The sequence below is a fragment of the Colossoma macropomum genome, unplaced genomic scaffold, assembly GCF_904425465.1.
Source record: "Colossoma macropomum unplaced genomic scaffold, Colossoma_macropomum, whole genome shotgun sequence".
NCBI lineage: Eukaryota > Metazoa > Chordata > Actinopteri > Characiformes > Serrasalmidae > Colossoma > Colossoma macropomum.
In genome coordinates, this window is record NW_023494802.1 from 39,928,311 (window position 1) to 40,000,399 (window position 72,089).

The following is a 72,089-nucleotide window of genomic DNA, read 5'->3' on the forward strand; positions in this document are numbered from 1 at the left end:
TCCACTGGAGGGTACTGTTGTACTTGCAGTCTGATTTAGAAGCAGTTTAACCTGCACCAGCCTAAGATTTGAGTATGTAAACTCAGGTGAACGAAAATAAGCGTGAGAGCTTAACATAAATAAGATACATAAAACTGGTCTGAGATTAGCCTAAATGTGCCTGCTGGCAATTTGTTTAGCTATGTATGTATTAAAAAACTAATTTTCAGCCACCACCCATGGTGGAAAGGTACATGCTGATTGCTATAAGATAAAATAGTCCCTAAAGAAAACATATTTTTTCAAGTTTACTGCTTTTAACTATTTATTTAACAACTGAATCTGATAATCAATCAGTCAATCGGTCAATCAATCAAGATGCTTTTATTGCCATTTATACTGCTGAAGACCGAAAAGTCAGAAGGCGTGTTTAGGTTCACTGGTCATTGTGGATATTAATAAAAATGGCTATATTTGCACTGTAGATGTTGTGACCCCTGATTCCTTTCGCCAGCACTGTAAAGAAATCTCAGCAACATCTCAGCAACAGAATGACAAACAACTTTGTAAATTTGGTGGAATGAAGAATATTTTTCAAGGTTAAAGAACCTCCATATGATCTAAAAGTTCTATGCCACTTAAATATTTTTCTTACATACCTTCAATAATTAAGCAGAAACCTTTATTTTCTCAATTTTTTATTCCAACTTGCAATGGGAGCAAAAATTTGGTTTGTTTGGGGAGACAACAAATATGACAACCACTGTTCTAGAGTGTAGGGGAGCAGGTAACTCAGCTATCTGTGACGAATCAAACAGAATCAGACGCTCGCAGATATAAACTACAAAGGAGGCTTTACTAGTAGAAGTGCAGTTTAAGTTCGTGGTCAAAAAACAGGCGTGGGTCAATTCCAGAAACAAAACAATACACATAACACCAGGCAAACAGTCCAAACAGGAAAAGGCAAAAACGTGGTCAAAAGCACAAGCAGAAGGTCTAAGTCCAAAATCCAAAGGGCTGGGAAAAAGACAAAGTCAAAGAACAAAGGCAAAAGGTCACACACGGTAATCAGATACAGGTATAAACGCTCAGTAGGTCACGAAAAACGGATGCAATACTTCGCAAGTGACCTAGTCTAAAGCCCGGGCTTAAATACTACACTATAGTAGTCACATCGCGAACGCGGATAGGAGTTTGAGGTCAGGTGGGGAGTCATGTGACCTTCCGGAGAGTTCTGGGAGTTTGAGTCCGGCTGTCTATCTTCGTTGGTTGGCTGTGTGGAAGTCGGGTGATCTCCCAGAGGACTCTGGGAGATCGAGTCCGAATCCAACGAGGCACTCGGCGGATGCGTGACACTATCAGTCTCCGTATGCAGAGAAGTTGATGATGTTCGAACAGCTGCAAATGTTTTGTTTGTTCCTGAACTTTGTCTGCAGTGCATTATTACGCATTATTTTCTGGTATGAACTTTTCCCTAGTCACGCCCATCGTGACGCAATTCTATGGAGAACATGAAAAAAAAATGTTTGTTTGCCTCTCTCTCTCTCTCTCTCTCTCTCTCTCTCTCTCTCTCTCTCTCTCTCTCTCTCTCTCTCTCTGCCAGCTCCACTTCTAGTATAAAGGTATGAGCAGCTGTGCTCTCCTGCATTTCTCTCAGAATGGAGTCTGTGCTGAAATATTTGGACTGGACGTCGGTGGGCTTGGCCCTGCTGGCTGGTCTGCTCACTCTGCTTCTGCTGGAGATCTTCAGGTGGAATTCCTCCAGGAACCGAAGCCCCCCTGGACCCAAACCATTGCCCTTTGTGGGTAACCTGCCCCAGTTTTCAAAGGATCAAATGGCCTTCATCAGATCGGTCAGTTTCCTTTTATACATCAGACTGATTTTTTATTTTTTTTTATTTTTTTTTTTTTCTTCTTCTTTTTGAAACTCACTATAGCCGTGAAAATTTACTATGGGTCCTTGGAGTGTGTAGAAAACTGTTGCTGTGTCTGCCAGATGTTAGTGCTGGGCTTTCTTAGTTTGCATTCTGCATTTTAACATGCAACACATGCAATTTTACACTTACAATAAGGGTAATATTTGTATCTAGAATTCAGGCTGTGGAATGCAAAGTTTTAAACAAGTGCAAAGTTCACCATAGTTCATGCAACCAATTGCTACCTTTCTTCCACTGTTTATCCTGATGTGATCAACGTGGCTCCATAGACCTTTTACAAGACATTTAATAACTTAGGACTCTCCACAGAGCGCCAATCAGCGCTCACAGTCACCTGAATACTAATGTCTGTCACCTGTGCTTCTGTTCATATGATTATGCGAGGTACTGCTTCTTCTTTTGAGAGCTACTGAGCGTTTTGTCTATTTACCTTTCATCTGATTACAATGTTGCCTGGAACTTTTGACTTTGCTTTTTGCTTTTCACTATTTGAATCTGTTTGCCTGGTTTTGTGATGATTGTTTTTCTTTTTTTGTTAGCCATTCTGGATTTGACCCTTGCCTCTTATATGACATTGAGTTTTGCCCAACCCTTTGATAATAATAACTCATTTTTCACTTTCTACCATGAGTGTCTTACTGGTTCGGTCACTTTACAGACAGTGAAGAGGACATGATGAAGGCTGCATCCAACCTTGTCTCTTCAGTTATCTGATTTAGTTAAAAGCAAATGGCTAAGTTTTACTTGAAACCAGGGTTGTTAACGGCTGATGTCCAGGACTATTGCATGGTATTCTTCAGTTGCATAACACTGTTACAGATCTCCCTTGCCAGTGGTTTGTGCTCTGATTCAGGATCTCAACAGCTGATCTTTGTCTAGAGTGTGTAAAACCTAATTCTTGGAGCCATGTTCAACTCGGTAAGTCTCATATTTATGTGAAAAGCTAAAAACACCTGCCCACTGGACCCCATGGACCCCATCCAATACACATCACTCGAGAAATCTTGCAGTCTACTGCTCCTAATCACTTCCAACACAGTTTCTTGTCATCAAGTTGGGAACCATCTGGCATCTTGACTACCAGAGTAGTACCTGTTCTAAAGATGACCACCCAGGACAGCTTTAACAACAGCAGCTATTCATATCTCTCATTTCTTTCCTTTCCCAAAGTCTTTAATGAGTTGTCTAAAATAAACAGTCTTCATTTTTCACTCGTTGCCAGCTCTAGGATCTCAGCATGTCCGTCTTCGAACTGGTGTACTTTGCAGAAACTTCTCCTGTAGCAAAGGTGGAGAAGCTCCACACACGAAGTTCAGCTAAACTCTCAACAGTCCTGATTCTTTTTGGGCTTTGCAGCCTTTGACACAGTCAGTCATAAGATTCTCCAGCCTGTTCTCACCAACATTGGAATCAGCACCTTTGCACATTGGAATCAGCACCTTTGCACATTGGAATCAGCGCCTTTGCAAACCGGAATCAGCATGTTTGCATGGAACTGGATTGAGTCTTACATGGAAGGATGTTATTAGGTAACATTGATGGCGTCCACATCAACTACATGCTGACTCTTCATATGTGCTCCACAAGGCTTTGTGCTGAGTCCTCTTCTCTTTCCTTTACACTTGATATTTTAGCGATATAACATCCTGTCAATGACATCTCATACCACTACTATGATGACACTCAACTAATTCTTTCCACCTTCTGACACTTAGGTTTATAGTTGCATATAGGCACGTCTGCCTGACATCTAATCATGGATTGCAGTTCACCATCTGAAAGTAAATTCCAGCAAGGAGCTGCTATACATCTCTGTATCCTGTGATCTTGACATCTCCTTTGAGCATTTATCGGTCATTCCATCTGAAGATAAACAAAGCCTTTGTGTAATTGTAGATGGCCAGTTATCAGTCTTTGCTCATATTGCAAACCTGACTCCGTCATGCAGGTTTCTCCTCTAAAGCCTTTTGAGGTTTCTGCACTTTCTCTCTACGTAGGCCTCTCAGATGCTTGTTCAAAATCTTATCATTTTAAGTGATTTTATCTAGTGAAGGTGTCTTATTTCATTGGCAGATTAGTTTACTTAATTTGGCTTGTTTCAAGAAGTAATACTTAAAACAAGAAACATGATCTGTCAATGGAAGAAGACACTTTTATAAGATAAAACTGCTTAAAAACAAGTAAGAATGTCTAGAAATAAGTGAAATAATCTAAATCTTCTAAATATTCTTACAACAGTCTCATAATGAGAAATATTAGATATATTGACTACATTTAAGATGTTTGAACTCACTAATATATTATTTCTGCAGTGAAGTCAAAACTGAAACCATAGCTTATGGCCTTTGAGAATCAAGTACGGCTTGGCTTGTCTTGCTATACTGAAAGATGCTTGAAAGACCAGCTTTAAGATCCTTCTCTATCCAGGCACCCATGTGGAACCTTACAGCATTAAATGACCACCTATTTGGACTCCTATTTTTAGCATCTAAGGAAACATTCTGTGAGTGAAAAACAAATCACTTCTGTAAGTTGCTATGGATAACTGGATCTACTTAATGCCATAAATTTAAACTCAAAACTGTGATGAATTGATCCAGATTTATTAGAACAGAGAAAGCTTCAGAACTGTTCACTGAAAACACATCTGCAACCAAACGTGGAAACAGTTGCATCAGCACATACACTTGTCCGCTCCAAAGCTGTAGGTAATGTAAACATTTTACACCCCTCCAGTTGCCGACATATGGTGAGATGTGCTCCATATACCTGGGCAGGAAGCCAATGATCATACTGAACAACATGCAGCTTGCAAAGGAAGCTTTTGTTGAGAATGGGACTGTGTTTTCTGGGAGGCCGCTTCTGCCTTTAACAGAGTGGATCAACAAAGGCTATGGTTAGTAGGGCATGACTCATGTTGATATACTTGTTTGATATACATGTACTACTACTTGTACTTTATTTTTTGATAAAAATGAAAAAAAAAAAGTGTGCTATTCCTTCTCCAGGGAAAGATACATCCTCGTATACAATTTTTACACCCTTTACAACCATCTCTTTCTTTTTATCTCCCTTTACTTCTCTCTGCCTTTCTCAGGGATCATCTTGGCCAATTATGGTCACTCTTGGAGGCAGCAGCGTCGCTTCGCTCTGCACACACTGCGTGACTTTGGTCTGGGAAAGAAAACTGTGGAGGAGCGTGTGGCTGAGGAGGCACATTACCTCATTAAGGAGATACTCAAACAAGAAGGTAGGTGATGAGTCACTGTGTATGCCTGTGGCACAGTTCTGTGGTCAGGTTATCTTTATATGATGTACAACTACAATGGCAGGGAGCAGCACTGGAGTTAATGCATAGTGTTGTCTGTCATTTGAAATTAGTATTTATTTCAATAGTTTTAGTCAATAGTTTATTTTAGAGTAAATTACAGACTAATGACAGTTTGAATGAATATTTGTTCAAATCAACATGGACAAGGTAATGTTTAATGAGCTCAATCAGACCACTACACTGGAGTTCAGTAATACTGATGAATATTTTAAATGTCCTACTGATAGTAAGACAAGAGGCCTTTTTTCATTTATATGACATTTAACAAAAATTTCATATGGTCAGTGTTCTGTCTTTGTGCCTTTTCTCTAATCAAACACACTATTCTGCAATTCGTCTTGAAGGGAAGCCTTTTCATCCCATCCACCAATTTATGAATGCATTTTCCAACATAATCTGCTCCATCATCTTTGGAGACCGCTTCGAGTACAGCGACAAGCGCTTTGCTAAGCTGCTAGAAATTCTGAATGAAAACTTTCAGCTTGGAGGAAAACTTACGGCGCAGGTGATTACCAGGACCTTTCCGAGTGATGATGTTCATTTTTACAGATCATATAGAAAAACAACCAGAGCACAAAACAATATAATTTATCTTCTAAATTAATTCCAGGTCTTTTTCCTGGTATATACCTACAATAAAATTACATAATGACAAAAAAAAATCCTGTCATTATGCGCTTAAAGTGCTTAAACTTAAAGGATGAAATGTAACATCAATTGTTCCTTTTCATCTTCAGATCTTCAACTTGGTCCCAATTATAAAATACTTTCCAGGGCCGCATCAGAAGATATGGAATAATTTCGAAGCCTTAAAAAAATTTCTCCTTGAAATTGTGGAGGAGCACAAGAAGACTCTGGATCCAGACAACCCCCGGGACTTCATTGATGCCTACCTGATCCAGATGACCAAGGTGAGATGCTCTTTGTTTTGAGTGCAGTGTAGAGAATGGAGAGACCCTAGCTGCACTTTACAGTAAAATATCCAGTAGGCCTAGTTATCTGTGCACTGAGACGACTGGTGTGGAGCATTTTCTGCATGCATTATTTTCAGGTTGACAATGTGGGACAGTGGAGTTGAAGTTTTCTACTGTAGATTATACTAAATCAATCATTTGAGCCGCCTTCAGTATCCTTTGGTAGCTCTGAGTAACAGAATTTAAACTTTTCTTTTGTTGAGCAGCAAGAGGCAAAGGAAGACTCTACATTCCATGTGGAGAACATGATGATGTCGGTCCTTGACCTGTTTGTAGCTGGGACAGAAACTGCAGCGACCACCCTCAGATGGGGCCTCATTTACATGATGGACCACCCTGACGTGCAAGGTACTGTTGTTGGTGACCAATATCATTGACCTGATCTCATTTTTACAGTAGGTGTGGTGTAAGGCTTGTTATTCCTTTTGTTACTTCATATTTTCAGTTGGTATTTTTGTTTTACTAATTGGTTAATGACCCAATTAGAACACTGTTATGTCTTGTATGTCCTCTTTTATTTCCCATGCTTGTGTAATATGACCATGTCAGAGCGCTGTCATGAGGAGATCATTCAGGTTCTGGGTTTTGACCGCTCTCCTTGTATGGAAGACCGCACACAGCTCCCATACACTTACGCCACTGTTTATGAGATCCAGCGCTGTGCTAGCATCACTCCTCTTGGCCTGATTCACCAAACCACTGAACCAGCACTGCTACGAGGATACCACCTTCCCAAGGTGATGGAGGGATAGAGGGATTGTGGACTGAATACATGACAGGCTGAATGGATAGACATTTGAATGTATGACAAGCTGAATGCATGGATCTCTTAATGGATGGGAGACTGAATCAATGGAAGTATGAATGGATGCTTAACCACAGAAACAGTGTTATGAGAACAGGCTCTGCCAAAAAAAGAAACAAAGTAAATTAAACTATAAAAAGATAATATTTTTTATGGCTTGAAAACAAGATGAAGCTTACAAATACAAAATAGAGGAATCAATACCAACGCAACGAATGAATACAAGTTTTTAGATTATCTGGGCAAGACTTATTGAAATGTTATTGCACGTCTTTTAGCATTTTTTGCCATCTTGCATATTTCACAAATTGCATAGCTATTTATATTTATTTATATCAGTCTCTTTTCTCAATGAAAACTTTGAGTGCACCTCCACTGTTCAAGACATTTAATTGATATTAATACATGTGTTATTTGTTTCTCTTTCCCATGGCAGGGATCTACAATCATGGTCAACTTAAACGCCATCTTAACTGACAAAGAGCACTGGAAGTATCCAGACACGTTCAACCCAGAGAACTTTCTGGATGAGAAAAGGACAGTTCTGCAGAAATGATGCCTTTCTGCCATTCTCTTTGGGTGAGTCTGCTGCTGGTGTTTACCTGAGGGTCCGTGTGCAACAGTGGTAGCAGAACAATTCATTAAGATTTGTTTGAGCATCAACACTGGGGACAGCTGGAGTAGGACTTGCTTTCAGTCAGGGAGTTGTGTGATACTCTAATACAGCCTCCTGGTGAAGAGAAATGATTGAATCAATTTTAAGAGTTGTTTCTGGAGCAGTGCTGTATAGGCGGTGGGAGATGCCACCAAGGACCCCTGCAGCAGACACTGGCTCTTGGCATGTGAAATGTAAGCTCACTGGAGGGGGAGGAGCTGGAGCTTCTGCGGGAGGTTGAGACATACCAACTAGATATAGTTGGACTCACCTCTACCTACATTGTCAACTTGGGACCAAAATCCTTGATAGGGGTCGGTGCCTCTTCTCCTCAGGAGTTACACAGGGTTAGAAGTGCAGGGTGGATGTTAGGATACTAACAAGTCCCTGGTTGGCTGCCATGGAGTTTGTCCCGGTGGATAAGAGCGTCGCTTCAATTAAAATCGCAGCGAAAAAAACTCTGACTGTTGCGTGTGCTTTTGAAACAAACAACAGTTTGCAGCATGCTCCCTTCTTGGATCGACTGGGTGGGGTTCTGGAAAGGTACCTGCCTACAGACTCCATAGTCTTGCTAACAGACTTCAATACTCATGTTGGCAATGACTGGGAAACCTGGAGGAAGGTAAATCTGAAGAATGGCCTGTCTGATGTAAACTTGAATGGTTATTGGACTCGAATGGTCATTGGAATGTTATTGGACGTCTGTGCTAGTCATGGATTGTCCATAACGAATACCAAGTTCAAACACAAGGACATTCATAAGTGTACTTGGTACCAGAGCTCCTTGAGTCAAAGATCAATAATTGACTTTGTTATCATTTCATTTGACTTGGGACGATATGTTCTGGACACTTGGGTGAAGAGAGGTGCTGAGCTGTAAACCGATCACTGTCTAGTGGTGAGCTGGATCAAATGGCAGGGAAGGCTGGGGGTCATACCTGGTAGGCTCAAGTGAATAGTGAGGGTGTGCTGGGAATGGCTGGCAAAGGCCTCTGTTCGGAATAATTTTAACTTCCACTTCCTAGAGAACTTTTGTCATGTTTTGGAGGAGCTAGTGGACATGGAGTCCGAATCAACGCTTTTGTAAACTTCTATTATGGAAGCTGCCAGGCATAGCTGTGGCCAAAAGCTTGTTGGTGCCTGTCAGGGCGACAACTCAAGAATCCCCTGGTGGACACTAGTGGTGAGGGAGACCTTCAAGCTGAAGAAGGAGGTCTTGAGGGACTGGATGGCCCAGAGGACTCCCAGCTCAGCAAATAGGTACCAACAGGGAAAAAGGTGGCGGCAGCAGTTGAAGCACAGTCCAGAACATGACAGAAGTTTGGCAAGGCCATTGAAAAACTTTGGGTTGGCTTCAAAGAGGCTCTGGACAACAGTCTGGCGACTCAGGAGTGGTCAGAGTGGCTTTACTCAAGCTGTACTCAGTGGGGTAAAGAAACTTTGACTTCAAATGAGGATATTGTCAGCTGGTGGACAGAGCACTTTCAGGAACTCTCATACCTGATAGACATGCCTCAGTCATGGGAGTCAGGGCCAGAGGCTCCTGGGGTGTCAGACTGTATTTCTCTGGTGGAGGTCACTGAGGTAGTTGGCAAGCTCGTAGATGAGATTCTGCATTCAGACAGGCTTGTTCAGTGTGAGTTTTGGACTCCACCAAGGTGCTTTGTCTCCACTCCTGTTCATGGACAGGGTGTCAAGGTGTAGGTAAGGTCAGGAGGGCATTATGTGTGCAAGCTGGAGGGTGGTGTCTCTGCTGTTTGGGGATGATGTCTTTTTGGATCCATCACATGGATGCCTCCAGTGTGACCAAGCTTCTCACTCAATCAAGTAGAGTGTAGCCGGCCACCCTGCGAAGAAAGCTCATTTCTGCCGCTTGTATCTGAGATCTCATTCTTTCGGTCATTACCCACAGCTCATGATAATAGGTGAGGGTTGGTATATAGACCGAATGGTAAACAGAGAGCTTTGCTTTATGACTCAGCTCCCTCTTCGCTGCTACAGTCTGCTACAGCAACCAAATTACTGCTGCCACCTGTCCCAGCCTGCGGCTGATCTCATGATCCTCCAAGTCTGAGTCTTAGCCTGGATGAAGATGGCATGCCCACTCCAGGTAAAGGGAAAGGACCTGCCACAGGTGGAGGAGTTTGAGGTATCTCCAGGTCTTGTTTACGAGTGAGATCAGCCGCAGGCTGGGTCAGGCAACAGCAGTAATGTGGTTGCTGTAGCGGACTGTAGTGGTGAATAGGGAGCTGAGCCATAAAGCAAAGCTCTCTGTTTACCGTGTGGTCTATATTTTCTCTGCAGATTTGCAATGAAAATGCCTTTGTTCACTTCTGAATTGATCCCATCACTGACATCACAGAAAGATAAGCAGCCCCAAATTTGACATCTCCACCTCATGGAGATCACCAGAACTTTTTGACAGCATAAAACTGGAACTGTGCTATTTCATTAAACAGGTTCTAGTGGTTTTTTGTTTTTGGTACCTGTTTATGATTGGTACCAACAGGACGTAATTGTACACAAGGGGTGTTTTCCTCTGCCCTTGGTTACACTTTGCAACTGATACCAATGTCAATTTAGTGAACTCTTTACAGGTGAAAATAAAGTCACCAAGCACAATTTTGTCACCTGCAAGCACACCAGAATGTAAGGTAGAATGGTATGTTGATGTGTGAATTGCGTTCTTTTCTTGTAGAATTATTACTTTGCAAAAGAGTTTGGTATAGTGACATAATTTAGTCCCATTGGCTCCCATTCAGGTCAAAACTTGTTTTGGAATGTTTATTGGGACAAACTCTTGGAGTCTGGAATTCTTCTCCAGGCTTTCTTTACACAAAGAGTCTACCATCAGTTTGATTTTGTGCTAAAATGTATTTTTTTTTTTCTGAAACAAATATCATTCTGTTTTAAAGAAACCTTGAAAATGTCATTAAATTTAACCAATGGTTTCAGTGTCCAAACGAATTTTGTGACCACTGTATATGTAAGCCCACAGTAACCAGCCCAAAACATCATTGGTCCACCAGAAAGTCTGCTGATTCTGCTAATTAACCAATCCAGCACTGAGATGATTTGTGCTTATGCATGTCCTGCAGGTCCGAGGGTGTGTCTGGGTGAGTCTCTGGCAAAGATGGAGCTCTTCATCTTCTTCACCTCTCTGCTCCAACGCTTAAAGTTCTCATGGCCTCCTGGAGCTCCACGCCCAAACATGGATGGCATTGTGGGCGTGGTTCGTTCTCCATTCCCCTTCAATACCATCTGCCGCAGCAGAGAGACCACTCACTGAATCAAGTTTGCCCTTTACATGTGAATGGACAACATCACCCGCAGGAGAAGTTCCTCTTCTTTAACACATCTAATCAATCTCACTAAGAACACATTATCAAGCTCTTTCTTTCTACGAGGACCAGTCAGGGGTGAATGTACAAAACATGATATTCCACCAAAACAGGACTTATATGTTTTAAAAGGAATGTTGAGAAAAAAGGCCAGTTCTATATTATTATTATTATTATTATTATTATCATTATTATTATTTTACATTTTAAATCAAAAAGTTTAAATTTTGATTAAAAAAACAAAGATAAGTTCTGACAAAACAAACGGAAAAGATATATTTAAGATTCTGCATAAGCCCCTTATAGACAGTAGTTCACAGTTAAAGGTTGGGAAAAATATTTAATGTGTAAAATACAATTAAAAGTGATTTATAAAATGTTTAATTGATCATAGTTTCTGCTTAATAAAGTCATTTACTACTTTCCCTACAACTATAATGAATACTAAAAATATTAGCCAGGTCATTAGCAGACACAGAATTGATAGGTTACCGGATTCTTAATAAAGGCAAAATAATGGATATTTAATATAATGTGCGAAAGCTTAAAATGTATAATAAATGAATATAAATGCTCTAAAAAGTACTTTATTTAATCTATTTACTGCTTAATGAAGTAGCAGTAAGCACAGTTAATTAGCAGCTACTCACTTGATAAGGGTTAAAGACGCTTATAATGTCCCGTACACTAAAATTCCACTGAAACCACAGCTTTAATGAGTGAAACCCAAAGATTAGAGCCAAAGTTTGAATGCAGTTAATGCCAGCAGCTTGGATCATGTCCCAAAACTAAATCATTTTTCACCCCCACAGGATTTAAAAAAGAAAGACATCTTTTCTTTTATTTCACCCTGCCTGTGTTGTTTTGTTGTATTTTGCAGTGTGTAGCAGTTTCAGCATGTATGTTGTATAATTCTGACTCTTTAATGACTGTGTAATTCAGAGAATAGAGTGATGATCGGAGGGAAAATGTGTGCAAAACAAGTTTTTGTTTATCATTTTTGTTTGTCACAGGGTGCCACACTGTTGATTTTCCCATAGAAGTAAACTAAGAGTTACTATTTTGAGCACAAAAGATTGAGATTGAACAAGACATTGAGCTGAACAGGGTCAAATATATTCCATGCAGAGGATGCATTAACTTCTTCACTCTTGCAAAGTCAACAATCAACCAGGGCTGCCCAAAATTTTATCTGGCTGGGTCCTTGTGTGAACATTCAATACTAGACCTGGAGGACTTCTTGTCTTCTTGTTTAGTACCAGGACCAATCTGGGGTGAATCCACATGATTTTCTACCAAAATAATAAGCACAGTAGTTAGTTTTTTATGTATTTGTATGCTGTTTCTATAATAGTTAAATAATGGTTGTATAACTTTTATGTAGCTTACATTTGCTAGGTTGCTTAAGATGTACACTTCCTATTATGCTTGTTGTGTTTGCTTCTTGATAAAGTTGATTATTTGATATTAGTCTGAGAATCTTCATTTCAACAACACTGATTATATATATAATCGCTGTTTTTGACATTTCAAATTTTTTGACAAAATACCTGTTGCCCTTTACACGCATGTAAATGTCAATGAATGTAAATGAATGGATTGAAAGAAACTGCCCAAAATGACTTGGAAAAAATTCTGGTTCCATTGACTTACATTAAAAGTAAAGTATATTTTTTTTCCTTATATATATATATATATATATATATATATATATATATATATATAGATATATATATATATATATATATATATATATATTGTGTATGTGTGTGTGTGTGTAGATGTAACAAACATGCTGAACTGTCCAGTTATGTTGCATTAGTGGCAGTTTGAAAAGATGTGAAGCTTCATGTGTCTTGAAGGAAGCACACACTAGCTTTCAGTCTCCTGACTTGGAAGCATTGTCAGATAGGGGATGATAGTGGGTGGGAATTGACCATGACTAACACAACTTACGATGCTGCAGCTGCCTTGTGTAGCCCCCCGATCAACTTGTAGGAATTTCTACCCACTTTTCACTCATTTGAGGACTTTCTTTCATATACTGCCTGATTCAGGGACCACACTGCTTTTCTATGTTAATTTAAGTTTTATTTATTTTATTTAATTTTTAAGTCCATTCATGGTGGTACATGCAGATCACGGTGAGGTAAAATAGTCCCTGAAGAAAACCTATTTTTTCACCACCTATTTACCACTTTTTAACCATTTATTTAACAATTCAATCAGTTAATCAATCAGTCAATCGGCAATCAGGCAAGATGCCTTCACTGCCATTTTCACAGCAGAAAACAGAAAAGTCAGAAGACGTTTGAGGGTTCATGTTAATATGGTTAATAAAATGGACATTTTTCAAGTGTAAGGAACCTCTAAAATAATAATGTACTACAAAAATTAAACGTTACATTTATTTAGGAATCCTTTAGAAACTTTTATTTTCTAGAATAGTGTTTTTCAAATTGCAGGTTTTTCAATACAGTCCACATTTTTTCTACAACTTGCAATGTGAGCAAAAATCTAGACCGTGTGGGGAGCCCTGAGAACCAGTAAGAGAACCACTGTTCAAGAGTGTAAGGGAACAGGTAACTCAGTTGTCAGTCTCTGTATGCAGAGAAGTTGATGATGTTCCAACAGCTGCAAATGTTTTGTTTGTTCCTGAACTTTGTCTGCAGTGCATTATTACACTGGAAGCTCTCTGACCTCCTAACAGGTAAGATTACAAGATTACATGTTGGTATGAGCTTCTCCCTAGTCACAACCCTTTGGAATTGGTAGAGCGTTTTTTTAAAAACCTCTCTCTCTCTCTCTCTCCCCCTCACCCTACTCCACTCCTGGTTAAAAGGACTGAGAAACTGAGCCCTCCTGCATTTCTCTCAGAATGGAGTCTGTGCTGAAATATTTGGACTGGACCAGTGTGAGCTTGGCCCTGCTGGCTGGTCTGCTCAATCTGCTTTTGTTGGAGATCTTCAGGTTGAATTCATCCAGGAGCCGAAGCCCACCTGGACCCAAACCACTGCCCTTTGTGGGTAACCTGCCCCAGCTCTCAAAAGATCGAATGGCCTTCATCAGATCGGTCAGTTTCTCGTTTTTTTGTTGTTTTTTTTTGTTTTGTTTTTGTGAGGTGGTATATTCACTTGCATGTATCAGATATATCTTTTTTCTCTTTTTGATATTCATTTGTAAATGAAAAATACTGTAGTTATATACAGCCATGTCGTTGTGTCTGCCAGATGTTTATTGCTGGGCTTTCTTAGTTTGCATTCTGCATTTTAACATGCAATACATGCAATTTTACACTTACAAAAAGTGTAATATTTGCACCTAGAAATAAGTTTGTGGAATGCAAAGTTCACCATAGTTTATGTAACCAAATGCTACCTTTCCTCTGCTGTCTTACCTGATTTGACTTTTGACAAGACATCTAAAGTCCTCCACAAAGAGAAGTAATGTAGGCTTTTGTCCATATCACTGTGACAGTAAAGGGGACATGAAGAGTGCTGCATCTTACCTTGTCTCTTCAAGTACCTGATTAGTTAATAGCAAACAACTAAGTTGTACTTGCCACCAGGGGTATGTTTATGCCTGATGTGCAGGACTTCTGTTAAATTATTGTGAAAGCACTGTTCCAACTCACCTTTTCCCAAACCCTGATTCTTTAGGCTCACAGCCTTTCTTTCCTCAGGAGGGAGGGCTCGGATAAATCGATCCAAGGCCATTCTCTCTGTGGTAGCCCCTGGAAGTAGCCATCCATGAGAGACTCAGGAAACTCTTTATCTGCTTCCTTGAAAGCACCTCTGTTCAGAATCACCAGTGGTGGTATATCACATAAGTGATAGTTAGAGTGTGGCTTCTATGGGTTAAGATCTCAGTTGGTTGTATGTCCATCTGAATAGTGAAGCTATAATAATATAGCTATAGCTAGCTGCAGTTGACAAGTCAAGTGTGGGGCTAAGAGGCAACTCATTCCTCATTTCCTTCTACAATATATATCCAAAACCCTCATTGTTGTCACAGTGCAATATTACCTTGACAGAAAATAATTTTCTTTATTTTGCATACATATAAATGTTGATAGCCTTTTTGAGTGTAACTGCCAAGATTTAGAGAGTTTAGCAATACAATACTGACTTGTACAGTTATAGTTTTCTTCAGTGGTGTGACACTCTTAAAGATCTCTGGCAATGATTTGTGCTCTGATTCAGGATCTCAGCAGCTCAGCACACTCTGGGAAGGGCAAGCCTCAGATTCAAGCTAAGGCTTGCCCTGTCTAGCGTAACTGGGAGTTATGACATTTACTCCTGTAGCCATTGAGCCGTATTTAACCCTGTAAGTCACAAATTCACGTGAAATACTAAGAAAAAAGTTCAGGGTTTATACGAAGTTATGTTATATAGATCCACGGTTCTAAGCTCTGCTGTAACACACAGTAATCCCAACACCTGACCACTGGACCCCATGGACCCCATCCAATACACATCACTCCAGACATGTGAAATCTTGCTTTACACCTAATCACTTCCAACACAAACAGCTCCTTGTCATCAAGATGGGTACCATCTGCCATCTAGACTGCCAGAGTGGTACCCATTCTAAAGAAGACCACTCAAGACAGCTCTGACAACAGCAGCTATTGGTATCTCTCCTTTCTTTCCTTTCCCAAAGTCTTTCATAAGTTGTCCACAATCAGCAGTCTTTATTTCTCACTCATAACCAGCTCAAGGATCCCAGCTTGTCTGTTTTCAAACTGATGCACTCTACAGAGTCTTCTCTTGTAGCAGAGGTGGAGAAGCTCCACACAGGAAGTTCAGGTAAACTTCCAACAGTCCTGATTCTTTTTGATCTCCTGTCTGTTCTCACCAACATTGGAACTACCACCTTTGCATGGAACTGGATTGAGTCCTGAGTCCTCTTCTCTTTCTTTTGCACTTGATGTTTTAGCAAGGTAACATCCTATCAATAGCATTTGATATAACTGCTATGCAGATGACTCTCAACTAATCCTTTCCACCTTCTAGGACTTTTCGGTTGCATATAGGCATGTCTGCCTGACATCTATTGTCATGGATTGCAGTTCACCATCTGATGGTAAATTCCAGCAAGGAGCTGCTATACATCCCTGGTTCCTGATGGGAAATATTGAATAAAATATTCCCTGATTAGTTATCAATAAACTAAACATTGGCTGCCTAGAGAGCCCTCCTAATAAGGTAAAATAGGGAAGCAGACTATGGACTGTATGCAGTAGACTCTCTAATGGAGAAAGAGTTTCTAGGCCCACAGAAGGGAGCTGTACCAGATGACAGTTTAAGTTATAGTTGGTCCACTCTTGTACGTATATGGAGGGTTGTGTGAGATGGCCCCATGGAGAGTTGCGCAAGAGGGGCCCTGTAAGAAGAGAGCATTCTGGTAAGTGTCAGAACAGAGTGGGTTTAAAAAAAAAAAAAGACATCATATACGTTTGGGTTTAAAGGTTACCAAAAAGGTCTAAGGACATGATGGGGATTAAAATGGTCCAGAATTCTGTAAAAGGGGTGGGGAGATTACCTCATCGCCCCACAGGGGAATACAAAAAGGATGTTTTGAGATGTTCTTTGCATTGTGGTTGACCGGGAGCCATCTTGCCATTTGATGCTCAATTAAGTGAAGGCCTTTTCCTTTTCCACAAGAGCTCAGCGGCTGAAGTCTTTTTGCATTCCTTTTTATCCTTTTTCATTTTCGTTGATATTCTTTGATTCTCTTAATTCTTTTTGAAGATATTAGATTACAGATAGTTATTAAGGCAATGGTATAGATAATATTAGAGTTACTTATAAATGTTCAGACCCTGGGCAAAAAGAGATTGCTCTTAGTTGCGACAATCCCATGATCTTGCCATCTCCTTTGAGCAGTTATTGGTCATTCCATCTGATGGTGCACAAAGCCTTGGTGTAATTGTAGATGGCCATTCATTGCTCATATTGCAAACCTGACTCAGTCATGCAGGTTTCTCCACTGGGAGGTTTCTACATTTTCTCTCTGCAAAGGCCTCTCAGATGCTTATTCATGATCTTGTCATCTCAAGGCTTGACTTCTAAGCCAAAAACGGACCTGCCCCTCAATACCTGAGTTTAAAAGTCCAAACTTAATCCACACCTTGTGCCCTTTGAGCTTCAGGCATGTCTTGGCTAGTCCCGCTATACTTAAAGATGCATGGAAGGACAAGCTTTAAGACTCTTCCCTGTCCAGGCACCCATGTGGTTGAACAAACTTCACCTGGCTGTCCCTTGCTGGCTTCAAAAGACTTGTCTCTTTGTAGAGCATTTAAAGGCCCACCTATATGAAATTAATTTGCCGTGTATTGTGGTGGAAATGCCTTTTTTTCTGTACTGAGTATCTTAATAACAGCTCCCATTTTAAGCAGTTCTCGAAGTTCACAGTTTTTAAACCCCAATTTTCCTATCGAAGGTTACATTCTGTAAATGAAAAACAAAGTACTTCTGTAACTTGCTAAAGATAACTGGGCCTGGTAAATGCCATGCATGGAAACTCAAAAATTTTAAATTACGATTGAATTGATTCAGATTTATTAGAACAGAGAAAGCTGCTGAACTGTGGAAAGACTAGAATTCACTGCAAGCACATCTGCAACCAAACATGGAAACAGTTGCATCAGCACATACACTTGTCCGTTCCAAAGATGTAGAAAATGTAAACATTTCCTACCCCTCTAGTTGCCGAAATATGGTGAGATGTGCTCCATATTCCTGGGCAGGAAGCCAATGATCATACTGAACAACATACAGCTTGCAAAAGAAGCTTTTGTTCAGAATGGGACCGTGTTTTCTGGGAGGCCACTTCAGCCTTTAACAAAATGGATCAACAAAGGCTATGGTTAGTAGGGCATGACTCATGTTGATATAACTGTTTGGAAAAATGTTAGTGTGATTTTCCTTCTCCAGGGAAAAATACACTTTCCTACACAATTTTTACACACTTCCCAGCATCTCTGTAATCTCCTGTTCCTTCTCTCTGCCTTCTCAGGTATTATTGCAGCCAATTATGGTCACTCTTGGAGGCAGCAGCGTCGCTTCGCTCTGCACACACTGCGTGACTTTGGTCTGGGAAGGAAAACTGTGGAGGAGCGTGTGGCTGAGGAGGCACATTACCTCATCAAGGAGATGCTCAAACAAGAAGGTAGGTGATGAAGAGCTGTCCATGCCTGTGGCACAGTTCTGTGGTCTGATGTACAGTTACAATGGCAGGCAGCAGCACTAGAATTAACGTATTGTGTTGTGTGTCATTTAAAATTAGTATTTATTTCATAGTGAATAGTTTATTTCACAATAAATTACTGGCTAAGGACAGTTTGAATGAACATTTGTTCAAATCGACATGGACAAGTTAATGTTCAACGAGCTCAATCTTACCCATCAGACCACTACACTGTAGCTCAGTGAATCTCATGAATTTTTTTAAAGTACTACTGATAGTAAGGCTATAGGCCATTTTTGGCTCATAGACACATACGTGTTTGAGATATATATGTATGATATTTTAACAAAAAAATCATATGGTCAGTGTTCTGTCTTTGTGCATTTTCTCTCTTCAAACGCACTATTCTGCAATTCTTCTTGAAGGAAAACCTTTTTATCCCATCCACCAATTTATGAATGCAGTTTCCAATATAATCTGCTCCATCATCTTTGGAGACCGCTTTGATTATGACAACACGTGCTTTACTAAGCTGCTTGAAATTCTGAATGAAAACGTTCGGTTTGTCGGATCATCTGCGGCACAGGTAATTACCAGGAGCTTTCCAGGTGATGTCATTCATCTTCACTGATCATGTAGAGAAAAAGCACCAAACAATATGATTTGTCTTCTAAATTTACTCCATGTGTTTTTTTCTGGTTTCCTGGTATATATCTATAAAGAAGTTATCCAATGACAAAAAAATCACTGTCATGATGTGCTTGAAGTGCTTACATTTAAACAAACTGCAAAAAATAAATGATGAAATGTAACTTGAAATTCTTGTTTCTTTTTTTCTTCAGATCTTTAACTTGGTCCCCATTATAAAATACTTTCCAGGGCCACAGCAGAAGATCTGGCGTAATGTCCAAGCCTTAAATAAATTTATCCTTGAAATTGTGGAGGAGCACAAGAAGACTCTGGATCCAAATAACCCCCGTGACTTCACTGATACCTATCTGATTGAGATGACCAAGGTGAGAGGTCAAACTTCAGGTACACAGCAGTGTAGAGAATGGAGGGACCCTTACTGCTGCACACTTTACAGTTCTCCAGCACACCTATTTTTACTCATCCAATAGTTATCTGTGCACTCAGAAGACTAGTGAGAATAATTTTCTGCCTGGATTATTTTCAAGTTGACAATTATAGAGAATAAATTTGAGCAGCCTTCAGTATCCTTTGGTAGCATCTGTGTAACAGAATGTAAACTCATCTTGTTTTTGAGCAGCAAGAGTCAAAGGAGGACACCACATTCCATGTGGAAAACATGATGAGGTCAATCCTTGACCTGTTCTTGGCTGGTACAGAAACTACAGCGAATACCCTCAGATGGGGCCTCATTTACATGATGGACCACCCCGACGTCCAAGGTACTATTGTTGGTGACCACTGACCTGATTCCACTTGTACACTAGGTGTGGTGTAAGGAATGGTATTTGTTTTGCTACTTTATATTTTCAACTGATGTTTTTCTATTAATAATTTGTTACCGACCCAAATTGAGCACTGTTCTGTTTTGTATGTATGTAACATCATCTCTTTTTTGTGTCCTCTGTGTTTTATCTCACGCTTGCACCTGGTTAACCACATCAGAGCGCTGTCATGAAGAGATCATTCGGGTGCTGGGGTTTGACCGCTCTCCATGCATGGATGACCGCCCACAGCTCCCATACACTTGTGCCACTGTTTATGAGATCCAGCGCTGTGCTAGCATCGTTCCTCTTGGCTTGATTCACGAAAACACACAACCAGCACTGCTACGAGGATACCACCTGCCCGAGGTGAGGAAGAGATAGCACTGTAGACTGAATACATGACAGGCTGATTGGATAGATGTTTGAATGTATGACATGCTGAATGTATGGAACTCTTGGATGGGAGGATGAATCAATAGAAATATGAATTAATGGAGTTATGGCATAACTGAAGTTTGAGGAAAAGACTCACACCTGAAACTTCTCCTTCTCAATTCCAGCTCCCTATAATTATTAGTCCTTCACTCCTTATTATTACCAGAATAGCTTTCCTCCACCTGCGTAACATCGCTAAATTAAGAACTGCACTGTCGCTACAGGACGCAGAAACGTTAGTTCACGCCTTCATCACGTCCAGGTTAGATTACTGTAACGCTCTGCTTTCTGGCTGTTCCAGCCAAAACCTTAACAAGCTTCAGTTAGTCCAGAACGCTGCGGCCAGAGTTCTCAGCAAAACCAGGAAATTCGACCACATTGGCCAGATTTTGTGTACCTTACATTGGTTGCCAGTTAAATTCCGCATTGAGTACAAGATTCTTCTACTGACGTATAAAGCTTTGAATGGCCTTGCTCCTCAGTACCTCAGTGACCTTATTTCCCATTATCAACTGACACGCCCACTTAGATCACAAGGTGCTGCTCATTATTAGTACCCAGAATAAATAAATAGTTACGTCAGGGGGAGGAGCCTTTTCATACAAAGCCCCCCAGCTTTGGAATAACCTACCAGTCTGTGTTCGGGACTCAGACACAGCCTCCATCTTTAAGTCTAGGCTAAAAACTTACCTGTTTAGTCGAGCTTTTGGTTAATTTGTTTTCCTAACTATGTCCCTCTCATCCCCCCTCAGTCCAAGTTTTATGATCAGTCCTTTCACTTTCCCTCCCGTCTCCACTTACCATATCAATCCTATATGTGTCACCATGTGCACATACTCCGGCAAAAGGTATGGCTCCTCCGAACCATCCATTAATAGCCTGGTGCCAAATTCAGACTTATCTCTCCACAACGCTACCGGGCTGAAGCCCTGTGTTGGATTCTGCTGAACATTTGCAGACTGCCCTACGTGCTCCACCTCCTCGATGACTTCCTCGTAATAGGCTCCCTGTTCCTCCCCACCTGCGCATGACCTTTGTACCCTCTCTTCTACATTTGGGCAACTCAGCATCCCTCCATCTCCAGGCAAGACAGGCAGACTCGAGAGACGTCTACAAGTTCCTGGGCATTCAGCAAGACTCAGTCTTGTTTCAGGCCTCCCTTCCACCCAGTAAGCTGGAACACACAACCGCTGCCCTGTCAGAATTTATGCTGCAGCCTCATTGTTCTCTTTTCCATTCTCGGGCATCTCAATTACACAATTTGCATAATACTTTAAGGACTCTTTTATCTCCCACCTCCTAAGCATCTCCTTCTCTGTTACTTCGCTCCACCACCTCCTCTCCCCGGATGACAAATATATCATGGAGCTTTCTTTCAAATGCAATATATGATGTTTTTATTTTGTTTCTCTTTCCCATGGCAGGGATGTGAGATCATGGTCAACTTAATGGCCATCATGACTGACAAAGAGCACTGGAAGTATCCAGACACGTTCAACCCAGAAAACTTTCTGGATGAGAAAGGACAGTTCTGCAAAAACGACGCCTTTCTGCCGTTTCTCTCTGGGTGAGTCTGCTGCTGGTGTTAACCTGAGGGTCCGTGTGCAACAGAGCTAGCTTTAAATGTTAAAATAAAGTGACCAAGCATGATCGTGTCACCTGTAAGCTAACCAGTGTAGGGTAGAATGGTATGTTGGTGTGTGAATTAGTCCCATTGGTTCTTATTCAGGTCAATACTTGCTTTTGAATGTTCATTGGGGAAAAAAATACTGCAGCTTGGCTGGACTTTCTCTACACAAAGAGTCTACAATCATTTTAATGTTGTGCTAAAACTCTTTTACTCTTTCTCTGAAACAAATATCATTCTGCCAATCATTTGTAAAGAAACCTAGAGAACTTAAATATAAATATAACCAACGGTTAAAGTGTCCAAAAATTTTTGTGACCACTGTATATGTCAGCCCACAGTAACTGGCTCAAAACATTACTGGTCCACCAGAAAGTCTACCGATCCTGCTAATTAACCAATCTAGCATTGAGATGATTTTTGTGTGTGTGTGTCCTGCAGGTCCGAGGGTGTGTCTTGGTGAGTCTCTAGCAAAGACGAGCTCTTCATCTTCTTCACCTCTCTGCTCCAGCGGCTAAAGTTCTCATGGCCTCCTGGAGCTTCACGCCCAAACATGGACGGCATTCTGAGCGTGGTTCGTTCTCCATACCCCTTCAATACCATCTGCAGCAGCAGAGAGACACACTCACTGAATCAAGTTTTCCCTTTACATGTGAATGGACAACATCACCCCAGGAGAACTCCCTCTTTTCTAACACGTCTAATCAATCTCAACAAGAACATGTTATCAAGCTCTTTCTTCATACTAGGACCAATCAGGTGTAAATGTACCATACATGACATTCTACCAAAATAATACACACAATAGTTATTTTTTATTTACATTTCCTAACAGGGGATTTATATGGTTTAAAATGAAAGATAAGAAAAAAGGCCAATACTGTACTTACACTGGGGTCCAAATGTCTGAGACCACATTCAAAATCAGGGATTTTTTCATAAAAATTTGGAACTAAACTACAAAACGTTTTTGGTTGATTTTGTGTTCAAATTTTAATTTAAAACAAAGAAAAGTTGTGACAAATAAAATAAAAAAAGATAAATATAAGATTCTGCACTTTTGATTTATTATTGAGGTTCTAAGAAGAATCAAAAGTAAAATAAGTACCTTATAGACCCCAATAATCAGTTATAGGTTGGGTACAATATTGATATGTAATATACAAATAAAGGAGCTCTGTAAAATGTTTTATTGATTGTAGTTACTGCTTAATAAAGTAGTACATTTTGCTATTATTACTACTACTATTTTTTACTATTAAAAATATTCACCAGTTATTGATGGGTTATTGGATTCTGGCTCCTTAAGGCTTGGTTGCGGCAAAATAATGGGCATCTAAAATGATGTGCAAAAGCCTACAATGTATAACACACAAATAAAATGCTTTGAAAAAAGTTTTATTCAAATTATGTATTGCTTAATAAAGTAGTAATAAGCAGCCAGTTAATTAGCAGCTGCTGGCTTGGTAAGGCTTAAAAAGAGCATTATAATGTCCTCCTACACTGAAGTGTTATGGAAACCACAGCTTTAATAAATAAACTTTGTTATCAGGTCTCTCAGTGAGAGTTCTGGGCTGAAGGGAATGCAGGGTGAAGAGTGCCAGAGAGTCCAAAGATCATGACATTACAGGTTATATGATAGTGTGTGTGTGTGTGTGTGTGTGTGTGTGTGTGTGTAAGTAAAAGTTAATTAACTGCCGGGTGTTTTGTGTGTACAAATAAGTACACGTGGTGTATGTGATAAGGGTTGCTATAGTGTGTGAAAGGTATTTACACTCAAATTTGACTCTACTAGATCACAATACTATATACGTACGCATGTCTGTCTGTTTTGTCTGTCTGTTTAGCCTCTCCCAGTCTGACAAATGGTGCGATTTTGGTGTTATTTTTGTGTTATTAGTTTAGGTCTTTCTGACAGTACATGGAAACCACCATGACTTATGTTAACTACCACCGGACCCTGCTACAGATCAGAAAACATCCAGAAACCAACCTTGAAGACGATCTGCTGCAGAAGCTACATGAGCTCTTGGAGGAGCCGGCAGCCCTCAAGTGTGGGAGGACGGCAGGGGCTGTGCTAGGCCAAAACCCTAGCCGGCCGGCTCTACTGTCCACCCTGCTCTTCAGTGTCAGCTCACTGGGCAATAAACTGGACTACATCAGACTCCCGTGGACAACCCAGCGAGAGCTCAGGGACTGTTTCTAACTGAAACATGCCTAAGCGACAGCATTCCCAGTGCCGCCATTCAGCTGGACTGGCTGGCTTTGTTTCGTGCCAACAGAAGTGCAGCTCTGATGGGAAAAACATGTGTGTTTACATCAACACGGAATGGTGGAAGAACTCTTTGTTTGGTGCAAAGCACTGTTCTCTGCTGGTGGAGTACTTTGGTGTGATTGTCAGATGTAGACCTTTTTTGTTCGTTGCTGCAATACCCCTCCATGTTCATAGCAGCGGTCTGATCCCTGCATACAGACCACACATCAGATGGTCCTAACCAGTCCAGAAGCAGGTGAAAACTTGTCCATCTCTTCTCTTCAAGACTGCTTTGAGCAAACTGCATGGGATGTGTTTAGAAAGGCTGGCACTTACAATGACTCTGTTCACTTTAAAGAATATACAGAATATACGCTAAACTCAGAAGCCGTGGATGACTGCTGAGGAGCACACGCTGCTGAATGCCCATGACTCAGTCTTTAGAGGGGGTGACAAAGCAGCCCTTAGAACAGAGAGGGCCAAACTGTCATGAGCTGTCAGAGAGACAAAGTGAGCACATACTCAGAAAATTCAAAGACACTTTCAAAAATACCAGCAACACGCAATGTGGCAGGACATTCAGGCCCTCAGCAATTACAGGAAAACATTGCCCTCCTGTGACAGTGATGCCTCTATCCCAGGTGCACTGAATGACTTCTTTGCAAGGTTAGACACGCAGAACAATGTGGAGGCGAGATGAACCACCTCTCCATCCAATAACCAGGTACTGTGTCTGACCGCAGCTGACGTGAAAAAAGACTCTGCACAGAGTCAACCTACGGACGGCTGCTGGACCAGACCACATTCCTGGCCGAGTGCTAAGAGAATGTGGAGACCAGCTAGTGGATGATCTTCACCACCGTTGTCCCTGTGCCGAAGAAATCTTCAGTGTCTTGCCTCAATGCCTAACATCCCATCGCACTCACAGCCCATCATCATGAAGTGCTTCAAGAGGCTCATAATGAGACACATCAAGACCCAGCTGCCTCCTTCGCTGGACCCTCTGCAGCTTGCTGTATCGCCCCAACTGCTCTACAGATGATACCGCAGCCACCACTCTTCATCTGGCCCTCACTCATCTTGAGACAAAAAGACACTTATGTCAGGATGCTGTTCAAGATTCAATACCATCATTCCTCAGCATCTGATTGGAAAGCTCAGCCTGCTGGGCCTGAACACTGCAATCTGCAATTGGATCGTTTCTCTTTTACTCTCTTACTATAATTAAAAATAATGATTGCATTTCACACTGAAATACTTTACTTAATATTATTCATATATCTAGTGAAACAAATACTGTATTCTGTTACTGTTGTTTTGGTTGCTACCTCAGTGACTGCTATGCTCACAGATGCTAAGCTAGCTGCTAATATGTCATAGTATGTTGCAGCCTGCTTTGCACAACTCCACATATTCTCAGTACTGTCTAATGTCTGTGATCTGTTTTATATTTATTGTAAGTCTTTTGTATTTAATGCACTGTATTGTCTGCACTGTGTATATTGTATTGTTTTTGCTGGATTATTTAGATTATTTATTAATAGAATAAATCTGTGGGGGTCCATGAATTTATTTCCACACCGGAAGGCGTCCCTGGCTGCATAAACTTTGAGAACTTCGTACATTATCTTAACCTCACCTGGAATCAAGTCAGTGTAACATTTCCACAGTCCTCCACTGGAGGGTGCAGTTGTGCTTTCAGTCTGATTCAGAAGCAGTTTAAACTGCACCAGCCTTGAGTATTTAAATCCAGGTGAACAAAAATAAGCATTAGGTACATGAAACTGGACTGAGATCAGTTAAAGGTACCTGCTAGCAATTTGTTTAGAACTCTGTGTTTAGCATTTACATCTAATAACCTTGTATATAGGAGAACCTAAACCATTTTATTGGTTCTATTGGAGGAATCTATTAATTAATGGTAATAAAATTGGCTAATAAATAGTGATACATTGTTAGATGGTGTTTGTAAGTTTTGAGTGTTGAACTCAAACCAGACTTTTGCCTGGATTTGCCTGCACAGTTTATCTTCACAGCTTCATGGCATTTTTAGTTTTTTTGACAATGAAGATTGGTAATTTCTGAAAATCACTGGTTTTAAGTCCATCTGTAAACACCTAATATTAAGACTGACTGAAACTGCTTCTTATTTGTGTCAAGTTTTTTTGGTCACTTTCAGCTCTCCTCTGCCCCATCTCTGTTAAAAGTCTTAGGATTATTTTTGAAGTTTACATAAATTACATCACATAAATTCTGAATAGATGATTTCATACATTTCTAAATTTTAATCTGAGTTATGCTGTGTTGAAGTACCCAACACCACTCGGAATGACTTTGTAAAAATTGGTGCAATTCTCATTTAACTGAGAAAGCGTGTATCAAATCTCAAGGAGAGTATATACATTTTTTAAAAACAAAGGTGCGAAGAGAATGCTTTGAAGCGATGCAAAGACTTGATAAAGAACCTTTCAGTGGATGAAATGGGAACAACATTTAAATGTTTAAAGAATCTCCACACAATATAAATGTTCTGCACCAGTTCAAGATTTTGCCTATATACACCGATCAGGCATAACACTCTGACCACCTCCTTGTTTCTACGGTCATTGTCCATTTTATCAGCTCCACTTATTATATATAGGTGCACTTTGTAGTTCGACAATTACAGACTGTAGTCCATCTGTTTCTCTGCATACTTTGTTAACCCCTTTTTACCCTGTTCTTCAGTGGTCAGGACCCCCATGGACTATTTGGGCGGCGGATCATTCTCAGCACTGCAGTAACACTGAGTAACACTGATCAGACACAGCAGGGCTGCTGGAGTTTTTAAACACCTCAGTGTCACTGCTGGACTGAGAATAGTCCACCAACCAAAAACATCCAGCCAACAGCGTCCTGTGACCACTGATGAAGGACTAGAGGATGACCAACACAAACTGTGCAGCTGCAGATGAGCTATCATCTCTGACTTTGTTCAGAATGGGACTGTGTTTTCTGGGAGACTGTTTCAGCCTTTAACACAGCGGCTCAACAAAGGCTATGGTTAGTCTCACATGGCTCATTAACTAGTTTGGTGTACTTTTACTGCTACTTGTACTTTGCTTTTTGAAAAAAAATGGAAAAATATAAGATTAATTTGCCTTTTTATCTCACTTTGCTTCTCTCTGCCCATCACAGGTATCGTCATGACCAATCATGGTCACTCTTGGAGACAGCAGTGCCGCTTTGCTCTGCACACACTGCGTGACTTTGGTCTAGGAAAGAAAACTGTGGAGGAGCGCGTGGCTGAGGAGGCACATTACCTCATCAAGGAGATGCTCAAACAAGAAGGTAGGAGATGAAGAGCTGTAGATGCCTTCTTAGAGCAGTTCTGTGGTCAGGTTATCTTTGTCTGATGTACAACTACAATGGCAGGCAGCAGCACTAGAATTAATGCATTGTGTTGTCTGTCATTTGAAATTAGTATTTATTTCATAGTCAATAGTTGTTTCAGAGTAAATTACTGACTAATGACAGTTTAATGAATATTTGTTCAAATCAACATTGATAAGCTAATGTTTATTGAGCTCAGTTTTGCCCATCAGACCACTACACTGTAGTTCAGTAATACTAAATCTCATGAATAAAATGACAAGTCTGTTCTCCTAATCTGCTGTATAAGTTTAAAGTTAGACAAGATCCTTATTGTCCTTTGTGTAACTCAGCAATAGTCGGTACATATATGCATATGTTTTGGGCATGTCCTATCGTGGATGTCTTTCATATGTTCAAAATACTTTCTAATATTTTGGGAAAATCTGTGCACAAAGATCCCTGGACTTTCCTCCTACTTGATGACTCTGCAGAATTGTTTTCTACTCATCAAAAAAGGATTTTTCTGGCCAGCCTCACAGCAGCCAAAAAGACAATACAGAAAATATGGTTTGAACCCTCCGTTCCTGTGCATCTTGTTTGGGTTACTTATTTTCGGGACATCGCTCTTTTGGAATGTACAACAGCCAGGATAGATAAGGCCAAAATAAGAACAGTTGTGTCCTGGTCAAACACTGAGAAAGAGTTGTTAAAAGCAATGAGAGCATAGCAACCTTTTCTAACTGATATGAGGGTGTAAACTTCAGTATACTGAGTTTATTCATTTATCTATTTAGGTATTCATTTGTTTATATGTCTTTTGCTTTGGTGTGTATGTCTTTCCTTCTTGTGTGGTTCTGCCACTGACCATCACTGCTGTCGTCGTCGGTGTTGCTACTTTGATGTCTAGCGATGATTGTTGACTCTGTACTATGTTTGTTGTGGGAAGCTCTATGGGCATGTCCTGGGCTTTTTGAACATAGTTCTCGTGTTTTTTTTTGTTTTTTTTGTTTTTTTTGCGTTGACTTGTTAATAAAATATTGATCACAAAGTGTTTGATTTTGATGACATTCAACTAAATGTTCATATTGTCAGTCTTTTGTCTCTCAACAAACTCATTAATCTGCAATTCTTCTTGAAGGGAAGCCTTTTTATCCCATCCACCATTTTATGAATGCAGTTGCCAACATAATCTGCTCCATCATCTTTGGAGACCGCTTTGAGTACGACGACAAGCGCTTTGCTAAGCTGCTAGAAATTCTGCATGAAAACTTTGTTTGCTGGATCATCTGTGACTTAGGTAATTTCCAGGAGCTTTCCAGGTGATGTCATTCATTTTCACAGATCAGGTACAAAAAGCACCAGAGCACAAAACACTATAATTCATCTTCTAAATTAATTCCAAGTGTTTTTCCTGTTTTCCAGGTATATGCTTACAATGAAATTACACACTGACAAAAAAATCCATGTCATGATGTGCTTGAAGTGCTTATGTTTAAACAAACTGCAAACTTAAATGATAAAATGTAACATAAAAATTCTTTCTCCTTTTTTTCCCTTCAGATCTTCAACTTGGTCCCGATTATAAAATATTTTCCAGGGCCGCATCAGAAGATGTGGCATAATGTCCAAGCCTTAAAAAAATTTATCTTCGAAATTGTGGAGGAGCACAAGAAGACTCTGGATCCAGACAACCCACGGGACTTCACTGACACCTACCTGATCCAGATGACCAAGGTGAGATGCCCTTTGTCTTGAAAGCAGTGTAGAGAATGGAGAGACCCTAGGTGCTGCACACTCTACAGTTCTCCAGCACACCGATTTTAACTCATCCCTCATTTCAACTCATCAGAAGATGTGTTGATTATTTTCTACATGGATTGTTTTCAAGTTGACAATGTGGGAATGGTATAGTTGAAGTTTTTTACTGTACACTATACTAAATCAATCATTTGAGCAGCTTCCATTATTCTTTTGTAGCTATAGTGTAACAAAATTTAATGTTTCCTTGTTTTTAGCAGCAAGAGTCAAAATTCAAGATTCTACGTTCCATGTGGAGAACATGATGTCAACCACTGACCTGTTCTTTGCTGGAACGGAAACTACAGTGACCACTCTCAGATGGGGGGTCATTTACATAATGGATCACCCCGATGTTCAAGGTACTGCTCTGGGTGACCAATACCATTGACCTGATTTCATTTGTTCACCAGTTGTGGTTTTAAGAACAATATTCCTTTTGTCCTACTTTATCCTTTCAGTTGATCATTTTGTATTAATACTTGATTAATGACCCAATTAAAACACTGTCGTTGTTGCTGTATGTCCTGTAACTTCATCTAATTTTTGTGCCCTCTGTTTTTTCCAGTGCTTACACCTGTCATATATGGAATGAGCAGGGAGAATGGATATAAGTGCGAGCAGACTTTAATAACCAAAACAAACTAGCAAAATACAAAGTAACTAACTACAAGGCTTAAACAAAGGAACACAAAGAGCAAACAAAACACGAGGAAGGGAAGGAACCACTACATCAGACAAAGAGATGAGTAGACCAGTCAAACACTGACTGAAACAAAGGGCTAGATATAGGCTACAACAAATGGGGAACACCTCGGAGAGGGAGGAGACAGAGACTACAGACAGGTGAGGATACTAATAGGGAAGGTGGGGAAAGGGCAGAGCACAAGAATCAAAACAAAAACATAAGCACATGGCAGAAAGCACATGGCTATAAAACAGAGCAAGTAACAGACACAGGAACAAGGGGAAACCGTGACAACACCTTGCTGACCACATCAGAGCGCTGTCATGAAGAGATCATTTGAGTGCTGGGTTTTGACCCCTCTCCCTGCATGGATGACCGTTCACGGCTCCCGTACACTTGCGCCACTGTTTATGAGATCCAGCGCTGCGCTAGCATCACTCCTCTTGGCGTGATTCACCAAACCACTGAACCAGCACTGCTACGAGGATACCACCTGCCTGTGGTAATGATGGATAAATTGTAGATTAAATAAATGGCAGGTGGAATGGATGGATGTATGAATGTATGAAATGTATGTAAAGGATGAGTTAATGAAAATATGAATTTCGTAGAAATGTGAATGCATGTGTAATAACAGAAACAGAGTTACCAGAACAGGCTTGACCCAAAGTATAAATAATTTAAACTATAAATAAATAAGATTTGTTCATAAAGGCAAAATATAGAAATGAATACCAATGTAACAAACGAATACTTGAGTGTTAAGCTTATTTCGGGCCAGCCTTAATGAAATGACAACATTTATTGTGTTGTTGCCTCACAAATTTAACAAATTGTATAGCAGTCTATTTTCTTTTTTAGCCTGATTAAAAATACAAAAATGAAAACTGAATCCACTTCCACTGATCACGACATTTAATTGACAGTAATGCATGTGTTATTTATTTATTTCTCTTTCCTATGGCAGGGAACTGAGATTGTTCTCAACTTAATGGCCATCTTCACTGACAAAGAGGACTGGAAGTATCCAGACACGTTCAACCCGGACAACTTTCTGGATGAGAAAGGGCAGCTCTGCAAAAATGACTCCTTTGTGCTGTTCTCTCTGGGTGAGTCTGCAAAGCAGAGAAAGCTAGCTGAAAAAGATTTTTATGAGCCTCAGCACTGGGGACAGTCGGAGTATGTTTTTTTTAGACCAGGAGTTATGTGATGTAGACCATCCAACACCAAAAAAAAACGTTAAATTGAAGAACTGTTTGATTCTGGAGTCTGCTGTAATTCCAAAGGGAAGTGAAGGGAAATTATGGAATCGGTTTTAACAGTTGATTCCACACAAAGACTTGAGAGTGAAAAACATTGCCATGAAGCTATAAACACTAGCTAACTAAGTTCCGGTATGCATTGCACACTGTAGGTCACTGCATGCTGTGTGAACAAGCTCCAGAGTCATAGAACCAGTTTAAATATGACTCACTCTCGAAGACTTATCAACTGCTGAATTACAAACCAGAGTTGTACTGAATTACTACAAAAATAGACTTGCACTGTTTACAGTTAATTTATGCATTGTTGTTTATTGACTTAGAGAACAAAATGTCAAACCAAATGGCATTTCTTTTAAAAACACCATTCTAAGACCTGCTGATTCACTTTCTAGCCTGCTTTTTTATAATCACCTGTGATTGTTCTATTACATTTACAAGCAGACAGGTGTATTTACTCAGGAACAAAAGAGGTAAATGTAATGAGATCACACAAAATCAGAGCTGGAAAATACATCAAATGTTCCTTTTGTGTTACCTGTTCACAAAATCCTGTTACTCTATTATAAATCAAACTGGCAAAAACTCAAACCGCACCAAATATATCTTTATACAACATGTTTATCTTTGTGTCTTAATGTATTATTAATTATTCTTAGCAACTAGAAAAGTAGCTTAAGCATTTTTAAGTTAGTTGGCTAAAAACTTGTTATAATCATTATTTGTCATTTTATTAACAACTTGTTACCATGATATTACCATATAATTACCCTCGTATTCTGCAGCAAATCATCACTGGTCCACCAGAAAGTCTCCTGATCCTGAAGATGGAGCTCTTCATCTTCTTCACCTCTCTGATCCAGCGGCTGAAGTTTTCCTGGCCTCCTGGAGCTCCACGCCCAAACATGGATGGCACTATTGGCGTGGTTCGTTCTCCCTACCCCTTCAATACCATCTGCCACAGCAGAGAGAACACTCACTGAATCAAGTTTGGTTTTGCGTGTGAATGGACAGCATCACCCCAGGAGAACTCCCTCTTCTTTAACACATCTAATCTATCACAATAAGAGCATGCTGTCAAGCTCTTTCTTTAAACCAGGACCAACCAGGGGTAAATGTAAAAGTCCCAGACCACATTAACAATCTGAGATTTTCTTCCATTAAGTGGCAAATAAAGTACTGAACATTTTATAATTTTGATTTGAAACAAAGATAATTTTTGACAATTAAAATGAAAAATAAACATTCAAGATGATGTCTTTATGATTTGTTACTTAGGTACTGATATGGGCACAAGATTTGATGTGAAATAGACAAATGAAAATACTCTGGAAAATGTTTATTCACCCTTATTACTGCTTTGTAAAGTAATTTTACTATTAGTTATTAATTAGTAATTATTAGCAAGTTACTTAGCAGTTATTTAATTGATAGGTTACTTGCTATTGGCTTTATAAGCCTTAACCTCTTAAAATCCCAGGCTTATTACATACTAAGTTTTATTATTCAGTAACTACAGGGACTTCAGTGCAAACTGGTAGAGCTATTCTTAGGTTGTAGAAGTGTAAAAAAGCATTGGGCCCACTAGCAGGCCCTGGCCTTTTAAGGAGTTAATACATGCATAATAATGGACATAAATAATTAGCAGCTACTGGCCTGATAAAGCTTAAGGGGATGATTTTACCTGCAGGTAATGTCTTGGGGGGGTCTTACATTGTGAACGTCTATGTGTATGTCATTTATGCAGTTTCCCATCAGTATCGATTGGACAGTAGCTGATGTGTACGCATCTCCCCGGGGTGACCAGAGGTGAGTGAGGAGTGGGCTCAGGTGATTAGTTGTGTACAAAACTATTCTGGAACATAAGTCTTCTCTGGGGGGCACTAGGTTGGTACTGTGACATTGGTTAATGCCTTTGCAATTTCCTGATCTATTTCCCAACGTATAGCAAAAATAGGAACCTCAGGCGGTAAAATGCGTTCGGGTTCGGATTGGTTGGAGACAAGATTCTCGCTTTGGTATAATCTAGAAAGAGCATCTGCTTTGGTGTTCCTAGAACCTGGACGATAGGAGATACTAAATTTGAAATGGGAGCTAGCTTGGCGGGCATTTAGTCTTTTAGCATTGCAGAGATATTCTAGGTTCTTGTGATCAGTGATGACTACAAAGGGATGATTGGCTCCTTCTAGCCAGTGACACCACTCCTCCAAAGCCAATTTAACAGCTAGTAATTCACGATCTCCAATGCCATAATTCTTTTCGGTTGCTGTTAACTTGTGTGAGAAGAATGCTACAGGATGGAGAACCGGAACGTTGTGATAGGACGGCACCTACACCTGTCTCTGAAGCGTCCACCTCTACTACAAACGGTTCTGAAGGGTCAGGATGTTTTAAAATTGGGGCAGTAGTGAAGGCTGTCTTCAAGGTCTGAAATGCATGTTCGGCCTGTTCTGTCCAACTTAACTTCTTGGGACTTCCTTTTAGTAAAGAAGTTAGGGGAGCCACAAGACTACTGAAATTCCGGATGAATCTACAATAGAAATTAGCGAATCCTAGAAATCTTTGAAGTTCTTTGACTGAGGATGGAGTGGGCCACTGGACTACTGCTTCTACCTTTTGATCATCCATTATGACACCTTGGGGACTGATTACATATCCTAAGAAAGACACGGATTGGAGGTGAAACTCACACTTCTCACCCTTGACGAATAGGTTGTGCTCGAGTAAACGTTGTAGAACAGTGCGAACGTGCTTCACATGGGTTTTCCTTATCTGGGGAGTAAACAAGAATATCATCGAGGTAGGCTATGACGTATTTACCTAGCATGTCTCTAAGTACCTCATTAATGAAGGCCTGAAAAACAGAGGGGGCGATAGAGAGACCGAAAGGCATAACTTAAGTATTCATAGTGCCCCCTAGTGGTCACAAATGCAGTCTTCCATTCATCTCCTTCTCTGATTCGAATCACGTTATATGCACTTCTAAGGTCAACTTTAGTGAAGAATTGGGCCCCTTTTAATTGTTCCAATGCTACTGGCACTAGCGGAAGAGGATAAGGATGTGTCTTCGTAATTTGATTAAGGGCTCGATAATCTATACAGGAGCGTAAACCACCATCTTTTTTTCTTGATGAAGAAAAAGCTGGAAGCTATGGAGGATGTTGATGGCCTAATAAACCCCTGTTCAAGTGCCTCTTGAGAATATGTGTCTAGGGCTTTCTCCTCATCTTGGGTCAGGGGATAGACTCTTGACTTGGGCAAAACAGGATTCAGGTAATGCATGAGTTAAAGCAAAAGTCTGACTATTTTAATATTTAGATAAGATAAGATAAGATAAGATAAGGTAAGATAGTCCTTTATTAGTCCCACAATGGGGAAATTCACAATTTCATGTTTTAACCAGGAAATCGAGGGGTTATGCTTCTCAAGACAAGGGAGTCCTAAAATTAAATCAAATGCAGAATTTTCAAGGACTAAGAAAGGAAGAAGTTCTTGGTGGAGAGCGCTGGTCTCCAGATGTACGGGTTTAGTCATCTTGGATATGGTTCCTGCACTGACAGGTCCTCCATCCAATGCTGCCACCCGTAGTACTGTGGTCAGGGTTTCCACTGGAAGTTGTAGCTGTGCTACCAGGTGTGCATGGATAAAATTTCCTTCAGCACCATGAGAGCTGAAACGAGAACAGAATTGGGATGACGGCATATATTGACTGGCAAAAGAAACGACTTTGAAGAAACGACCAACCCCTTTGTGGGAACACACACATTAGCACATGGAGTATACTCGGAGTATTCACGGAGGTGATGACCAGCATTCCCACAGTACAAACATAAGTTATTTCTCAGGCGGCGGAGTCTCTCTTCTTCTGATAAGCGTGAAGAATCACATTGCATGGGTTCTTCAGTTTCCTTGTGTTCAACAGGTTCTTGTGTGGTTCTCACTCTGGTAATCATCCTTCATGCTGTTCATTCATTCTTTGTTCTATGGCGGTTGTGAAGTAAATAATCAAGTCTGATTGAAAGAGTGATGAGCTGATCTAATGTCAGATTATCATCTCGACAGGCTAGTTCGTTCAAAATGTCCATATTAAGCCCTTCCCAAAACATGACTAATAATGCAGCTTCATTCCACCCACTGCTGGCGGCTAGTGTGTGGAATTCCAGTGAATGCTCCACTACTGAGCGGTTGCCCTGGCGGATTTCAGAAAGTAACTCCCCACTAACCTTGCCTTCTAAACTCCTTAATAAACTGGGAGTAAGTGAGGCCATGTACGTGAGACCAGCTAGCCATAGCCCACTCTAATGCTCTATCAGCAAAACGAGACACAATAAAGGCTATTTTGGCTTTATCAGGACCTACTGGGGAGTTCTCAAAAAACACATCGCATTGGAGTAAAAAGCCACGACACTTATCAGGATCTCCTTTACTCACGGGGAACACAGCATGAAGAGCTTCAGCGTGATCAGATGGGCTGGCGGTGTTTACCTTTGTTTCAGCAACACTCATGTTCTGAAGCTGATTTGTGAGCCCTTTAACACTCAATACGAGTTGTGCTAGTTGAGCTTGCTGTTCAGACTGTTGATGTACTAGCGACTCTAGCGAGTGTGTAACTCCCGACAACACTTGTTGATGTCTTCCAAGTAACTGTCCTTGTTCCACCAAAGCCTTTTGTAAAGACTCCGGGTCCGCCGTCTGCATAATAGGTGAAGTATTCTGGAACGGCACAGAATGAGTCAGACGCTAGCGGTAAAAATGATCAAGAGAGGCTTTACTGATAGAAACGTAAAACAGGCTCGTAGTCACAAAGCAGGTGTGGGTCAAAACCAGAAAACTCAACCAGAACACAAACATAACAATGGGCATATAATCCAAAGGACGAGGCAAAGGGGCAATTTCCAGAATACAGTCCAAAAGGTCAAAAAACGATGAGATACCCAAAGGCAGACCTATGTAACAGGTGAAACGAATTAGTATTGAGGAGAGTGAGAGTGCTGAGTGGAGCGTGAAGGCAGGTCAGAGGTTGCAAGAGTCATGTGATCTCCCTGAGGATTCTGGGAGATGGAGTCCGAGTGAGCGTCAGAGCCTGAGGAATGCGTGACACCAGGCAACCCATGTGGAACTTTACAGCATTAAATGACGACCTATTTGAACTTCTTAAAATACATTGTATTGCAGAGGAAATGCCTTATTTCTGTATCATGTATCTTTGTCTAGGTAACAGATCTCATTCCAAGCAGTACCTTAGTTTAAAGGTGTCTTTGGACTCCTATTTTATAGCATCTAAGGAAACATTCTGTGAGTGAAAAACAAATCACTTCTGTAAGTTGCTATGGATAACTGGATCTGATAAATGCCATAAATTTGAACTCAAAAATCAAAACTGTCATGAATTGATTCAGATTTATTAGAACAGAGTAAGCTGAAGAACTGTGAAAAGACTTGAATTCACTGATAACACATCTGCAACCAAATGTGGAAAGAGTTGCATCAATACATACACTTGTCCGCTCCAAAGCTGTAGGTAATGTAAACATTTTCCACCCCTTTAGTTGCCGAAATATGGTGAGATGTGCTCCATATACCTGGGCAGGAAGCCAACGATTATACTGAACAACATGCAGCTTGCAAAGGAAGCTTTTGTTCAGAATGGGACCGTGTTTTCTGGGAGGCCTCTTCCACCTTTACAAGCGTGGATCAACAAAGGCTATGGTTAGTACGGCATGACTCATGTTGATATACTTGTATGATACACATTTACTGCCACTTGTACTCATGTGCTTTGAAAAAAACTAAAAAAAAAAATCATTCTCCAGGGAAAGTTCCACCTTCCTATACATTTTTACACCCTTTCCCACCATCTCTTTCTTTTTATCTCCATTTCCTTCTCTCTGCCTTTCTCAGGTATTATTGGAGCCAATTATGGTCACTCTTGGAGGCAGCAGCACCGCTTTGCTCTGCACACACTGTGTGACTTTGGTCTAGGAAAGAAAACTGTGGAGGAGCGTGTGTCTGAGGAGGCGCATTACCTCATCAAGGAGATGCTCAAACAAGAAGGTAGGAGATGAAATACTGTCTATGCCTTCTTAGAGCAGCTCTGTGGTCAGGTTATCTTTGTCTGATGTACAGCTACAATGGCAGGCAGCAGCACTAGAATTAATGCATTGTGTTGTCTGTCATATGAAATTAGTATTTATTTCAGTAGTTTTAGTCAATAGTTTGTTTTAGAGTAAATTACTGACTAATGACAGTTTGAATGAATATTTATTCAAATCAACATGGACAAGGTAATGTTTAATGAGCTCAATTATGCCTATCAGACTACTACACTGTAGTTCAGTAATACTGAATCTGATGAATGTTTTAAATGTCTTACTGATAGTAAGACAAGAGGCCTTTTTTCATTTATATGACATTTAACAAAAAATGTCATATGGTCATTGTTCTGTCTTTGTGCCTTTTCTCTAATCAAACACACTATTCTGCAATTCTTCTTGAAGGGAAGCCTTTTAATCCCATCCACCAATTTATGAATGCAGTTTCCAACATAATCTGCTCCATCATCTTTGGAGACCGCTTTGAGTACGACAACAATCACTTTGCTAACCTGCTTGAAATTCTGAATGAAAACGTTCGGTTTGCTGGATCAACTGCTGCTCAGGTAATTACCAGGATCCAAGTGATGTCGTTCATTTTCACAAATCATGTTGAAAAGCCACCAGAGCACAAAACAATATAGCAATGATAATTTATCTTCTAAATTAATTCCAGGTCTTTTTCCTGGTATATACCTACAATTAAATTACACAATGACATAAAAAATCCTGTCATTACGCACTTAAAGTGCTTAAACTTAAAGAATGAAATGTAACATCAATTGTTCCTTTTTTTCTTCAGATCTTCAACTTGGTCCCAATTATAAAATACTTTCCAGGGCCGCATCAGAAGATATGGAATAATGTCGAAGCCTTAAAAAAATTTCTCCTTGAAATTGTGGAGGAGCACAAGAAGACTCTGGATCCAGTAAACCTCCAGGACTTCACTGATGCTTACCTGATCCAGATGTCCAAGGTGAGATGCTCTTTGTTTTGAGTGCAGTGTAGAGAATGGAGAGACTCTAGCTGCACTTTACAGTAACTCATCCAGTAGGCCTAGTTATCTGTGCACTGAGACGACTGGTGTGGAGTATTTTCTACATGCATTATTTTCAGGTTGACAATGTGGGACAGCGGAGTTGAAGTTTTCTGCTGTAGATTATACTAAATCAATCATTTGAGCTGCCTTCAGTATCCTTTGGTAGCTCTGAGTAACAGAATTTAAACTTTTCTTTTGTTGAGCAGCAAGAGGCAAAGGAAGACTCTACATTCCATGTGGAGAACATGATGAAGTCAGTCCTCGACCTGTTCATAGCTGGAACAGAAACTACAGCGACCACCCTCAGATGGGGCCTCATTTACATGATGGACCACCCTGACGTCCAAGGTACTATTGTTGGTGACCATTGACCTGATTTCATTTTTACACTAGGTTTGGTGTAAGGCTTGTTATTCCTTTTGTTACTTCACATTTTCAGTTGATATTTTTGTTTTACTAATTGGTTAATGACCCAATTAGAACACTGTTATGTCTTGTATGTCCTGTAACATCATCTTTTTTTTGTCCTTTTTTTTCCATGCTTGTGTAATGTGACCATGTCAGAGCGCTGTCATGAGGAGATCGTTCGGGTACTGGGTTTTGACTGCTCTCCCTGCATGGAAGACCGCCCACAGCTCCCATACACTTACGCCACTGTTTATGAGATCCAGCACTATGCTATCATCACTCCTCTTGGCCTGATTCACCAAACCACTCAACCAGCACTGCTACAAGGATACCACCTGCCCAAGGTGATGAAGGGATAGAGGGATTGTGGACTGAATACATGACAGGCTGAATGGATAGACATTTGAATGTATGACAGGCTGAATGTATGGATCTCTTAATGGATGGGAGACTGAATCAATGGAAGTGTGAATTAATGGAAATATGAATGGATGCTTAACCACAGAAACAGGGTTATGAGAACAGGCTCTGCCAAAAAAAGAAACAAAGTCAATTAAACTATAAAAAGATAACATTTTTTGTGGCTTGAAAACAAGATGAAGCTTACAAATGCAAAACAGAGAAATTAATACCAATGCAACGAATTAATATGAGTTATCAGATTAGCCAGGCTTAGGGAAATGTTATTGCACAACTTTTAGCTTAGTCTTGCATATTTCACAAATTGCATAGCTATTTATATTTACTTATATCAGTTTCTTTTCTCAATGAAAACTTTGAGTGCACCTCCACTGTTCAAGACATTTAATTGACATTAAAACATGTGTTAAGTATTTGTTTGTCTTTCCCATGGCAAGGATCTACAATCATGGTCAACTTAAAGGCCATCATGACTGACAAACAGCACTGGAAGTATCCAGACACGTTCAACCCAGAGAACTTTCTGGATGAAAAAGGACAGTTCTGCAGAAATGACGCCTTTCTGCCATTCTCTTTGGGTGAGTCTGCTGCTGGTGTTTACCGGAGGGTCCGTGTGCAACAGTGGTAGCAAAACAATTCATTAAGATTTGTATGAGCATCAGCACAGGGGACAGCTGGAGTAGGACCTATTTTCAGTCAGGGAGTTGTGTGATACTCTCATTCTGACTCCTGGTGAAGAGAAATGATGGAATCAATTTTAAGAGTTGTTTCCGGTGCAGTGCTGTATAGGTGGTGGGAGATGGTGGGGAGGTCCTTGGCAGTCTGTCTGGAATTGTTCTCCAGACTTTCTTTACACAAAGAATCAACCATCAGTTTAATTTTGTGCTAAAACTCTTTTTCTCTGAAACAAATATCATTCTGTTTTAAAGAAACCTAGAAAACGTCATTAAATTTAACCAGTGGTTTAAGTGTCCAAATAATTTTTGTGACCACTGTATATGTAAGCCCACAGTAACCAGCCCAAAACATCATTGATTCACCAGAAAGTCTGCTGATTCTGCTAATTAACCAATCCAGCATTGAGATGATTTGTGCTTATGCATGTCCTGCAGGTCCGAGGGTGTGTCTGGGTGAGTCTCTGGCAAAGATGGAGCTCTTCATCTTCTTCACCTCTCTGCTCCAGCGCTTAAAGTTCTCATGGCCTGCTGGAGCTCCACGCCCAAACATGGATGGCATCGTAAGCGTGGTTCGTTCTCCATACCCCTTCGATACCATCTGCCGCAGCAGAGAGACCACCCACTGAATCAAGTTTGCCCTTTACATGTGAATGGACAACATCACCCCAGCAGAACTTCCCCTTCTTTAACACATCTAATCAATCTCACTAAGAACACATTATCAAGCTCTTTCTTTCTACTAGGACCAATCAGGGGTAAATGTACAACATATGATGTTTTCCACCAAAACAAAGGAGTTAGATGGTTTAAAAGGAATGTTGAGAAAAAAGGCCAGTTCTATAATATTATATTGCTGCCCAAATGTCTGAGTTTAAGTTTTGATTCAAAAAGTTCTGACAAGACAAATGGAAAAGATATATTTAAGATTCTGCATTTATGATTTATTACTGAGGCATTAAGAAGAATCAAAAGTAAAATAACTCCCTTATAGACATCAGCTCACAGTTGAAGGTTGGGAAAAATATTTAATGTGTAAAATACAATTAACAGTGTGCTATAAAATGTTTTATTGATCATAGTTTCTGCTTAATAAAGTAATTTACTACTTTCACTACTACTATTGAGACTATTAAAAGTATTATCCAGGTCATTAGCAGATATTGAATTGATAGGTTACTGGATTACTTCTTTTAAGGCTTAATAAAGGCAAAATAATGGATGTTTAAAATAATGTGCAAAAGCTTAAAATGTATAATACAGGAATATAAATCATCTAAAAAGTGCTTCATTCAGTCTATTTACTGCTTAATAAAGTAACAGTAAGCAAACAGTTAATTAGCAGCTACTCACTTGATAAGACCCTTATAATGTCTTGTACACTAAAGTGTTACTGAAACCACAGCTTTAATGAGTGAAATCCAAAGATTAGAGCTAAAGTTTGAAAATCAAATGAATGCAATTAATGCCAGCAGCTTGGATCATGGCCAAAACTAAATCATTTCTCACCTCCACAGGATTTAAAAAAGAAAGACATCTATGCTTTTATTTCACCCTGCCTGTGTTGTTTTGCTGTATTTTGCAGTGTGTAGCAGTTTCAGCATGCATGTAGCAATATTGTATAATTCTGATTCTAATGACTGTGTAATTCAGAGAATAGAGTGACGATCAGAGGTAAAATGTATGCAAAACAAGTTTTTGTTATTCCTTGTGTTACTTTACATTTTCAATTGATATGTTTGTATTAATAATTTGTTAATGACCTGTTTAGACCACTGTTATGTCTTGTGTGTCCTGTAACCTCATCTATTTTTGTATCCTGTTTTTTTGAACTTGGTTAACCACCTGTCAGAGCGCTGTAATGAAGAGATTGTTCGAGTGCTGGGTTTTGACCGAGATCCAGCGCTACGCTAGTATCGTTCCTCTCTGCGTGGTGCACCAAATGTAAATTGCTATAAGTTCTGTGATGATATTTCATCATGTCTGGCCTGAATAAGCACAGCTTTAATAAATGACCCCTGTTGTCAAGTCACAAATATGATGATACATATTTGCCTGATGTGCGTAACATATAAATCATTGGACTATTTGGGTTATTTATTAATTGAATAAATCTGTGGAGGCCCATTTGTTCATTTCCACACTGGAAATAAACACATTACCTTAACCTCCTCTGGAATCAAATCAGTGAAACATTTCCACAGTCCTCCACCGGAGGGTGCTGTTGTGTTTTCAGTCTGATCAAGCAGTTTAACATGCACCAGCCTAAGATTTGAGTATGTAAATTCAGCTGAACAGAAGTAAGCATAAGAACTTAATACAAATAAGATGCATAAAACTGGTTTGAGATCAGCTTGAAGGTGCCTGCTAGCCATTTATTTAGCACTAAAAACACTCATTTACACCTAATTACCTTTTTATTGACATAACTTAAACCATTTTTATTTGGAGGCATCTATTAATTAATGGTAATAAAATCGAGTCATTAAAAAAAACGCTGAAAAATGCTGGTTTTAAGTCCATCTGTAAACCTCCATATTAAGATGAAAATGCTTCTTATGTGTGTAAGATTTTTTTTTTTTTGGCCACTTTTCAGCTCTCTCCTGCCCCATCTCTGGACCAACTGTTCAAAATCTAAGGATTATTTCTGACTCACAGCTAAAGTTTGAAAAGCAAATGAATGCAAAAACAGAGAGCAGCTCAGAACGTGTGGCAAAACCAAATCATTTTACCTCCACAAGATTTAAAAAAGATTTAACCAGGGGGCAGTCATGGGCTGGAGGTTAGGGAATCAGCCTTGTGACCGGAAGGTCACTGGTTCGATCCCCTGAGCCGACAGTACATGACTGAGGTGCCCTTGAGCAAGACACCTAACCCCCAAGTGCTCCCTGGGAGCTGTGGATAGGGCTGCCCACTGCTCTGGGCAAGTGTGCTTCGAGTATGACAGCAAGTGCTTTGCTAAGCTGCTAGAAATTCTGAATGAAAACGTTCGGTTTACTGGATCATCTGCACTACAGGTCATTACCAGGAGCTTTCCAAGTGATGTTATTCATTTTCACAAATTATGTAGAAAAACCAGTTCAAAACAATATAATTTACCTTCTAAATTAATTCAAGGTCTTTTTCCTGGTTTCCTGGATATATAGTTAAAATGAAATTACATAATGAGAAAAAAATCCTGTGATGATGTGATTGAAGTGCTCATGTTTAAACAAACTACAAAATTAATTGCAGCAATGGAACATGAATGTTTTTATTTCATTTTTTTTCTGCAGGTCTTCAACTTGGTCCTTATTATAAAATACTTTCCTGGGCTGCAGCAGAAAATCTGGCGTAATGTCCAAGACCTAAAAAAATGTATTCTTCAAATTGTGGAGGAGCAAAAGAAGACTCTGGATCCAGACAATCCCCGGGACTTCACTGACGCATACCTGACTGAGATGACCAAGGTCAGCTGCTCTTTATTTTGGACACAGTGTAGAGAATGCAGGGACCCTAGCTGCTGCACACTGTCCAGTATCCACCTATTTTAACTGTCTACCTATTTTATATTTATTTTTGCTCATACAGTAGTAATCTGTGCACTCAGAAGACTGGAGTGGATTACTTTCTTCATGGATTATCTTCAAGTTGACAATGTAGGGAACAGTAGAGTTGAGTTTTCTACTGTAGATTATACTGAATCAATCATTTGAGCAGCCTTTAAAAGCAGCTGTCTTTTAAAGCATCTGTGTAACAGAATTTAAACTTTTTGTGTTTTGAGCAGCAAGAGTCAAATAAAGACACTACATTCCATGTGGAGAACATGATAAGGTCAATCTTTGACCTAATTATAGCTGGGACAGAAACTACAGCGACCACCCTCAGATGGGGCCTCATTTACATGATGGACCACCCTGATGTGCAAGGTACTATTTTTGGTGACAAATACCACAGACCTGATTTCTTTTGTACACTAGGTGTGTTTGAGCAGATATTATTCCTTTTGTTACTTTTTTTTCAGTTGATCTTTTTGCATTAAAACTTGACACAATTATAACACTCTTATATCTTGTATGTCCTGTAACATTATCTATTTTTTGTGTCCACTGTGTTTTGTCCATGTTGGTGCCTGGTTGACCACATCAGAGAGCTGTCATGACGAGATCATTCGGGTACTAGGTTTTGACCACTCTCAATGCATGGATGACCATGCACAGTTCTCGTATACTTGCGCCACTGTTTATGAGATCCAGCGCTGTGCAAGCACTGTTCCTCTCGGTGTGGTGCACCAAACCACACACACCAGCACAGTTACGAGGATACCGCCCGGGCTAGGTGATGAAGGGACAGAGGCAGTGTTGACTGAATACATGAATTAAAGTATGAATTGATGTGCAAACACTACACTGAAGATGTTTGATTGCAGAGATTCTGGCCTCAACTCGAATTCAGACTCCTGGGGAACAGAAATGATTTATTCAATTTTAAGATTCCACACAAAAACTTTCTAGTGTTTTGGATCCAAAAATAGGTCATTGAATGGGAAGGTGTGAAGTATGAAAACCCACCAGAGTTGAAGTCTCAGTAAGACTGATGTGGTAATCTACTTGCACTAGCCTTGATAAGCACAATTAGCGTAAATGTTCTGGAAAGGCTCAGGTTTGAACAGAAGCCAATACATGACTGGAAAAGCAATGATGCCTTGAATATGTCCAGCAAATCTGAATGATTCTGCTGATTGGTTTAAGTTGTATTATTTGTCTCTAAGAAATTTAGTGTTAAATGTTAACCATACGTGCAACCACAGTGTAACTACTGGTGATGTAATTGCTGTTACAAATGGATTACAGTGTTGTTTTCACAGTGTTAAATTTTCAAGTTTTTTGAGAGTGAAAAACATTGTCAGTAAGCTATAAGCATCAGCTACTCAAGTTCCTGTCTACATTTCACACTGTAGGACACTTCATGATACGTCAACCAGCCCTAAACTCATAGAACCAGACTACATTTGAAGAGTCCAGTGTCTGAGCATTATTGTGTTCATATATGTGGGTTTATACAGTTGCCCCGAATGATCCCATCACTGACATCATTGAAAGACAAACATCCTCGGATTTGACATCTCCACCTCTCAGAGATTACCAGAACCTTTGGCAGCAGAAAACTGTAACTGTCTTTTTCCTTTAGACAGGTTCCAGTTTTTTTTGTTTTTTTCTTGGTACCTGTTAATGATTGGTACCTAGAGTCCCTAATGGTGGGTGTTGTCCTCTGTCCTTGGTAACACTTTGCAATTGAAGCCAATGTCCATTTATTGAATTCTTTACAAGCACAATTGTGTCACCAATAAGCTCTCCAGAGTGTAAAGTAGAATGGTACGCTGGGTGTGAATTGCTTTTTTTTTTTAGAGTTGTTACTTTGTAAAGAATTTGGTGTCATAATTTTGTCCCATTGGTTCCCATTCAGGCCAGTATGTGTTTTTGAATGTTCATTGGAAAAACACTGTTAATGAATTTAGGCTGGAATTCTTCTCCAATCTTTCTCTACACAAAGGAGTCTACCATCAGTTTGATGTTGCGCTAAAACTCTTTTTCTCTGAAACAAGCATGGTTATGTTAAATGTAAGAAAGGAAAGAAATCTAGAGAAATTCATTAAATTTAACTAATGGTTAAAGTGTACAAACACTTTTTGTGGCCACTGTATATGTTAGCCCACAGTAACCGGCCCAAAACATTACTGGCCCACTGGAAATTCTCCTGATTCTTTGATTGACCAATCCTGCATTGAGATGATTTGTGTGTACGTGTGTCCTGCAGGTTCGAGGGTGTGTCTGGGTGAGACTCTAGCAAAGACATGGACGGCACTGTGGGTGTGCTTCATTCTCTATAACCCTTCGATACCATCTGCTGCAGCAGAGAGACCACTCACTGAATAAAGTTTGCCCTTTACTTGTGAATGGACAACATCACCCCAAGAGAACTCTCTCTTCTTTAACACATCTAATCAATCTCAATAAGAACACATTATCAAGCTCTTTCTTCACACTACAATTAATTGGGGATGATTGTACCCATACAGGACATTCCACCTTATTAATAGACGCAATAGTTATTTTTTATACTTATAACTTATACTGTTTAAAACGAATGTTGATGAAAAAAAAAAAATGCCAAATCTATTCTTACACTGGAGTCCGAACATCTGGAACCACATTAAAAATTGGGAATGTTTTTCATTTAAACTTAAACTATAAACTACAAATAAAGTACAAAATGAATTTTGAGTTTCAGTTTTCATTTAAAAACAATGCAATTGTGAAAGGCAAAATGAATAAGACATTTAAGATTCTACATTTATGATTTATGACTGAGGTATTCAGAAGAATCAAAAGGAAGTGAGCATATTATAGGCCCCAATAATCAATTAAAGGTTGGGAACTTTGATTTCATGTAATATACAAAGAAAATTGTTTCTGTAAAATATCTAATTTGTGTGTAGTTACTGCCTAATAAAGTAGTACATTTTACTACTTTTACTACTACTATTATTACTATTGAAAATATTAGCCAATTAATTAGCAGTTATTGAATTGATAGCTTACTGGATTCTGGCTTTTTAAGGGTTAATAAAGACATAATAACATCTAAAAATTGTATGCAAAACCTTAAAAGCTATTGGTTAATAAAGTAGTAATAAGCAACCAGTTAATTAGCAGCTACTGGCTTTATAAGGCTTAAAAAGATTATCATAATGTCTCCTACAATGAATTGTTACTGAAACCACAGCTTTAATAAATAAACTCTGTTATCAGGTCTCTCAGTGAGAGTTCTGGGCTGAAGGGAATGCAGGTGAAGAGTGACAGAAATAATGACATTACAGGTCATGTGTGTGTGTGTGCGTGTGTGTGTGTGTGTGTGTGTGTGTGTGCATGTGTGTGATAAGGGGGTGGTTTATTATGTGAAAGGTATTTACACTCAAATTTCACACTACTACACACACCACGTCAGCACAGTCATCACCCCACATATTCCAACACTTCCCTCCTAACACAAAACAACAGCAACCAATCAGAAATCTGGATTTACACAAACAACCAACACACAGCACGTTCCACTCAGCACAAACACAACTTTGACACAGAGAAGATGACAAATTAAAAACTTTTAAAAAGTTTGTACATCCCAGCTGTCAGATTTTAATGTTACAGCCACAAATTTAAAGATGTACAAACTTAAAACCTGATAATTAAAGAAACCACAGTCACAGGTTACTGCAACACCAGGCAGACCCAAATGAAGACAACACACATACACACACACACACACACACACAGATTTTCTAAGCCGCTTATCCTTCTGGGTCATGGGGGGAGCTGGAGCCTATCCCAGTGGTCAGTGGGTGGAAGGCAGGATACACCCTGAACAGGTCACCAATCCATCGCAGGGCAGACAGACAGACACATACATTCACACACCTAGGGGCAATTTAGTGTGTCCAATTAGCCTGACTGCATGTCTTTGGACTGTGGGAGGAAACCTATGCAGAACAATCCCCACACAGAAAGGACCCTGGAATCGGACCCAGGCTCTTCTCACTGTGAGGTGACACTGTGCCACCGTGCTGCTCCAAATGAAGACAACATGAAAGTTAAATCAACCAGCTGATGTGTGAAGACGAGAAAGAATAAAACAACCTTAAAGACTTAAACCTAATCATTGTAGGCTAAAGCATATTGCCACAGCAGGCCTGAAACACGTTTATGGTTTATTTATGTCTTACCTGTAATGACTCAATGCATTAAAGTAATTGAAGTAATACAGGCATCATTTAAGGTGGAACTGGAAATAAAGCTAACTTCAGCTTCATCTAGTCTCTATCCTCTGTACGAGTCTCAGTTACAGTAAGTAAACCGGGGCTGTATTAATTGAGACGGGAGGGCTGGCTGGCTAGACGCTGTCACCTTCTGTGGATTCGACTGTGTTTATTTTTCTTCCTTTTAACTGCTGGGCCTGCAAGCCGTGAAGTAGCCAGTAAAGGGTTCACTCTGCTCTTCCTCCCCCTTCCCCAGCTTCACATCCAGTAGGGAGCTGATTTGTGCTTAATTAGATGCCCTTATACAATTGCTTATTTAAAAAAAAATAAGTACAGACATTAAATAGATATATTGATCATTAAAACTAAAGTAATAAGCCTGTTTTGAAAATGTAGTGAGTAAAAAGCACAGATTTTTCTTTCAAAATGGAGTAAAAGTAAAAAGTATTAAGTGACAGAATTACTGAAGTAAAGTATAAATTCCTCAAAAAATATTTAAGAACTGTAACAATGTACTTGTGCTTCATTACTTGCCACCCCTGGTAATTAACCTCTCCCAGTTACATTGACTGCTGATTGATTATTACTGTAGTGTTTCAGGTGCTTCTCAGGTGGTTTAGAAGCCAGTTTAAAATATTTAAATTGAGTCTGGACACAACTTTTGAGTATAACTCTGAGGGCATGGAATTTAGTAGCTCAGCAGGTTGCTAAAGGCAAAAAAGCCACATGAAACTGGAGAAGAGTACCCTGCTCTCACCAAATAAATATGATGGTACATATTTGCCTGATGTGCTTAATATTTAAATCATTGGATTTTTTGGATTTTCTATTAATAGAATAAATCTGTGGGGGTCCATGAGTTTTATTTCCACATTGCTAGGGGTCCCTGGCTGCATAATGTTTGAAAAATCTTACATTACCTTAACCTCCTCTGGAATCAAGCCAGTGGAACATTTCCACAGTCCCCCACTGGAGGGGGCTGTCATGCTTTCAGTCTGATTTAGAAGCAGTTTAACCTGCACCAGTGTAAGATTTGAGTATTTAAACTCACATGGACAAAAATAAGAATTAGAGCTTAATGTAAATATGATACATAAATCTGGTCTGAGATCAGCTTAAAGGTGCCTGCTAGCAATTTGTTTAGCACTGGATGTTTAAAAAAAAACTACTTTACATACACCATTTATGGTGGAAAGGTATGTGCAGATTATTATAAGATAAAATAGTCCCTAAAGAAAACTTTCTTTTTTTTTTTCAGATTTACTTCTATTTAAACATTTATGCAAGAAATAAATCAGTTAATCAATCAGTCAATTGGTCAATGAATCAAGATGCCTTTATTGACATTTACACAGCAGAAGACAGAAAAGTCAGAAGACCTGTAAGATCAGTGGTCAATGTGGATGTTAATAAAATAGCGATATTTGCACTGTAGATGTTGTGACCCCTGGTTCCTTTCACCACTACAATGAAGAAATATAAACGACATCTCAACAACTGAATTGTAAGCAACTTTGTAAATTTGGTGGAGTTAAGAACATTTTTTTATGGTTAAAGAACCTCCACATAATCTAAAGGTTCTACGCCAATTAAACATTTTGCTTACACATCTTCAAGAATTATTTAGAAACCTTTATTTTCTCAATTTTTACTCCAACTTGCAATGACAGCAAAAATCTGGACTGTCTGGGGAGACAACCAATATGACAACCACTGTTCTAGAGTATAGGGGAGCAGGTAACTCAGTTATCAGTGTCTGTTTGCAGAGAAGTTGACGATGTTCCAACAGCTGCAAATGCTTTGTTTGTTCCTGAACTTTGTGTGCAGTGCCTTATTACGCTGGAAGCTCTCTGACCTCCTATCAGGTAAGATTACAAGACATATTTTCTGGTATGAACTTCTCTCTAGTCTCGCCCATTGTGACGCAATTCTATGGAAAACGTGAAAAAAATGTTTGAGTGTTTGTTTGTTTCTCTCTCTCTCTCTCTCTCTCTCTCTCTCTCTCTCTGCCCACTCCACTTCTGGTATAAAGGTATGAGCAACTGTGCTCTTCTGCACTTCGCTCATTATGGAGTCTGTGCTGAAATATCTGGACTGGACATCAGTGGGCTTGGCCCTGCTGGGTGGTCTGCTCTCTCTGCTTCTCCTGGAGATCTTCAGGTGGAATTCCTCCAGGAGCCGAAGCCCCCCTGGACCCAAACCACTGCCCTTTGTGGGTAACCTGCCCCAGTTTTCAAAGGATCGAATGGCCTTCATCAAATCGGTCAGTTTCCTTTTATACATCAGACTGATCCTTTTTTTTCTCTTTTTGAAACTCACTTTTAAGCTGAAAAAACTGTAATAAAATATAGCCGTGAAAATTTACTATGGGTCCTTGGAGTGTGTAGAAAACTGTTGTTGTGTCTGCCAGATGTTAGTGCTGGGCTTCCCTAGTTTGCATTCTGCATTTTAACATGCAACACATGCAAGTTCACCATAGTTCATGTAACCAATTGTTACCTTTCTTCCACTACTTATCCTGATGTGCTCAACGTGGCTCCATAGACCTTTGTACAAGAGAATTAATAACTTCCACATGGAGAAGTAATGCAGCCTTCTCTCCATATCACTGTGACAGTGTCACGCATCCCTCTGGCTCAGACACAACTATGAAACCACATGACTTAGGACTCTGTGTAAAAGTTAATTCATGTTTACAGGAGTAAGGTAAAAGAGCCGTATTCAACTCTGTAAGTCTCAAATTTATGTGAAAAGCTAAGAAAAGGTATCAGGTTTCTACAAAGTTATATTATATAGATTCAAGGATCTGGATTCTGCTGTAACACACTTGGTTCAACCTAGTTTCCACAGACAGCATCCTACAGCTACCGACATCCAATCATCCAAACACCTGACCACAATACACATCGCTCCAAATGCGTGAAATCTTGCAGTCTGTTACTCCTAATCACTTCCAATACAAACAGTTTCTTGTCATTAAGTTGGCAACCATCTGCCATCTAGACTACCAGAGTGGTACCCATAACAATAACAATAATAATAATAATAACAATAACAATAATAACCCATACCCATAACCACTCATAACAAGCTCAAAGATCCCAGCCTGTCTATCTTCAAAATATGTCTTGTAATCTTACCTGTTAGGAGGTCAGAGAGCTCCCAGTATAATAAGGACTATTGCATAGTATTCTTCAGTTGCATAACACTGTAAAAGATCTCTCTTGACAGTGATTTGTGCTCTGATTCAGGATCTCAACAGCTCTTTTAGCTGAGGCTGGCCCTGTCTAGGGTGTGTATAAGCTAATTCATGGCTACAGGACTAAGGCAATTGAGCCATATTCAACTCTGTAAGTCTCATATTCATATGAAAAGTTAAGATAAGGTATCAGTTTATACAAAGTTAAACTCTCAACAGTCCTGATTCTTTTTGATCTTTGCAGCCTTTGACACAGTCAGTCATAAGATCCAATAAGATTTGATTTGTGCTGGGTGCTCTTCTCTTTCTTTTACGCTTGCTATTTTAGCAATGTAACATCCTGTCAATGGCATCTCATGCCACCGCTGTGATGACACTCAACTATTCCTTTCCACCTTCTGACACTTAGGTTTATAGTTGCATATAGGCATGTCTGCCTGACATCTAGTCATGGATTGCAGTTCACCATCTGAAAGTAAATTCCAGCAAGAAGCTGCTATACATCCCTGGGTCCTGTGATCTTGCCATCTCCTTTGAGCATTTATTGGTCATTCCATCTGAAGATGCACAAAGCCTTGGTGTAATTGTAGATGGCCATTCATTGCTCATATTGCAAACCTGACTCCATCATTCAGGTTTCTCCTCTAAAACACTTTGAGGTTTCTACACTTTCTCTCTACATAGGCCTCTCAGATGCTTGTTCAAAATCTTATCATCTCAAGGTTTGACTACAAAGCCAAAAACAGTCCTGCCCATCAATACTTGATTTTTTAAACATTGCTAAAAACAATATCTTAACGAGTGAAAACTTAAATCTAAAAAATCTTAAATCTAGTCAATAACTCTAATATTTCTCCTTATGAGACTGTTGTAAGATTATTATGAGATTATTGAGAAACAAGATGGCGCCCACCGTGGCAGATGTCTTTGTGTGTTCCTCCTGCAACCAACACTATTTATTATTTATTTTAACTTTAGTATTTATTTTAAATGTACAGTATACTAAGAAACAGTTACAGTAGAGAGGCACTCCTGGAGATCGGTAAAGTTCGTCATGAACTTACCTTTAGCCTTTCTGACTTCAACTTTCTTTTACGCTCATACTCCACCAGCAGCAGCCGGCAAGGCCCAGCAGCACCGGCCTCGGGTGAGCGGCGCGCCGGCGAACAGAGCAGCCAAAGCGGAAGTGGGGCAAGAGAGGTGGGCTACATGCTAGGCTAAAGGCAAGGGCTATGCGGCCACCGCTACCTAGCCTGTTGCTAGCTAATGTTCACTTCCTCGAAAACAAGCTGGATGAGCTGAGAACCAGAATAACAACTCAGCGTGAAATCAGAGAGTGCTGGGCTCTTATTTTCACGGAAACCTGCCTGTTGGACAGCACGCCAGACTCAGGGATACACTTAGAAATGCACTCCGTCCACCGCGGGGACCGTACGGCAGGATCGAGGAAGAACAAAGGCGGCGGTGCTCCCGCTTCCTCCTTGGATCAACATACATTTCCTTGGTCTTGTCTGCATTCAAGGAAAGATTGTTGTCATGACACCAGGCCACCAGCTCAGCCACCTCCTTCCTGTACACTGTCTCGTCCCCACCAGTGATCAGTCCAATGACTGTAGTATCATCAGCAAACTTGATGATGCTGGTGTTGTAAAACAAGGAACATGATCTGCCAATTGAACAAGACACTTTTATGAGATAAAACTGCTTAAAAGTAAGTACAAAATGTCTGAAAATAAGTTAAATAATTACAATATTCTTACAACAGTCTCGTAATGAGAAACATTAGATATTGACTACATTAAAGATGTTTACACTCACTAAGATATTATTTTTGCAGTGAAGTCAAAACTGAAACCATAGCTTATGCCCTTTGAGAATCAAGTATGGCTTGGCTTGTCTTGCTATACTTAAACATGCTTGGAGGACAAGCTATAAGGCCCTTCTGTGTCCAGGCAACTCATGTGGTGGAACGAGCTTCGCCTGGCTGTCCCTCGCTGTCTCCAAATACTGAATGAAGATTCGTCTCTTTGTACAGCATTAAATAACCACCTATTTGAACTTCTAAAATTCCCTTGTATTGCAGAGGAAATGCCTTATTTCTGTATCATGTATCTTTGTCTAGGTAACAGATCTCATTCCAAGCAGTACCTTAGTTTAAAGGTGTTTTTGGACTCCTATTTTTAGCATCTAAGGAAACATTCTGTAAGTGAAAAACAAAGCACCTCTGTAAGTTGCTATGGATAACTGGATCTACTTAATGCCATAAATTTAAACTAATTAATCAAAACTGTCATGAATTGATTCAGATTTATTAGAACAGGGTAAGCTGATGAACTGTGAAAAGACTTGAATTCACTGATAACACATCTGCAACCAAATGTGGAAAGAGTTGCATCAATACATACACTTGTCCGCTCCAAAGCTGTAGGTAATGTAAACATTTTCCACCCCTTTAGTTGCCGAAATATGGTGAGATGTGCTCCATATACCTGGGCAGGAAGCCAACGATTATACTGAACAACATGCAGCTTGCAAAGGAAGCTTTTGTTGAGAATGGGACCGTGTTTTCTGGGAGGCCTCTTCCACCTTTAATAGAGTGGATCACCAAAGGCTATGGTTAGTACGGCATGACTCATGTTGATATACTTGTTTGATATACATGTACTACTACTTGTACTTTATTTTTTGATAAAAATGAAAAAAAAATGTGTGCTATTCCTTCTCCAGGGAAAGATACATCCTCTGTCTTATTATCTCCTTTAACCTCTCTCTGCCTTTCTCAGGTATTATTGCAGCCAATTATGGTCACTCTTGGAGGCAGCAGCGCCGCTTTGCTCTGCACACGCTGCGTGACTTTGGTCTGGGAAGGAAAACTGTGGAGGAGCGCGTGGCTGAGGAGGCGCATTACCTCATCAAGGAGATGCTCAAACAGGAAGGTAGGTGATGAGTCACTGTCTATGCCTGTGGCACAGTTCTGTGGTCAGGTTATCTTTTTCTAATGTACAACTACAATGGCAGGGAGCAGCACTAGAATTAATGCATTGTGTTTTCTGTCATATGAAATTAGTATTTATTTCAGTAGTTTTAGTCAATAGTTTGTTTTAGAGTAAATTACTGACTAATGAGAGTTTGAATGAATATTTATTCAAATCAACATGGACAAGGTACTGTTTAATGAGCTCAATCTTGCCCATCAGACCACTACACTGTAGTTCAGTAATACTGAATCTGATGAATATTTTAAATGTCCTACTGATAGTAAGACAAGAGGCCTTTTTTCATTTATATGACATTTAACAAAAAATTTCATATGGTCATTGTTCTGTCTCTATGTCTTTTCTTTAATGAAACATACTATTCTGCAATTCTTCTTGAAGGGAAGCCTTTTTATCCCATCCACCAATTTATGAATGCCGTTTCCAACATAATCTGCTCCATCATCTTTGGAGACCGCTTTGAGTACAACGACAAGCGCTTTGCTAAGCTGCTAGAAATTCTGAATGAAAACTTTCAGCTTGGGGGAACACCTGTGGTGCAGGTAATTACCAGGACCTTTCCAAGTGATGTCGTTCATTTTCACAGATCATGTAGAAAAACCACTAGAGAACAAAACAATATAATTTATCTTCTAAATTAATTCCAGGTCTTTTTCCTGGTATATACATACAATGAAATTACACAATAACAAAAAAAAATCCTGTCATTATGCGCTTAAAGTGCTTAAACTTAAAGGATGAAATGTAACATCAATTGTTCCTTTTTTTCTTCAGATCTTCAACTTGGTCCCGATTATAAAATACTTTCCAGGGCCGCAACAGAAGATATGGAATAATTTCGAAGCTTTAAAAATATTTATCCTTGAAATTGTGGAGGAGCACAAGAAGACTCTGGATGCAGACAACCCCCGTGACTTCACTGATGCTTACCTGATCCAGATGACCAAGGTGAGATGCTCTTTCTTTTGAGTGCAGTGTAGAGAATGGAGAGACCCTAACTGCACTTTACAGTAACTCATCCAGTAGGCCTAGTTATCTGTGCACTGAGACGACTGGTGTGGAGTATTTTCTACATGCATTATTTTCAGGTTGACAATGTGGGACAGCGGAGTTGAAGTTTTCTACTGTAGATTATACTAAATCAATCATTTGAGCAGCCTTCAGTATCCTTTGGTAGCTCTGAGTAACAGAGTTTAAACTTTTCTTTTGTTGAGCAGCAAGAGGCAAAGGAAGACTCTACATTCCATGTGGAGAACATGATGAAGTCAGTCCTCGACCTGTTCGTAGCTGGAACAGAAACTACAGCGACCACCCTCAGATGGGGCCTCATTTACATGATGGACCACCCTGACGTCCAAGGTACTATTGTTGGTCACCATTGACCTGATCTCATTTTTACACTAGGTTTGGTATAAGGCATGTTATTCCTTTTGTTACTTCATATTTTCAGTTGATATTTTTGTTTATTAGAACACTGTTATGTCTTGTATGTCCTGTAGCATCTTTTATTTTCCATGCTTGTGTAATGTGACCATGTCAGAGCGCTGCCATGAGGAGATCGTTCGGGTACTGGGTTTTGACCGCTCTCCTTGCATGGAAGACCGCCCACAGCTCCCGTACACTTACGCCACTGTTTATGAGATCCAGCGCTGTGCTAGCATCACTCCTCTTGGCCTGATTCACCAAACCACTGAACCAGCACAGCTAAGAGGATACCACCTGCCCAAGGTGATGAAGGGATAGAGGGATTGTGGACTGAATACATGACAGGCTGAATGGATAGACATTTGAATGTATGACAGGCTGAATGTATGGATCTCTTAATGGATGGGAGACTGAATCAATGGAAGTATGAAGTAATGGAAGTATGAATGGATGCTTAACCACAGAAACAGGGTTATGAGAACAGGCTTTGCCAAGAAACAAAGTCAATTAAACTATAAAAAGATAATATTTTTTGTGGCTTGAAAACAAGATGAAGCTTACAAATGCAAAATAGAGAAATTAATACAAATGCAACGAATTAATACAAGTTTTCAGATGATCTGGGCAAGACTTATTGAAATGTTATTGCACGTCTTTAGAATTTTTTGCCATCTTGCATATTTCACAAGTTGCATAGCTATTTATATTTATTTATATCAGTCTCTTTTCTCAATGAAAACTTTGAGTGCACCTCCACTGTTCAAGACATTTAATTGACATTAATACATGTGTTATTTGTTTCTCTTTCCCATGGCAGGGATCTACAATCATGGTCAACTTAAAGGCCATCTTAACTGACAAACAGCACTGGAAGTATCCAGACACGTTCAACCCAGAGAACTTTCTGGATGAAAAAGGACAGTTCTGCAGAAATGATGCCTTTCTGCCATTCTCTTTGGGTGAGTCTGCTGCGATCCTCCAAGTCTGAGTCCTAGCCTGGAAAAGGATGGCATGCCCACTCCAGGTAAAGGGAAAGGACATGCCACAGGTGGAGGAGTTTGAGTATCTCCAGGTGTCGTTCACGAGTGATGGGAAGAAGGATCGTGAGATCAGCCGCAGGCTGGGTCAGGCGGCAGCAGTATTGTGGTTAATTTAGCAGATTGTAGTGGTGAAGAGGGAACTGAGCCATAAAGCAAAGCTCTCTGTTTACCGTGTGGTCTATATTTTCTCTGCAGATTTGCAATGCAAATGCCTTTGTTCACTTCTGAGTTGATCCCATCACTGACATCACAGAAAGATAAGCAGCCCCAGATTTGACATCTCCACCTCGTGGAGATTAACAGAACCTTTTGACAGCATAAAACTGGAACTGTGCTATTTCATTAAACAGGTTCCAGTGTTTTTTTTTTTTTGGTACCAAAAGGACCTAATTGTACACAAGGGGTGTTTTCCTCTGCCCTTGGTTACACTTTGCAACTGATGCCAATGTCAATTTAGTGAACTCTTTACAGGTGAAAATAAAGTCACCAAGCACAATTATGTCACCTGCAAGCACACCAGAATGTAAGGTAGAGTGGTATGTTGATGTGTGAATTGCTTTTTTTTTTCTTGTAGAATTATTACTTTGCACAATACTTTGGCATAGTGACATAATTTAGTCCCATTGGTTCCCATTCAGGTCAAAACTTGTTTTGGAATGTTCATTGGGACAAACTCTTAGTGCAGTCTGTCTGGAATTCTTCTCCAGGCTTTCTTTACACAAAGAGGCTACAATCAGTTTGATTTTGTGCTAAAACTTCTTTTTTCTCTGAAACAAATATCATTCTTTTTTAAAGAAACCTAGAAAACATCATTAAATTTCACCAGTGGTTTAAGTGTCCAAATAATTTTTGTGACCACTGTATATGTAAGCCCACAGTAACCGGCCCAAAACATCATTGGTCCACCAGAAAGACAGCTGATTCTGCTAATTAACCAATCGAGCATTGAGATGATTTGTGCTTATGCATGTCCTGCAGGTCCAAGGGTGTGTCTGGGTGAGTCTCTGGCAAAGATGGAGCTCTTCATCTTCTTCACCTCTCTGCTCCAACGCTTGAAGTTCTCATGGCCTGCTGGAGCTTCACGCCCAAACATGGATGGCATTGTGGGCGTGGTTCGTTCTCCATTCCCCTTCAATACCATCTGCCGCAGCAGAGAGACCACTCACTGAATCAAGTTTGCCCTTTACATGTGAATGGACAACATCACCCAGGAGAAGTTCCCCTTCTTTAACACATCTAATCAATCTCAATAACAAAACATTATCAAGCTCTATCTTTCTACGAGGACCAATCAGGGGTAAATGTACAACATATGATATTCCACCAAAACAAAGGACTTATATGGTTTAAAAGGAATGTTGAGGGGAAAAAGGCCAGTTCTATAATATTATATTGCAGCTCAAACGTCTGAGTTTAAATTTTGATTAAAAAAACAGAGATGAGTTCTGACAAGACAAATGGAAAAGATATATTTAAGATTCTGCATAAGCCCCTTATAGACAGTAGTTCACAGTTAAAGGTTGGGAAAAATATTTAATGTGTAAAATACAATAAAGTGCTTCATAAAATGTTTAATTGATCATAGTTTCTGCTCAATAAAGTGATTTACTACTTTCATTACTACTATCATGACTACTAAAAATATTAGCCAGGTCATTAGCAGATATTGAATGACCAGATTCTTGCATCTAAGGCTTAATAAAGGCAAAATAATGGATGTCTAAAATAATGTGCACAAGCTTAAAATGTATAATACATGAATATAAATGTTCTAAAAAGTGCTTCATTCAATCTATTTACTGCTTAATGAAGTAGCCGTAAGCAGACAGCTAATTAGCAGCTACTCACTTGATAAGGCTTAAAGACCCTTATAATGTCCTCCTACACTAAAGTGTTACTGAAACCACAGCTTTAATGAGTGAAATCCAAAGATTAGAGCTGAAGTTTGAAATTCAAATGAATGCAGTTAATGACAGCAGCTTGGATCATGTCCCAAAACTAAATCATTTCTCACCTCCACAGGATTTAAAAAAGAAAGACATCTTTTCTTTTATTTCACCCTGCCTGAGTTGTTTTGTTGTATTTTGCAGTGTGTAGCAGTTTCAGCATGCATGTAGCAATATTGTGTAATGACTCTTTTATTGTGTAATGACTCTTTAATGACTGTGTAATTCAGAGAATAGAGTGACAATCAGGGGGGAAAATGTGTGTACGCAAAACAAGTTTTTGTTTATCATTTTTGTTTATCACAGGGTGCAATACTGGCGATTTCCCAACACAGACCGGTTGGTCTCACTTTATTGAATGCTTATAATAACCGTGTTATCAATTAATAATACATGCAACAACACTGTAACTGGTACTAATGAATTCACAATTACAGATGGATTACAGTACTACAGCTTATGTAAATACACATGCATTTCAACTTCAGTTTCTACTCATGTAATTACACAAGTGTATCTTCATAACTGTATCAGCACTTTTTTATGTTATTACACATGTGTAATAGGCTGAACTGCTTTTTTTACTGGCATATTACTACAGCGAGCTACATGTTATGCTAGTTGGCATTTCCTGTGCAGATACAATGTAAGTCCTCTCACAATGTAGGTAAGAATCAGGCAACAATGCTGTTACAATCAGAAGAGTGTTGGTAATAAAATAGCCGTTCATATAATGGAATTATCCTCACCCTGTTAAATTGATTGCTGATTGATCATTACTGTGGTGTTTCAGTTGGTTTTCAGGTGGTCGTCTAGACAACTTACAATAATTAAAGTGAATCTGACCGAAAGGTCTTAGGAAAATCCTGAGGGCTTCATATTTAGTAGCTCAGCAGATTACTAAAAGCAAAAAAGCCACATGAAAGCGGAGAAGAGTACCTGCACTCACCAAATAAATATGATGATACATATTTGCCTGACATGCCTAACATATAAATCATTGGATTACTTGCGTTATTTATTAATCGAATAAATCCGTGGGGGCCCATTTGTTCATTTCCACACTGGAAATAAACACATTACCTTAACCTCCTCTGGAATCAAATCAGTGAAACATTTCCACAGTCCTCCACTGGAGGGTGCTGTTGTGTTTTCAGTCTGATCAAGCAGTTTAACATGCACCAGCCTAAGATTTGTGTATGTAAATTCAGCTGAACAGAAATAAGCATAAGAACTTAATATAAATAAGATGCATAAAACTGGTTTGAGATCAGCTTGAAGGTGCCTGCTAGCCATTTATTTAGCACTAAAAAAAAAAAAAACTCATTTACACCTAATTCCTTTTTATTGAGGAGAACCTAAACCATTTTTATTTGGAGGCATCTATTAATTAATGGTAATAAAATCGAGTCATTAAAAAAAACGCTGAAAAATGCTGGTTTTAAGTCCATCTGTAAACCTCCATATTAAGACTGAAAATGCTTCTTATGTGTGTAAGATTTTTTTTTTTTGGCCACTTTTCAGCTCTCTCCTGCCCCATCTCTGGACCAACTGTTCAAAATCTAAGGATTATTTTTGACTCACAGCTAAAGTTTGAAAAGCAAATGAATGCAAAAACAGAGAGCAGCTCAGAACGAAAACCAAATCATTTTACCTCCACAAGATTTAAAAAAGAAAGCCGTCTATGCTTTTATTGAACCAGGGGGCAGTCATGGGCTGGAGGTTAGAGAACCAGCCTTGTGACTGGAAGGTCACTGGTTCAATCCCCTGAGCCGACAGTACATGACTGAGGTGCCCTTGAGCAAGACACCTAAACCACAACTGCTCCCTGTGCGCTGTGGATAGGGCTGCCCACCGCTCTGGGCAAGTGTGCTCACTGCCCTCTAGTGTGTGTGTTCACTAGTGTGCATGTGGTGTTTCACTGCATGGATAGGATTGCGGAGGTGAAATTTCCCCATTGTGGGACTAATAAGGGTCACTTAATCACTTAACCCTGCCTGTATTGTTTTGTTGTATAACACCATATATATTATACAATATTGCTATATATGCATGTGGCAATATTGTATAATTCTGATATTGGCAGTTTCATGCCATTCATTTTTCCCATATAGAAAAACTGCTAAGACTCAGAGGTTTTTTTTTTACTTCAAATTGAGATTGAACAAGACTTTGAGCTGAACTCCTGATCTGAAGGGTCAACACCTGCACTCTGCCCCCACCCCCATGCCCCTTGCCCACAGGAGCTGTAGCCTTTCATCGAAAATGTGCCCTATCTCATGAAAGATCCCATGGCCTTCCTGAAATTAGTCAGATTCGTAGGTATGAACTTCATCAGACATTTGCTTCCTATCACCACCCCTGCGAACAGACTGTTTCTATAGAATGGAGAATTTCACACCAAACCAGTCTGAATATCTGTTTATATCTCAAACATTATGCAGAAATATTGAAGAAAATTGGTGGAATTATCCTTTATGCGTTGCAGCCAGTGGCACAGGAAAGGTTACAGGTATCACGCATCCCTTCGTCTCTGACTCATTCATGAACTCCATTTCCCGGAGCTCCCTGGGAGATCATGTGACTGTGGTGCCACCACCATCCACTAGTCGTCACTCCCTATTAGCTGAAAACTGATCTGTTTCACGTGTCTTGTTTGTCATGTAACTAGATGACTAGATTTGTTTATAAGCCTGGGCTTTAGTCTAGCTCATCAGGAGGTATTGCTTCTCCCAGTAGAGCTACTAAGTGCTTCATTCAGTTTTTTTTGTTTTCTTGTGGATCTGGCTGTGTTTTTTTGGACTTTGCCATTTTGCCTTTACCTTTTGGATCCTCTTTGCCTGTTCATGTCATTGTTATGTTTTTCCCTTTTTGTATTCGGCTCATTTGACAACATTCAAACAAATAAAGCCTCATTTCCTAAATTTACTCGCAATTGTTCTTCCTGTTCTGTCACGTTACAGCAGGAATAAAGGTAAGGCAAAGTAGGGGAAGGGTTCTTAAAAAAAAAAGTGGGAGGTACTTCAAGAAACTAAAGATTAAAGTTTTGAAACAGCATTCAGTGTTAGGAATACTTCTGAACTAGAACAACCTGCACATAAAAAAGCAAGAGTAAAAGAATAGCAAGAATAGAAAGACTGTTAGCTGGCTAGAGAACTAATTGGACGCAGGACACCAACTGGAAGGGAGCCCAGACTTTCACACATGCCACATGTTATATTTTCTTCTTTTCCAATATGTTGGAATCAGCAAATATGTGTTATCTGTGCTTTAAAATTGTTCAGAAATATGTCAGATTTGTTACATGCAGAGGATGTGATAACATCTTAACATCAACTAGGGGTGCCCAAACTTTTGTCTGGGTGAGTCTGGGGGTGAACTTTCAGTACCAGACTTGGAGGACTTCTTCTTCTCTAACGCATCTAATCAATCTTAATAAGATTAAGCTCTTGCTTAGTACATAATTATGCATAATTATCACAATACTTAGGTTTTTTATCCATTATACATTACAGAGGTCTTACAGTTTAAAATGTGTTCTGTTTCTATAATACATAAATAATGGTTGCATACATTTTATGTAGTGTATGTTTTTTTGTTTTGTTTTTTTCTAGTGTAATTACTAATGTTCTTTCAGAAATCAAAAATTTTAAATGCTGGGATAAATTTTTATCCTAGCCTTTGCTAGGTTGCTTAAGTTTCACACATTTGTTTCCTGTCAATAAAACAGATTATTTGATATTAGTCTGAGAACCTTCACTTCAATGATTTCAACAATATATATCCAAGGGGTGCATCTGTCCAAGTATTGGCCCTGTTGTCTCCCTCTCTAGGTGGATGGGATGTTTCTCCCTCTCCCCATCACTCAGCATGATGCTAGCCAATGCTGCCATCTGTTAGCTGGTGCAATAGAATTGGTAATTCTCCTGTAATATGTTGAGCTGTCCAAAGATGTTGCATTATCATTGATGATATCATATATCATTGTGTGATATTGGATGGGAATTGGCCACAACTAAATTGGGTAAAAGGAAAAATCTGAAATGTGTATGTCTACAGTGGTACTTACAATGGTGCTGCTGCCTTGTGTAGTCTCTAGATCAACTTGTAGGAATTTTTGCCCTCTTTTCTTAAAGATCTCTCTCACCTGTAAAAATATTGAGGATATTCTTGCATGTACTGCCTGCTTCCACCTGGCATTTCTATGTGGTCAAGCAAGTTTTACTTTTTAAAATCCATTCATGGTGGGAAGGTACATGCAGGTAAGGTAAAATGGTTCCTAAATAAAGCTTATTTTCTCCAGATTTACTACTATTAACAATTTATATAACAACTCAAAGTTTTAATTGATCATAGTCATTCGGTTAATCAATCAGTCATTTAATCAATCAATCAAGATGCCTTTATTGCCATTTACACCGCAGAAGACAGAAAAGTCAGAAGACTTGGATATTAATTGTGGATATTAATAAAATGGCTTTATTTGCACTATTTCCTATCACCAGCACTGAAAAGAAATCTCAACGACATCTCAACGACTGAATTATAAGCCACTTAGAAAAATTGGTGGACTGAAGAACATTAAACTCAAGTTTAAAGAACCTCCACATATGTGGAGTTCTACACCAATCAAACATTTTACTTACATATGTTCAAGAATCTTGTACAAACCTTTATTTTCTAGAATAGTGGTTTTCAAACTTCAGGTTCCTCCATACGGTCCACACTTTTGCTCCAACTTAACTTGCAATGCATAGGAATAAAGCAAAAATATGGACTGTCTGGGGAGCTTTGAGAACCAGTATGAGAACCACTGTTCTAGACTGTAAGAGAACTCTGTTGTCAGTCTCTGTATGCAGAGAAGTTCCTGACGTTGCATCAGTTGCAAATGTTTTGTTTGCTCCTGAACTTTGTCTGCAGTGCTTTACCAAACTGGAAGATCTCTGACCTCCTAACAGGTAAGATTACAAGATCTATTTTCCGGTATAAACATCTCCCTAGTAATGCCCATCATGACGCTATTCTATAGAAATGGTGGTCTCTCTCTCACCCCCTCCTCCTTGAACTGTTGGTGAAAAGGTATGCAACTTTGCTCTCCTGCATTTCTCTCAGAATGGAGTCTGTGATGAAATATCTGGACTGGACGTCAGTGGGCTTGGCCCTGCTTGGTGGTCTGCTCTCTCTGCTTCTCCTGGAGATCTTCATTTTGAACTCCTCCAGGAGCCGAAGCCCCCCTGGACCCAAACCACTGCCCTTTGTGGGTAACCTGCCCCAGCTCTCAAAGGATCGAATGGCCTTCATCAGATCAGTCAGTGTCCTTTTTTTGTGGGATATTCACATTTTCCTCTTTTTCCAGGAGGGAGGGCTTGGAGAAATCGATCCATGGTCATTCCTTATGTGATTTTCGCCTGGAAGTATCCATGTGTGACACTCAGGAACCTCTTTATTTGCTTCCTCTGTTCAGAATCACCAGTGGTGGTGTATCACATAAGTGATGTCTAGAGCCTGGCCACTCTGGGTTAAGACCTCAGTTGATCTATCTGAATAGTAAAGCTATAGTTAGCTGCAGTTAAGATGGGCACTCATGTATCTTTTCCTTCTACAATATATATCCAAAAGTCTCATTGTTGTCACAGTGCAATGAGCACTAGCTAGTATTTAGCTCGATAGAAAATAATTATTTTTCTTTATTTTCCATATTGATAAAAAACAGTACACCGAAGTGTGTACACATACAAATGTGGACAGCCATTTTGAGTGCAACTGCCAAGATTAAGATAGTTTAGCAATACAACACTGACTTGGAAGTCCAGCCATTGTATTCCTGACTTGTATAAAACTATTACAGATTTCTCTAGCCAGTGGGTTATGCTTTCATTCAGGATCTCTAAAGCTCAACACACTCTGGGCAGGGTAAGCCTCAGCTTCAAGACACTTCTGTTTGACAGTGTCCTACTGACATCCAGTAATCCAAATATCTGCCCACTGGACACCATGGACCCCATTCCATATACATCACTCCAGACGTTTGAAATCTTGTAGTTTATTTATCCTGATCACTTCCAACACAAACAGCTTCTTGTCATCAAGTTGTGTACCATCTGCCTTCTAGACTGCCAGAGTGGTACCCATTCTAAAGAAGACCACTCAAGACAGCTCTGACATTAGCAGCTATTTGTATCTCTCATTTATTTCCTTCCCCAAAGTCTTTAATGAGTTGTCTCACAGGAAGTTCAGCTAAACCCTTGACGGTCCTGATTCTTTTAATCATATTTTCATTCTTTGTGATCTCTGTAGCTTTTGAGACAGTCAGCCATAAGATTTTCCCAACACTGGAATCATGAAATCTTATTTTGGTATCTTTGGTGAGGTAACAGCTCTCATTTCCAACAGTATCTTATTTCAAGGGTTCTATTGGACTTTATCTAAGGACACTGTCTAAGGAAACATTCTGAGTGAAAAAAAAGCATTATTGTAACTTGCTATGGATAACTGGGCCTGCTAATGGCATAAATGCATGTGAAACCAAACATGGAAACTGTTGCATCAGTACATACACTTGTCCATTCCAAAGTTGTAGGTAATGTAAACATTTTCTATCCCTCCAGTTGTCGAAATATGGTGAGATGTGCTCCATATACCTGGGCAAGAAGCCAACGATCATAGTGAACAACGTGCAGGTTGCAAAGGAAGCTTTTGTTCAGAATGGGACCGTGTTTTCTGGGAGGCCGCTTCTGCCTTTACAAAAGTGGATCAACAAAGGCTATGGTTAGTAGGGCATGACTTCTTAATATGTTTGATTTACTTTCTCTGGGGAAACTTATTTGCACCCTTTCTCACCATCTATGTCCTTTTATCTCCCTTTACTTCTCTCTGCCTTTCATAGGTATAATCTTGGCCACTTGTGATCACTCTTGGAGGCAGCAGTGCCGCTTTACTCTGCACACACTGTGTGAATTTGGTCTAGGAAAGAAAACTGTGGAGGAGCGCGTGGCTGAGGAGGCGCTTTACCTCATCAAGGAGATGCTCAACTAGAAGGTAGGTGATGAGTCACTGTCTATGCCGTCTTAGTGCAGTTCTGTGGTCAGGTTATCTTTATCTGATGTACAGCTACAATGGCAGGCAGCAGCATTAGAAGTAATGTATTGTGTTGTCTGTCATTTGAAATTAGTGTTGCTTTCAAATTCTGTAGTTTGTTTCATAGTAAATTACTGCCTAATGTCATTGTCATTGTTCTGTCTTTGTGGCTTTTCTCTCAACAAACTCATTTTTCTGCAATTCGTCTTGAAGGGAAGCCTTTTTAATCCCATCCACCAATTCATGAATGCAGTTTCCAACATAATCTGCTCCATCATCTTTGGAGACTGCTTTGAGTATGATGACAAGCGCTTTGCTAAGCTGCTTGAAATTCTGAATGAAAATGTTCAGTTTGCTGGATCAACTGTGGTGCAGGTAATTACCAGGAGTTTTCCAGGTGATGTCATTCATTTTCACAGATCATGTAGAAAAACCACCAGAGCACAAAACAATACAATTGATCTTCTTAACTAATTCCAGGTCATTTTCCTGGTTTCCTGGTATATAGTTAAAATGAAATTACATAATGAGAAAAAAACTCCCAGTAATGATGTGCTTGAAGCGCTTGTGTTTAAACAAACTACAAAATTAATTGAAGCAATGGAACATGAAAGTTTTTATTTCATTTTTTTTCTGCAGGTCTTCAACTTGGTCCCCATTATAAAATACTTTCCTGGGCTGCAGCAGAAAATCTGGCGTAATGTCCAGGACGTAAAATATTTATTCTTGAAATTGTGGAGGAGCACAAGAAGACTCTGGATCCAGACAACCCCCAGGACATCACTGACGCCTACCTGACTGAGATGACCAAGGTCAGCTGCCCTTTATTTTGAACGCAGTGTAGAGAATGGAGAGACCCTAACTGCTGAACACTTCACAGCTCTCCAGCACACCTATTTTAACTCATACAATAGTTATCTGTGCACTCAGAAGACTGGAGTGGATTACTTTCTTCATGGATTATCTTCAAGTTGACAATGTAGGAACAGTAGAGCTGAGTTTTCTACTGTAGATTATACTGAATCAATCATTTGAGCAGGCTTTAAAAGCAGCTGTCCTTTTAAAGCATCTGTGTAACAGAATTTAAACTTTTTGTGTTTTGAGCAGCAAGAGTTAAAGGAAGACTCTACATTCCATGTGGAGAACATGATGAAGTCAACCTTTGACCTGTTCATAGCTGGAACGGAAACTACAGCGACCACCCTCAGATGGGGCCTCATTTACATGATGGACCACCCAGACGTGCAAGGTATTATTTTTGGTGACCAATACCACAGACCTGATGTCATTTGTACACTAGGTGTGGTGTAAGGAATGGTATTTGTTTTGTTACTTTATTTTTTCAGTTGATCTTTTTGCATTAAAAACTTGATAATGACTCAATTATAACACTCTTATATCTTATATGTCCTGTAACATCATGTATTTTTTGCATCTTCTGTGTTTTGTCCCACACTGGTGCCTGGTTGATCACGTCAGAGCGCTGTCATGAAGAGATAATTCGGGTGCTGGGCTTGTGCAATGGTTTATGAAATCCAGCGCTATTCAAGCATTCTTCCTCTCGGTGTGGTGCACCAAACCACACAAGCAGCAGAGCTACGAGGGTACCACCTGCCCAAGGTGATGGAGGGATAGAGGCATTGTAGATTTAATATAACTCCATTTCCAAAAAAGTTGGGATGCTGTGCAAAATGTAAATAAAAACAAAATGCAATGATGTGCAGTTCATTTAAAGCCTATATTTAATAAAATATACATTCTATAAAATAGTACAAAGACAACATATCACATGTTGAAACTCAGAAATTTTATTGCTTTTTGAAAAATATATGCCCATTTTGAATTAGATGCCAACAACACATTCCAAAATAAGTTAGGACAGGGGAAACAAAAGGTTGGTAAAGTTGTATAATGCTAAAAAAATCACCTGGTGGTTGATTGGCAACAGGTCAGTAACGTGATTGGATATACAAAAGCATCCAGAGAGGCTGAGTCATTCAGAAGTAAAGATGATGAGGGCTTCATCACTCTGTGAAAGACTGCATGATCAAATAGTGCAACAATTCAAGAATGTTCCTCAACGTAAAACAGCAAAGAACTTCTGCTTTTCATCATCTACAGCTCAGAAACACTTTTGAAAACCCTTGCCTGCTGCATCCACAAATGCAAGATAAAACTCTAAAATGCAAAGAAGAAACCATATATTGACAAGATCCAGAAACACTGCCACTTTCTCTGGGCCGGAGCTCATTTAAAATGGATTGAGGCAAAGTGAAAAAGTGTTCTGTGGTCTGACGAATCTGAAAATCTGAAAAGTCTGAAAATCATGGACACTGTGTCCTACGGGCTAAAGACCACTCAGCTTGTTATCAGTGCACAGTTCAAAAGCCAGTATTCGATGGGGTTGTACATGAAAGGCTAAATGTATGGTTTGCTAAATGGATGGGACGATTAATCAATGGAAGTATGAATTAAAGTATGAATGGGTGTGCAACCACAGGGTTATCAAAACAGAATCTGCCAAAAAGACACAAATGTAGTTAAAAATGTAGTGTTTTGGATCCAAAAATATGTCATTGAATAGGAAGCTATTAAGTGTAAAAACGTGTCTGAGTTAAAGTCTCAATAAGACTGATGTGGCAATCTACTTGCACAAGCTCTGTTTAGCACAATCACTGTAAAAGTTCTGGAAAGGCTCAGGTTTGAACAGAAGCCAATACATGACTGGGAAAGCAATGATGCCTTGATTATGTCCGGCAAATCTGAATGATTCTGCTGGTTGGTCTCACTTTATATTAAGTGTCTGTAATAAATGTAGTGTTACAAGTTAAACATACATGCAACTAAAATGTAAATACTCATGATGTAATTGCTGTAACAGATGGATTACAGTGTTTTTTTACTGTGTTGAACTTACAGCTCTTGAGAGTGAAAAACATTGTCATGAAGCTATGAACACCAGCTAAGTTCCTGTCTACATTTCACACTGTAGGACACTTCATGATGTGTCAACCAGCCCCAGAGTCATAGAAGCAGACTAAATTTGAACAGTCCAATGTCTGAGCATGCTTGTGTTCGTATGTGTGGGTTTATACATTAGTCCCAAAAGGTTTTTGGACGTGTATTAGGACATGTCAAACCAAATGGCATTCCTTTCAAAAACAACATTCTAACACCTTTCAAAAGGCAAATGATTCAGATCATTACCCTTCTGACCCACTTTCCAGTTTTCCTTTAGAGCAATTTCTTTGCAGAATTTCTTTGCATTCAAAATGACCTTGTGCGCTTCTGAGGTAGTGATCCCATAACTGACATCTTTGAAGACAAAAGTTCCCCAGATTTGACTTTCCACCTCTCAGAGATTACCAAAACCTTTGGCAGCAGAAAACTGAATCTGTCCTTTTTCATTGGACAGGTTCCAGTTTTTTCCATTGTTTTTGGTACCTGTTCATGACTGTTACCAACAGTACCTAATGGTGGGATTTCTCCACTGTCCTTGGCAAAACTTTGCAAGTGAAGCCAATGTCCATTTAGTGAATTCTATAAAGGTGAAAATAAACTCACCAAGCACAATTATATGGACAAGAAGCTCACCAGAGTGTAAGGTAGAATGGTATGTTGGTGTGAGAATTGCTTTTTTTAGAATTGTTACTTTGTAAAGAATTTGGTGTCATAATTTAGTCCCATTGGTTCCCATTCAGGTCAGTACTTGTTTTTGAATGTTCATTGGGAAAACACTCTTAGTGCAGTTTGGCTGGAATTCTTCTCCAAACTTTCTCTACACAAAGAGTCTACTATCAGTTTGATGTTGTGCTAAAACTCTTTTTCTCTGAAACAATTATGATTCTGTTAAATGTATGTAAAGAAACCTAGAGAACTTCATTAAATTTAACCAAAGGTTAAAATGTACAAATAGTTTTTGAGGCCACTGTATATATAAGCCCACAGTAACCGACCCAAAACATTACTGGTCCACTGGAAATTCTCCCAATTCTTTGACTGACCAATCCAGCATTGAGATGATTTGTGTGTGTGTGTGTCCTGCAGGTCCGAGGGTGTGTCTGGGTGAGTCTCTAGCAAAGACAGAGCTTTTCATCTTCTTCACCTCTCTGATCCAGTGACTGAAGTTCTCGTGGCTTCCTGAAGCTCCACGCCCAAATGTGGACGGCATTGTGAGCGTGGTTCACTCTCCATACGCCTTCAATACCATCTGCTGCAGCAGAGAGACCACTCACTGAATCAAGTTTGCCCTTTACATGTGAATGGACAACATCACCCCAGGAGAACAATCAATATCAATAAGAATACATTATCAAGCTCTTTCTTTAAACCTGGACCAATCAGGGTAAATGTACAATACACGGCATTCCACCATAATGCTAGACGCAATAGTTATTTTTTATTTGTTTTTCATAACAGAGAATTAATACTGTTTAAAACGAATGTTGATGAAAAAAAGGCCAAATCTATTCTTATACTGGAGTCCAAACATCTGAAACCACATTAAAATGTTTTTCATTTAAACTTCGAAATAAACTACAAAATTAATTATTTCAGTTTTAATTAAAAAAAAATAAAGTTGTGAAATGAATAAGACACTTAAGATTCTACAATTATGATTTATGATTGAGGTATTCAGCAGAATGAAAAGAAAGTAAGCATCTTGTGGACCCCAATAATAATCAATTAAAGGTTGGGCACAAGATTTGATGTAATATTCAAATAAAATTGTTCTGTAAAACGTGTAATTGTTTGTAATTACTGCTTAATAAAGTAGTACATTTTACTACTTTTACTACTACTATGTCTGCCCTGCGATGGACTGGTGACCTGTCCAGGGTGTATCCTGCCTTCCACCCAATGACTGCTGGGATAGGCTCCAGCTCCCCCCACGACCCAGAAGGAGAAGCGGCTTAGAAGATGTACTACTACTATTATTACTGCTGAAAATATTAACCAGTTAATTAGCAGTTATTTTATTGATAGGTTACTGGATTCTGTTTTTTTATAAACCTAGTAATGAACATCTAAAAATTATATGCAAAACCTTAAAAAGTTATTGGTTAATAAAGTAGTAATAAGCAACCAGTTAATTAGCAGCTACTGGGTGCTAAGGCTTAAAAAGATCATTATAATATCATCCTATACTGAAGTGTTACTGAAACCACAGCTTTAATAAATAAACTCTGTTATCAGGTCAGTGAGAGTTATGGGCTGAAGGGAATGCAGATGAAGAGTGAGAGAGAGTCCAAAGATAATGATATTACAGGTCATTACAGGTGTGTGTGTTTGTGTGTGTGTGTGTCATGTGTGTATAAAAGTGAATAGGGCTACAGGGAGTTCTGTGTGTGCATGTGTGTGATAAGGGGGTGGTTTAGTATGTGAAAGGTATTTACACTCAAATTTCACACTACTGCACACACTACATCAGTGTAGTTATCACCCTACATATTCGAACACTTCCATCCTGACACAAAACAACAGCAACCAATCAGAAATCTGGATTTACACAAACAACCAATGCACAGCACCTTCCGGTCAGCACAGACACAACTTTGACACAGAGAAGATGACAAATAAAAAACTTAAAAAGTTTGTACATCCCAGCTGTCAGATTTTAATGTTACAGCTGCAAATTTAAAGATATACAAACTTAAAACCTGGTAATTACAGAAGCCACAATCACAGGTTACTGCAACACCAAGCAGACCGAAGTGAAGACAACACACATATTTTCTAAGCCACTTATCCTTCTGGGTCACGGGGAGAGCTGGAGCCTATCCCAGTGGTCAATGGGCAGAAGGGAGGATACACCCTGGACAGGTCACCGATCCATCGCAGGGCAGACAGACAGACACATACACTCACACACCTAGGGGCAATTTAGCGTGCCCAATTAGCCTGACTGCATGTCTTTGGACTGTGGGAGGAAACCCACGCAGACACGGGGAGAACATGCAAACTCCGCACAGAAAAGACCCTGGTCACCTGGCCGGGGAATCAAACCCAGGCCCTTCTTGCTGTGAGGCGACACTGCGCCACCGTGCCAATCCAAATGAAGACAACATGAAAGTTAAATCAACCAGCTGATGTGTGAAGCCGGGGAAGAACAAAACAACCTTAAAGACTTAAACCTAATCATTGTAGGATAAAGCATATTGCTACGGTGGGCATGAAACACGTTTATGGTTTATTTATGTCTTACCTGTAATGACTCGATGCACTGAAGTAATGTCCATACAGGCATCTGAATGTAACCGCTACATCATTTAAGGTGGAACGGGAAATAAAGCTAACTTCAGCTTCATCTAGTCTCTATCCTCTGTACGAGTCTCAGTTACAGTCAGTAAACTGGGGCTGTATTAATTGAGACGGGGCTGGCTGGCTAGGCGCTTTCACCTTCTGTGGATTCACCTATCTCATCCGTTTATTTTTCTTCCTTTTAACTTCTCCCTCCCCGCTTCCCCAGCTTCACATCCAGTAGGGAGCCGATTTGCACTTAATTAGGTGTCCTTATACAATTGATTGATTAAAAAAATAATGACAGACATTAAATAGATATACTGATCATTAAAACTAAAGTAACAAGCCTGTTTTGAAAATGTAGTGAGTAAAAAGTAAAGATTGTTCTTTTGAAATGGAGTAAATGTAAAAAGTATTAAGTGACAGAATTACTGAAGTAAAGTATAAATACCTCAAAAAATATTTAAGAACTGTAACAACGTACTTGTGCTTCATTACTTACCACCCCTGGTAATTAACCTCACCCTGTTACATTGACTGCCGATTGATCATTACTGTAGTGTTGCAGGTGGTTCTCAGCTGGTTGTCAAGCCAACTTAAAATATTTAAATTAAGTCTGGACACAACTTTTGAGTATAACTCTGAGAGCTT

At 39.6% G+C, this 72,089-nt stretch overlaps 3 protein-coding genes, 1 long non-coding RNA gene and 1 pseudogene across 7 annotated transcripts; all 5 read left to right on the plus strand.

The window, feature by feature from the left end:
- Positions 1–1,309: 1,309 nt before the first annotated feature.
- LOC118822216 (cytochrome P450 2B2-like) lies at positions 1,310–11,064 on the plus strand. Its single transcript, XM_036591154.1, is given in 11 exon segments — positions 1,310–1,439; positions 1,583–1,832; positions 4,653–4,812; positions 5,014–5,166; positions 5,592–5,752; positions 5,985–6,158; positions 6,428–6,569; positions 6,771–6,958; positions 7,463–7,558; positions 7,560–7,605; positions 10,780–11,064. Coding segments are annotated over 10 exon segments (1,506 nt in total). The 5' UTR covers positions 1,310–1,439; positions 1,583–1,637; the 3' UTR covers positions 10,971–11,064.
- A 2,717-nt stretch (positions 11,065–13,781) lies between these two features.
- On the plus strand, positions 13,782–40,869 carry LOC118822231 (cytochrome P450 2B2-like). Of its 4 annotated transcripts, XM_036591171.1 has the most exons (10): positions 13,782–14,095; positions 36,637–36,796; positions 36,989–37,141; positions 37,585–37,745; positions 37,982–38,155; positions 38,425–38,566; positions 38,783–38,970; position 39,138; positions 39,484–39,624; positions 40,159–40,869. In XM_036591171.1, the coding sequence occupies exons 1-10, from the start codon at positions 13,901–13,903 to the stop codon at positions 40,347–40,349; spliced, it is 1,506 nt and encodes a 501-aa protein (XP_036447064.1). In that variant the 5' UTR covers positions 13,782–13,900; the 3' UTR covers positions 40,350–40,869. The 4 variants fall into 4 exon arrangements, 2 of the variants coding, with proteins under 2 accessions (XP_036447064.1, XP_036447063.1); XR_005008432.1 differs by lacking the exons at positions 36,637–36,796; positions 36,989–37,141; position 39,138 and adding exons at positions 17,733–17,892; positions 18,043–18,195 and having other exon boundaries at positions 40,159–40,282; XR_005008431.1 differs by lacking the exon at position 39,138 and having other exon boundaries at positions 40,159–40,282.
- LOC118822262 lies at positions 28,856–32,228 on the plus strand. The gene is made up of 5 exons (XR_005008439.1): positions 28,856–29,074; positions 29,356–29,499; positions 29,706–29,983; positions 30,793–30,934; positions 31,873–32,228. It is a non-coding gene; the product is annotated as an uncharacterized LOC118822262 (long non-coding RNA).
- Positions 40,870–49,521: 8,652 nt separating the features above from the next.
- LOC118822215 (cytochrome P450 2H1-like) lies at positions 49,522–58,857 on the plus strand. Its single transcript, XM_036591153.1, has 9 exons — positions 49,522–49,775; positions 53,168–53,327; positions 53,495–53,647; positions 54,089–54,249; positions 54,482–54,655; positions 54,925–55,066; positions 55,248–55,435; positions 55,950–56,091; positions 57,151–58,857. The coding sequence occupies exons 1-9, from the start codon at positions 49,581–49,583 to the stop codon at positions 57,339–57,341; spliced, it is 1,506 nt and encodes a 501-aa protein (XP_036447046.1). The 5' UTR covers positions 49,522–49,580; the 3' UTR covers positions 57,342–58,857.
- A 4,309-nt stretch (positions 58,858–63,166) lies between these two features.
- Positions 63,167–66,830, plus strand: LOC118822935 (annotated as a pseudogene).
- Positions 66,831–72,089: the final 5,259 nt, after the last annotated feature.

Excerpts from the sequence above, each read along its gene's own strand:
- LOC118822231 (XM_036591171.1), top strand. The coding sequence starts at position 13,901 with ATGGAGTCTGTGCTGAAATATTTGGACTGGACCAGTGTGAGCTTGGCC. Across the intron at positions 37,746-37,981 it reads CTGGATCAACTGCTGCTCAG|ATCTTCAACTTGGTCCCAAT; the intron begins GTAATTACCAGG and ends TTTTTTCTTCAG. Across the intron at positions 38,567-38,782 it reads GGACCACCCTGACGTCCAAG|AGCGCTGTCATGAGGAGATC; the intron begins GTACTATTGTTG and ends TGACCATGTCAG.
- LOC118822215 (XM_036591153.1), top strand. The coding sequence starts at position 49,581 with ATGGAGTCTGTGCTGAAATATCTGGACTGGACATCAGTGGGCTTGGCC. Across the intron at positions 49,776-53,167 it reads GAATGGCCTTCATCAAATCG|TTGCCGAAATATGGTGAGAT; the intron begins GTCAGTTTCCTT and ends CCACCCCTTTAG. Across the intron at positions 55,436-55,949 it reads GAGGATACCACCTGCCCAAG|GGATCTACAATCATGGTCAA; the intron begins GTGATGAAGGGA and ends TTCCCATGGCAG.